This window comes from Glycine soja, chromosome 19, assembly GCF_004193775.1.
Source record: "Glycine soja cultivar W05 chromosome 19, ASM419377v2, whole genome shotgun sequence".
NCBI classification, from domain to species: Eukaryota; Viridiplantae; Streptophyta; class Magnoliopsida; order Fabales; family Fabaceae; genus Glycine; species Glycine soja.
Genome location: NC_041020.1, coordinates 16,271,393 through 16,343,481, shown reverse-complemented (window position 1 = coordinate 16,343,481; position 72,089 = coordinate 16,271,393). Strand labels below are relative to the sequence as shown.

The 72,089-nt window shown below is 42.4% G+C and overlaps 1 protein-coding gene across 1 annotated transcript; it reads right to left on the bottom strand.

The window, feature by feature from the left end:
• Nucleotides 1-47,633: 47,633 nt before the first annotated feature.
• Nucleotides 47,634-48,170, bottom strand: LOC114398630 (lysine-rich arabinogalactan protein 19-like). Its single transcript, XM_028360805.1, has 2 exons — nt 48,066-48,170; nt 47,634-47,972 (listed from the first exon to the last, which is right to left on the bottom strand). The coding sequence occupies exons 1-2, from the start codon at nt 48,168-48,170 to the stop codon at nt 47,634-47,636; spliced, it is 444 nt and encodes a 147-aa protein (XP_028216606.1).
• Between the last annotated feature and the right edge of the window lie 23,919 nt (nt 48,171-72,089).

Here is a 72,089-nt window from a genome sequence, read left to right as displayed (position 1 = left end):
CCTTTCATTGTGAAGAAAGCATTCTCGGGAGGAGCATTGGTGCTTGCCAGCATGGACGATGAAGGGTTTCCTTCGCCCGTGAATTCTGATATCGTCAAACGATATTATGCTTAAATACTTAGGGCAGCTTGAGGGTTCAATGCATGATTGTTCTCCAAAGACTCATTGGAATCTCCAAAGTCGTCCAATCCTTTGTAAACCACGATCGCAACATTAATAAACATTGGATTGATGATTTGCATTTCAAATTCTTGTGTTGTGTCTTTTATTTCTTTAGAGTACACACTCTCGATCTTGAATCCGGAGCCATTTGGCTCCATCAATGGGGTGCAATAAGTGTTTAAGTAAAATTGAACATAATAACACTTGTTTAATTGTTGCACTTCCTAAGCATAAGCATGCATGCATTTGATTTTTTCATCCTGCGAATTGGGGGATAAATGAAGGTTTCGTTTTGAGTAGTGACCAATGTCGCACCAAAATCAAGACAAAGGAAAGGCAATATCGGTATTTTGTGGTGTTGTTTCACATTATACTGTGTGATGTCATTTCCTTTATTCAAAGCTTAGGGGCAGGTACGAGCAGGTGCTAGGCCCGTGATCAATCAACCATCATCCCGCGTCCGGCTCAAGACGTTAAAGAAGCGCTACTAGGAGGCAGCCTAGTACCTTTAAAATTTTTTCTTTTCATTCATTTGTCTATTTTCTTAAGTTGTATATTGAATATGCCTACTTTATTTGCAATCCTAGGAATTAAGAAAATATACAAGCATAACAAGGGGATATTTAAATTCTTGCAAAAAAAAAGGGAGTTAGCTTGCCTGGGCAAGTAGGACTGGGTGCAGAGACATTAAAAGGGGGAGAGGTGAAGCTTCTTCACCCCATTTTCTCCCCCCCCCCCCAATTCTAAAAAATACCAAGGCTCACGAAATTCATGGTTTTGCAGCCCTAAGTCACCATTTTTTGCGTTTTTGTTTCCATTTTGGCACTCTTGTTCACTCCCTACAAGTAAGTACACTATTCTTTGGTTCTTTGGCTTTCCATTGATGCATTTTAGTGCTCTAAATTGTCTATGTTTGGCCAAATTCCTGATGCAATTCATGAATTCATGCAAAATCTATTTTAGATCCGGCAACTAGTGCTCTTCCTATCTGTTTTAGATCTGGAAAAATCTGAATCTGAGTATCCTATTAAATTGCATAAAGAATTTTTAGGGTACCATAATCCTAAGTTAACTGTTCCTAAGATATATCTTATGATTCTTTTTACTACAGTTAGATGTGAAAACTTTGGATTTGATTGGAATCTTGCACACATGCACACAATAAACATAATATCTGGCCTACTTGCAAATAAGTAAAGTAGAGATCCAATCATACCTCTATATTGCTTTTCATCAACGGGTTGAGTGGACTCATCTTTGTCAAGGTAGCAACTAGTGCTCATTGGAGTAGCCATGTGTTTTGACTTTTCCATTCCGAATCTCTTGATGAGTTCCTTGCAATATTTTGCTTGGTTGACAAAGATCCCATCATTTGTTTGTTTGATTTGTAGTCCAAGAAAGTAATTTAACTCACCCATCATGGACATCTCAAAATCATTTTGCATGTCAATAGAAAAATCCTTGCACATAGATTGATTAGTAGATCCAAAGATTATATCATCGACATAAATTTGTACCAATAAGATATCATTATCCTTCTTCTTTATGAATAAGGTGGTATCTACCTTCCCTCGAGGGAAATTTTTTACTAATAGGAATTTACTAAATCTTTCATACCAAGCCCTAGGTGCTTGTTTTAACCCATAAAGTGCTTTCTTTAATCTATAAACATGGTCTAATTTTTGTGAGTCTTCAAACCCAGGAGGTTGTTCTACATATACCTCCTCTTGGATTAGACCATTTAAGAAGGCACTCTTGACATCCATTTGATATAGTTTAAAGTTCATAATAGATGCATAAGCTAAAAGCATCCTAATGGCTTCTAATCTAGCAACGGGTGCAAAGGTTTGTTCATAGTCTATACCTTCTTCTTGGTTGTACCCTTTTGCAACTAGTCTAGCTTTATTTCTAATTACTATACCATTTTCATCTAGTTTGTTTCTAAATACCCATTTTGTTCCTATAATGGGGTAGTTATGTGGTTTCTCAACTAGTTGCCAAACATTATTTCTCTCAAATTGATTTAACTCTTCTTGCATAGCAACTATCCATTGATAATTTATTATGGCTTCTTTAAAGTTTTTAGGTTCTATCATGGAAAAAAATGCCATGTTATTGCATAAATCTGTGAGAGAGTGTCTAGTTGTTACCTCTTTTGAGATATCTCCGATGATATTGTCAAGAGGATGATTTCTTGAGGTTTTCCATTCTTTGGGAAGATCATCATTTTCTTGGGCTATGTCATCTTGAACATCCTTGTTTTCTTCATTTCTCTTCCTTTTTAGATTCCTTTCTTGATTGTGCATGTCTTCCAAAGAATCTGCAATATCATTAAGAAACTCCTTTCTCGGAGAGGCAATATTAGTTTCATCAAAAGAAACATGTATTGATTCCTCAATTGTCATGGTTCTTTTGTTGTATATCCTAAAGGCTTTGTTATGTAGGGAATAACCAATTAAGATGCCCTCATCCACCTTAGCATCAAATTTACATAGGCTTTCTTTACCATTGTTTAGGACAAAACATTTATATCCAAAAACATGTAAATGAGCAATGTTTGGTTTTCTATTGTTAAACAGTTCATATGGGGTTTTCTTAAGAATGGGTCTTATTAAGGCTCTATTCATAATATAACATGCGGTGTTGACAACTTCAGCCCAAAAATATTTTGGAAGCGGAGTGTCATTTAAGAGAGTTCTAGCTATTTCTTCTAAGGATCTATTTTTCCTTTCTACTACACCGTTTTGTTGGGGTGTCCTAGGTGCAGAAAAGTTGTGTTCTATGCCATGTTCATCGCTGTCGCAACATGCCCTTTCGCGGGTGAGCGAAGGCGAGGCTCACGGATGCGCTTTCCAAAGGAGGAAAGATGCGCGAAGTCGCCACCAACGTTTATTTGTGGGAAACGTCGGAAAAAACCAAAGGAAACCGGTCAAAATGAAAATTCTAAGTTCGGGAGTTGTATTTACGTTTGAGGAAGGTATTAGCACCTCTCACGTTTGTCTCAAAGGACAACAACCTATTTTTTAGAATTGTGGAAATTGTGTTATCTTAACTTTTAGTTTTTTATTTTTTGAGGTCGACAAAAGCGGGGCTTTTGCTCCTACGTACCCTCCATCGAAGAGGAAATCAGACCTACGTAGTTCTTTCTTAAGAGTGAATCAAGTGATTCTTTTTACTTGGAAAGGTGATCATTTTAAGGCATTGGACCTTAAAAATGATCCATTTATTTGATAAGGAAAACTGAAATGATAAACTTTCAAACCCCATTTAATGACCTTTTTTTGTGGACGAGCTTGACTAGGCGAGTTGATTTTAGCCTTAGTTTCACTTTAGTTATTAGTCAATTCGATTAAGAATGAGAAATCCCAAAGAGAAAACGTCCGATTGATTTTTCGCTTTATTTTACTAAAAGGTATTTTTTTTATTATTATATTATTATTTTACTTCTTTTTTGATTTCCAACATGGTTACGGCACAACCGAACGGTCGGAATTCATTTTAACAGAAATTAACGGATGATACAATTCAAATGATCGGTGGAAATTTATTTTAATTTTAGATTAGGCGAGAAACAACTTAAATAAATGACTGAAGCACATCAAAAGGGGGTATAGAAAGCGAATGAAAATGAGAATAAAAGTACATGAAACAAAATATGGACCACCACGGGTACATAGAATGAATTGAAACGCTCGGTTTGAGGTACTTACCAGTTGAAGACTGAAGAAAACGTAGAACGAACGATGAATGTCGAAGAACGGTTGAAAATCTTCGCATAATTACTCACGGAATAGTTACCGAAACGTTACGGAAGCGCCTCGGCTTGGATTTTCTTCACGGAAATAATTTTCCTCAGCAATTTCGAGAGAATAAGAAGTGCCAAGAAGGCTGAACCCTTTTCTTCTTCACTCCTCCCCCTATTTATAGGAAAATAGGGGAGGAGCTTGCCACCCAACTCACCCAGGCGAGCAAGGTTGCTTCCTCCAGAAGCAACCGCCTTCTGGAGGAAGAAACTGGAAGGCCCAAGTGGGCCTGATTGCTATTTGTACCCCCTTTTTACTAAATGCACCCCCTTTACCTTTTTTGGTAATTCTTTTTCCGTAACGTTACGAAACTTTACGAATTTCGTAACGATACTTATTTTCATTTCGCAAGGTTACGAATCCTTATAGATTATGTACTCACTCTTTTTTAGCTTTCGAAGAAGTTACGGAAACTCACGGATTGCGCAAAAACACCTCCTTTTGATTTCCGTCACATTACGGAATTTCATGGATCGCGTAAGCCTGCTTCCTTTTGATTTCCGGCACGTCTCGGGACTTCACATATTGTGCAACAAAGGGTGCCAAGTATCTCGAAGCGGCCAATCAAAGGTTGCATATCATCAAATAATAATCCCCAGACAAAATTATGGTATGACAGTTGCCCCTCTTTACTTACCTCTCATCGGAAATAAGAGGAAAGCAAAGATAAGACACTGATTTCGTCCGTCCTGCCCTTTCCGTGATTAGTCTATAACGACTCTCGTCTCTCCTTCTTCTTTCTCTGCACAACACAAAACAAAATACAAACAACAACAAGAACAACAAATATAATATACATATACACTTATACACATGTTTGGCGAAGGAACCGATCCAAAAAATAAAAAAAAACATATTTCCCAGTCACTAGAGGCTCCGCGATTGATAACGAAGGACACATGAACAGCGCTAGGCAATGAATTCATGGGTCTCTAAAAGATTGAGAATGGAGAATTGGCGAATAGTGCTAGGCAATGAATTCGCGGGTCTTCGAAAGATTGAGAATGGAGAATTGGCGAACAGCGCTAGGAAATGAATTCGCGGGGCTCCAGACTCGATGGTGGAGGACACATGAACAGCGCTAGGCAATGAATTCATGGGTCTCCGAATAAGAGTGGAGAATGGAGAATTGGCGAACAACGCTAGGCAATAAATTCGCGGGGCTCCAGACTCGTGGGTGGAGAATGCATGAACAGCGCTAGGGAATAAATTCATGGGGCTCCGAAAAAAGTGGAGAATGGAGAATTGGCGAACAACGCTAGGCAATAAATTCGCGGGGCTCCAGACTCGTGGGTGGAGGATGCATGAACAGCGCTAGGCAATAAATTCATGGGGCTCCGGATAAAAATGGAGAATGGAGAATTGGCGAACAGCGCTAGGCAATAAATTCGCGGGGCTCCAGACTCATTGGTGGATGATGCATGAACAGTGCTAGGCAATAAATTCATGGGGCTCCGAAAAAGGTGGAGAATGGAGAATTGGAGAACAGCGCTAGGCAATAAATTCGCGGGGCTCCAGACTCGTTGGTGGAGGATGCACGAACAGCGCTAGGCAATAAATTCATGGGGCTCCGGATAAAAGTGGAGAATGGAGAATTGGCGTACAGCGCTAGGCAATAAATTCGCGGGGCTCCAGACTCGTGGGTGGAGGATGCATGAACAGCGCTGGGCAATAAATTCATGGGGCTCCGAAAAAAGTGGAGAATGGAGAATTGGCTAACAGCGCTAGGCCATAAATTCGCGGGGCTCCAGACTCGTGGGTGGAGGATGCATGAACAGCGCTAAGCAATAAATTCATGGGGCTCTGAAAAAAGTGGAGAATGGAGAATTGGCGAACAGCGCTAGGCAATAAATTCGCGGGGCTCCAGACTCGTTGGTGGAGGATGCATGAACAGCTCTAGGCAATAAATTCATGGGGCTCCGAAAAAAGTGGTAGGACCGAATGGTCCACCGGGTTTTTTCCACCAAAAAAAGGCAAACATGCTTTTTGCAAAGAAAAATAAATCATTCGCGAGAGCACCATATCTTAGAGAAGGGCAGGATGTCAACATTTAGCTTTTAAATGAACATGCAAGGGAAACATCGGGCTAAGCTGAAAATAAATCACTCATAGTGTATAAAACTCACACAGGCAAGTGTTTCACCCTATTCCCAAACCATAACTGCATCATGACTTTATTTTGCACACGATTTCTTATCGAATTAGAGATCACACGTACGATCACGGATCAATAGGATTTTCTCGAGGGTAGTGTTTTTGGAGAGGAATCTGGGTGTTTCGGTCTCTTCCTCTTTGTTCATGTGGGGTGGGTTATCGCCAGTCGAGAACGACCTTGAATGGCAATTCGAAAGGAAGAGACACCAAAAATGGGCTTTCCTTTGCCGACAGTCACTTAGTTTGCCGAAAATTTTATCTGGTCCGAAGATTTTTCGTTCCCTTTCTTTCATTGATCGAGAATTATTCTGTTTTCCTCCGATTTTTTCCATTTTCACTTCCTTTCGATCTTCGATCGGGAATCCTTCTTTTTCTTTCTTTTTTATTGTTCTTTTTCTTTCTTTTCTTTTCATTTCTTCCTTTTCTTCCCACTTCCTCCTTTCCTTTCTTTGGGAAATCGGGTTTTAGCATTCTATTTGCTCTCCCTTGAGGAGATTCCGCTGTCCTTTGCTTCGGGGGAAAGAATGAGGATTCTTTTGATAGGCCAAGGTTCAAAAAAGTCTAAGGTTGTGTTCCAATGGGGTCTTTTATCGTGGGAACCCAATCTTGATATCGGGGGTATAACAAATTTGGGTGTCAAGGTGTCGGTCTCGGGCCGAACTCCCATATCACTCCATAAGGCACGCGTGACAATGATAATTTGAAAACAACGTGCAAAATTAGTCATGGCTACAGCCAGGTGGGCACTCAAGCATCCTGTTTTTGGCATTGTGATACTACAGTTGGGAATTTACACAAACAGACCCAACGTTTCCAAGTTATGTTCTTTCATCAGTTCAATGAATTCATCCATTCTTATCTCGGTTATTCCGGAAAATAAACTCTTAGCATCAGTCCCTTGTTTCCAGAAGATATGTTTGCTCTTTACGAATGATTTATACTTCTTAACTATAACATGTCGACCTTCGCGGTCTTTCTTTCTTTTTCCTTTTTGTTTCATTTTTATATATTCACAAAATTATACACCTATGGTCCTCTATGAAGAAATTTTTCTTTGTATATCTACACTCTTATACATGACAAACTTTTTCTGTATATGCATTGGAACTCTTTCTCTTTACGTCACATGGTCAAACCCTATTTACATTCAAAGCTCTTTTTTGTTTTTCTCCAACGCACACCTATGGTTCATACAAAGGTTTCTTTATATACACTCGTTCACACACACATGAATCCCTCTACACGTATTTCTTATAAAAACCCTTCTATGCACATTTTCCTTTTTCTTTATATACGCAGACATTTTATTCACTACACTTCTCTTTTTTTTTATCATGATTTTGGTTCATTTTATTTTTAGGACGATGTTCCTAAATGAAAAAAATTCTATGCGATTCCGGAATTTCTACAAACACTATTGACAATAACGAAACAAGTACTAACGTAACGACTCAAACGATATGTATGTACAAAACAAAAGTCAATCAACACGAAACAAACGTTAGTCCCTTAGTTAAACAAAAATAAGATGATATGTAACAGGAAAAAATGGAAACATAAACATAACATAAAAAGAAATACGGATCTAGGGATCTCCCAATCATGTGGCTCCGCTCCCTCCTAAGAAATCAAGCAAATCGGTCATCTCCTCGTCCTCGCGGGCCTCATCTGCCTCGTCGGGAGCCTCTGCTGGTGCCTCTCCTGCCCGGGCCTCAGGCCAATCTCCGGGCCATGCGACCTCTACCCTAAACTGATCCGAAGTAGGGCATGGAAAAGAAGTAAAACCCTGGCTCTGCAGGCTGAGGCTCAACTGGTAAAGGCAATCATGGGTCTGTACATGCGCCCAATGGTTGGCCGCCTGCTGGCGAACCAAATGTCGTAAATACTGCTCTGTATCAAATGATCCAGCTGGGCCAGCCTGATGAGGTGGCGGCGCGTCTGCGGCCTGCGGAGCATCCCCCTGGGCCTATCTCTGCGTGCAATACTTCTCAATAAAAGCTCGGGTGATGGGCGGCCGAATCACCTTGCTAGGTGCGACGGGGACTCTGAATGACTGGCAGAGTCCTGTGATCAAAGCGGGAAATCCCAGGGCCCTGTTGGACTTATCCGGGTCTAGAGGGTGCCTGGTAGGCGCCATACCTGCAAATAGATAGATGACATCAGCAATTAATTGAGCCACGTGAATGCTCATCTGTGTCAGGATGGCGTACACCAGCTGACACTTCGGCAGGGGGAGGTCAGAATTATGATTGCTAGGCTGGATGTTGTTGAGCAGCAAAGTCATCCAGATCTGAGTCAGGGTGGTCATGTTGGTGCGCATGATCCGCACCCGTCTTCCAGCAGCAGTCCGGGCAAAATCCTGCCCCGGTATACACAGCAATTGGGCGATGGCCTCCTCATCAAACCCATCGGCCCGGTTCCTCCTCTGGCCATACTCCCACTCCTGGCCCTTTTCCAGCACTAAAGGATATCCCAGGAACTGACTGAGAGCATCCACATCGAACGGGATCCACTGACCCCTCACCCAGGATTGCATATCTCGCACGCCCTCCTCTGTAGGCCAAGCATTGGCATAAAACTCGAGGACTATGTCTGGGTCGAATTTGGCCATGGGGGTAATTAGTGATGCCCACCGCCGGCGAACTATCTCCTCCTGGAAGTCGGTATACTCGTCGTCCCTGAGCTGGACGCGTCGCTCCCAGAGAAATGACCATCCCTTGATGGCCTCGAAGCGCTGCTGGTGCTCAGCACTCCTAAAATGTTGGCTGTCATATTCGGGAGCGGAACTGGTTCCTTCAGCCGCTTTATCCTTCCTGGATCTCTTTGAGGCAAGCTTCCTCGGGGCCATTTCCTACGAGAACAAACATTTAGAAGTTAGTTTTACAAGACAATGCTTATCTTAATGCAAAAAATGTCATGCTAATCCCTCTGATTTTAGAACGAACTCATGTAATCTATTTATGCACACGCGTATGTGTGGAATATCCTACTATTTATATCAACATAGAGGCCATCCAACACATTCTAATTGTCATACATATATATGCATTTGAAAAGAACATACATTCTCACACCCAAGGCATTACGTCAAAACTCACACTTAATTATATCCTAAACATTTGCTATCACAAACTACCTACACACATTTGAAATATATATCATACAAATTTTATTGTTTCTGCATATTGGAAAGCTAATTACATCCTGCACACACTTGCATTCAAAAGGGAATTCCATGCTATCATACATCCATTTAGGAAAATAATCATTCACACTTGGCAAGGAATTTCATGCCCCACATATATCCACACACCATTGAAAAGCATTTCCCACTTTACTTAGGTGCAAAGTATCAATCATGGGGCAGCCCAAATTCGAGTAAAAACTCTCACAAGCAAGTACTAATTTTCATGCTTTTCTAACTCTAAAACCAAATTTTGGATTCCTAGCCATGAGTATGTCTTCTTGCATTGAAGCTAAAAAGTTTGGGTTCCTAAGCTTGAAATTGCATTTGGGCACCTATTTTGAATCTCCTATGCTGTCTCTACATATATAAAACAGTCCCACCCTCCCAATTTTGCAAAATCATATTCATATATCATTGGGGCATTTCACCGAGCACTTTGGGGGCGCACGTTTGGACACAAATTGCAAGAGAATGGGGACAATGTGGCATGCCTCATTGCTTCAGAATACAACATAGGCCTAATGCCTCCTCACACAAACCCTCAACTCAACAAAACAAGCATGGATTCAGATGCGAATTGCTTCACGAATTTTGCAAAAAAGAGCAACTAAAGCACCAAAACACATCAATGGAGAGCCAAATAACCAAGGGAAATTGCACTTACTTGTGGGGAGTGAATTAAAGCGTGAAAAGGGAAGCAAAAACTCAACAATGGAAGCTTGAGGGATGTTGTTCTCGTAGCTCCCGTGAGCTTGGGGGTTTTTGAAGTGAGGGGGAAAAGTTTTGGGTGAAGAAAACGTTCCCCCTCCACCCCTTTATATTTTCGTACAGGGGTTGCTCGCCCAGGCGAGCTAAACTGTACCCTTTTTTTTTTTTTGGGAAACATTAACCATGCCTTCCCTCCTTACGGGCTAGTGTTTGCCTACTCGAACCTACTTAAGTTAGAATCAGGCGTCGATTACTTTATTTAAAACAAATAATAGTAATAAATACTGTGAATTCAAAGGATACTGGGCTGCCTTGCAGCGACGTTCTCTGCTTGTCTAGCACCGGGAAGGGACAACGATCGGTCGGTCGTCACCCTATCCCCCACTTGCATTCGTACCTATGTACCTGCAAGTAGGAAACAAACAATATGCGGCCAATCGTGACTGGTCATCGTCTTACCTTGGTTGATTTCCGCCGTCAACTTGTCTTGATTTCTGACCGTGGCCTAAGATGATCCTGCCCCAGTTACCACAAGATATGCATGTGTATGGGCATGTATGAATGTTCCTAATGCGATGATTTTCTTAGTGAAGGCTGGTTAGATTCAATTTTAAATAAGCGTTTTGGGCACCCCATGAACTGAGTGAAGAGGGCTCAGGTTATAACAAAACTAAGGCACAAGGTTTGAAACCAAAGGGTGGACTGAAACCTCGCCCATCTTTTCTTTTCAAAGAAACGAGACAAATACAGTGAATGGGAATCCCTAGAGGAAACCAAGAAGACGAGAAAAACTCAGAAATAAAAACATGCAATGACCCTCTTGATTGCCCCAGACTTCAAGCGTAATATCGTTTAACTACATCGGAGTTCACGGGTGAGGACAGCTCCTCGCCATCCATGTGGGTGAGTATGAGAGCACCCCCAGAAAAAGCTCTTTTCACCACGAAAGGTCCTTCATAATTCGGGGCCCACTTGCCTCGATTATCCTTAACACCGTGGGACATCTTCTTCAGCACGAGGTCCCCCTCGTTGAACTTGCGCGGGCGTACCTTCTTGTCGAATGCGTTCTTTATCCTTCGTTGATACAGACGCCTATGGCTCATGGCTGTCAAACGCTTACCTTCAATAAGGCTGAGTTGGTCGTAGCGTGCTTGAGCCCATTCTGACTCTTCTAGGCCTGATTCCGCTATTATCCTCTAAGAAGGAACCTCTACCTCAAATGGGAGTACTGCTTCCATCCCATAAACCAAGGAATACGGCGTTGCCCCAGTAGAAGTTCGTACCGAGGTTCTATATCCGTGCAGGGCGAAAGGCAACATCTCATGCCAATCTTTGTATGACACTGTCATCTTCTGAACAATCTTCTTAATATTTTTATTCGCAACCTCTACAGTCTCATTCATCTTTGGCCGATAAGGGGTGGAGTTATGATGTTGGATCTTGAAATCCTCACACATTTCCTGCATCATCTTGTTGTTCAGATTGGTGCCATTGTCAGTGATGATCTTCCTAGGGAGTCCGTGTCGACAAATTAGCTCCCTCTTGATGAATCTGACTACCACACTCCTCGTGACATTAGTATAAGAAGTCGTTTCGACCAATTTGGTGAAGTAATCTATCGCCACAAGAATGAAGCGGTGACCGTTCGAAGCCTTGGGTTCGATGGCCCCAATAACGTCTATCCCCCACATTGAAAAAGGCCAAGGGGCGGACATAACATTCAGAGGATGTGGCAGAACATTGACATTGTCCGCGTATGCCTGACATTTATGACACTTCCTTACATGGGTGCAGCAATCACTTTCCATAGTGAGCCAGTAATAACTGGCCCTAAGGATCTTTCTGGCCATAGCATGCCCATTGGCATGTGTCCCAAATGAACCCTCATGGATCTCCTCAATCATGAAGTTCGCCTCTTTGGCATTTATGCATCGTAGGAGGGTCATGTCGTAGTTCCGTTTGTACAGGATGGTACCACTTACAAAGAAACCAGTAGCCAATCTCCTCAACGTCCTTTTGTCATTGTCAGAAATCCTTGGTGGGTATTCTTTGTTCTCAACATATTGTTTGATGTCGAAATACCACGGTTTCCCATCCTGCTCTTCCTCTATTGCATAACAATATGCTGGCCTGCCCTGAGATTTGAATTCGATGTACAACAGATCCCTGTGTGGGGCAAGTTGAAACATGGATGCCAGGGTAGCTAATGCATCAGCCATTTGATTCTCTTCCCGAGGTATGTGGTGGAAAGAAATGTCGTCAAAGTACTTGGCTAACCTCAAGATGTGAGTTTGATAGGGTACCAACTTCGGATCCCTAGTTTCCCATTCTCCTTTCAACTGGCATATCACCAAAGTTGAGTCTCCATAGACCTTGAGTAGTTTTACATCAAAATCAATGGCCGCCTGAACCCCGAGGGCGCATGCTTCGTACTCGGCCATATTGTTGGTACAATCAAAACCTAGCCTAGCCGTGAAAGGAATACACTGATCATCCGGGGATACAAGGACTGCCCCTACTCCGTGGCCCAAAGCATTAGATGCCCCATCGAAGCAAACAGTCCATTTGTCTATGTCCTCGTGCGTCTGCTACTCTTCGAACAGGGCCATGATATCTTCATCTGGGAACTCAGGGTGCATCGGCCGATAATCCTGAAGGGGTTGTTGGGCCAAATAATCTGCCAAGGCGCTTCCCTTTACCGCCTTTTGGGTGACGTAAACGATATCGAATTCAGATAGTAGTACCTGCCACCTAGCGATTCGTCCCGTGAGGGCCGGTTTCTCAAAGATGTATTTCACGGGATCCATTTTGGAGATAAGCCACGTGGTATGGCTGAGCATGTACTGCCTAAGCCGATGTGATGCCCATACCAGAGCACAACACGTCCTTTCCAACATTGAGTAATTCATCTCACATGCGGTAAACTTCTTGCTTAGATAGTAAATGGCTTGCTCCTTTTTCCCAGAATCATCGTGCTGACCCAACACGCACCCCATAGACTCGTCCAACATGGTCATGTACAAGAAAAGAGGTCTTCCTGTTACAGGTGGCATGAGCACCGGGGGGTTTGTGAGACTCCGTTTGATCTTCTCGAAGGCCTCTTGGCAGTCGCCATTCCACAGGACTGTTTGATTCTTACGTAATAGCTTGAAAATGGGCTCACTGGTACGGGTGAGTTGCGAGATAAATCTCGCGATATAATTCAACCTGCCCAAGAACCCCCGAACCTGCTTCTCCGTGCGTGGTTCCGGCATTTCAAGGATGGCCTTCACTTTCTCGGGATCTATCTCTATCCCTTTCTGACTTACGATAAATCCTAATAACTTCCCCGACTTTACCCCGAAGGTGCATTTGGTTGGGTTTAGTTTTAGTTGGTATTTCCGCAACCTTCCAAACAGCTTACGCAGATTGACAAGGTGTTCGTCCTCGGTCTGAGACTTGGCAATCATGTCATCTACGTAGACCTCTATTTCCTTATGCATCATGTCATGGAACAACGCCACCATGGCACGCTGATAGGTTGCCCCAGCATTCTTCAACCCGAAGGCCATCACTTTATAGCAGAACGTTCCCCATAGGGTGACGAAAGTGGTCTTCTCTACATCTTTGGGTGCCATCTTTATTTGATTATACCCCGAGAAACCATCCATAAATGAGAAAAGGGCGAACTTGGCTGTATTATCTACCAATATATCAATGTGTGGCAGGGGAAAATTGTCTTTAGGACTGGCTCGGTTCAAGTCCCGGTAGTCTACACACATTCGAATCTTGCCGTCCTTTTTCAGGACTGGGACAATGTTGGCCACCCACTCTGGGTACCGAAGTACAGCTAAGAAACCTGCATCAAACTGCTTCCTTACTTCTTCTTTAATTTTTAAAGACATCTCGGGTCTCATTCTTCGTAGCTTTTGCTTAACCGGGGAAGACCCAGGATTTAAAGGCAACTTATGCTGCACAATGTCGGAATCCAGACCGGGCATGTCTTGATATGACCATGCAAAGACGTCTTGATAGTCTTCAAGAAGGGTTATCAAGCCTTGGCGGATAGGCGCAGTCATACCGATTCCTACCTTTACTTCTTTCTTTTCCTCCATGGTCCCCAAGTTTACCAATTCGGTTTTTTCTTGGTGAGGCTTCACTTCACGTTCTTCCTGAGCGATCAACCTCTCCAACTCTGGTGAAAGGATGTCCTTTTCCTCTTCCTCGTTTATCATTTGGCTTATATCTCGATCGAAATTGATTTTCAAACCCTCGTTGTTAGGATCCTCAAAGAATCGACCCTCATATCTATACCAAACAAGACAAAAGAAACAAAAACATGCAAAATGATATGAGAAAAGGTGGAATTGCAAGAACAGATGAAACAAGATCTCTTTGTTTTATTTAATAAGGTAGGTTTCACAAAACAAAAGAGAAAGGAAATCTATAGGCTCTAATTACATTGAATCAGCAGTATAGACTTCCGACTGGCTTATCACGCGCCAGTTCCCCACTTGAGAATCGGGATGGCATGGTTGCACAAAACTTGGCGGGTCTTGAGGGAACTCCTCTTCTATTGCGGCCACCTCCTCCTCGGACACCATTCCGGCACTGGTGAAACACTGGCTAATACGGCCGAGCCATACCTTATCCCCCCAAAGTCTTGACGGCACATTCCTCCTCCCCGGCATCCTGGGTTCATACCCCAATCCATACTTGTGTGGATTTCCCTTAATATTGACTACATCGGCATTCCCAAGGCCGTCCTTGCCTAGACCCATTCCGGGCTCAAATCCGTTCCTGAGCATAACTCGTGCCACCATTATGGCCACGTTGGAGAGAGAAGGCAGCAACGGACTTGGTTCCACAGAGGCGCAGCTCACCACCTCGAAGGATTGGAAAGCCGTTTCCAATGATTCTTCCACCACTTCTACGTATGGGGCGGAGGAGGGGCAGCTCACCAACATGTCCTCTTCACCCGATACTATCACCAAAAGTCCACCCAATGCGAACTTTAATTTCTGGTGAAGATTTGAAGGGACCACTCCCAGCGCATGAATCCAAGGTCTTCCCAAGGGGCAGCTATAGGCGGGATTTATATCCATTACTTGAAACACCACATTGCAAGTGTGGGGGCCTATCTGAATGGGAATGTCAATTTCCCCCATCACTTCCCGCCGAGTACCATCAAAGGCTCGCACCACCATCGAGCTCGGTTTTAAACGTGACGCACTAAAAGGAAGCTTTTCCAAAGTGGTCTTCGGCATCACATTCAAACTTGATCCGTTGTCGATAAGTACCTTTGCGACAACATGGTCCATACATCTCACCGACACATGTAAAGCCTTGTTGTGTCCTCTCCCCTCAACGGGAATCTCTTCTTCCGAGAACGCAATAAAATTATTGGTGGTTATATGATTAACGATTCCTTCAAAACCCTCCACTAAGATATCATGGGCTACATGGGCCTCGTTGAGGACCTTTATTAATAGCGCACGATGAGGCTCAGAGTTTATGAGTAGTTCAAGCAATGAGATCCTTGCTGGAGTTTTATTCATTTGCTCGACTACCTTAAACTCGCTTTGTTGGATGAGGCGAAGGAACTCATGAGCCTCTTCCAAAGTCACTGTCTTTCCTTGGAGACCCTCTTTCTTTTCAGTCCCTCTTACTACCGGAGGATCCACTTCTTTCGAGGGGGTAGCTATATCTGTGGGCTCTTGGACCATGGGCGCTTTTCCCTTGGAGGGCAACTCCGCCGAGCGAGGGTAAGTGAACACCCGACCACTGCGGGTCACGCCACTGAGGCCGGTGATGTTGGTCACCTTAGCTGACAGGGAGTCAACTTCGGTTGCAACTCTTTCGCCGGACGCGGGAGGGGTATACCTCCACGGAACGGCTTTATTGCTTTGATATGCAAATGGTGTCGGTTTGGGCGCTGTCTGGGGGTCTATGGGTGTGGATCCGGTCCCCTTCCTAGTAAAACATATTACTAGGGCCTTGGGGGTTAGAGGAACCTTCTTTTCTTCTGACTGCATACAAATTTGTGGTTCTTCCCTCTCTCCTTTGGACACTTCAAGCTGCCCCCAATCCATGAGCCGCTAAAGCAATTCTTCTACTGCGGGACAGGTTTCCATGTCGTGTGACTCCCCGAGGTGAAACAAACACTCGTCCCTTTCGTCTCCGCCACGGGAGACCATACATGCCGCTTGCAGCGATTGGTAGATGAAGCGTCTGGAAGTAGCCACCTTTCCTAATCTCCTTGCCCGCGATGGCCCATCCTCTTGGATGGCGTTTACGTTAGCCTTTCCATGACTAGCTAGCGGGTTAGTTTTAACATTTGGGCCTTCCTCTTGAAACGATAGCCAGCCAACACTGATTAGGTGCTGCACTTTATACTTGAACAGGCGGCAGGAGTCAATGTTGTGTCCGGGAGCTCCACTATGGTACTCACATTTGGCACCCGGGTCATACCACCTAGGGTAGGGTGGCTGGAAGACCTTCCCGGGTATGGCCACCACCAAATGATTCTCCAATAATGAAGGCCATAATTCGAAGTATGCCATGGGAATAGGAGAGAAGTTATCTTTCAGGAGTGGGCTCTATGCATTATTATAGCTCGTGCCGGGGGCTGTATTGTTGACTAGCCGGGGCGTGGCTGGAACTGTGTGTTGGGCCGGCGTTCTCTTTGCCGCGGGCGGTCCTTTTACTTGAGTCGGGAGGGAACTCCTGGCTCGGATTGAAAAATTCGGGGGATTGGGCTAGTATGAGCTTTGGATATTTTGGGGTGCTTTCATCCACGTCGGGGCGATGGTGATCGCGTGGGCATCTCCTTCTTTTTTCCTCGCGCCCACTACTGGGGCTCTTCTATTGTTGTTGGAGGCCACATTGGAAGCATATTCGAACTTGCCTTTTCGTAGTCCGGATTCAATCCTTTCTCCGGCGAAGACGAGATCCGCAAAGTTAGCTAGCATGTAGCCTATCAGCTTTTCATAGTAGAACGTGGGTAACGTATCTACCATAATCGTGATCATCTCCCTCTCCGTCATGGGCGGTACGACTTGGGCTGTGAGATCTCTCCATCTTTGGGCATATTCCTTAATGGACTCATGCTCTCGCTTAGTCATACTCCAAAGTTGGTTCCGATCGGGAGCCATATCCGTATGGTACTGGTACTGCCTAATGAAGAAAGTTGCCAAGTCCTTCCATGATCAGATCTGGGAAGCTTCCAGATTGGTATACCATGCTACAGCTGCTCCAGCCAAGCTATCTTGAAAGAAATGGACCAACAACATTTCGTCCGCAGAATACGCCCCTATCTTTCGGTAATACATCCGAAGATGCCCTTTCGGACATGTCGTCCCTTTGTACTTATCAAAGTCCGGTACTTTGAACTTGGGAGGAATGACAATATTGGGTACGAGACATAAGTCCACTAAATCCAAGAACGGGTAATTGCCGAGGCCCTCGACTGCTCTTAACCTCTCTTCAAGCGCCTCAATCTTTCCTTTATCTTCCGCGAAGGGAACAGATTCTTTTACGGGTGCGGGTGAAGCCGGGACATGGCGGACTATGTTTCGTTGGGGTAGTTCATGGGGGGACGGATCTTTGAGGTGGAGCAGGGGGCCGAGGTGGGTATCTCCTTCCTCATCGTCTTGCACGGGATAGTCGTCATAAGGTGGGAGTTGCCCCTCGAAGGTAGGGGCTTGGCTTAAATCTTCTGGGGCGGCACGGTGAGCGAAGTCCGGAGGCAAGCCATAGAGGTAAGCTTGCGGGCTATAACTCTGACCAAACACTGCCGTGTTTCTGTCTCGGCCCAGATTTAAGGCGGGCTGTAGCACCGGCTCCGCTTCCCTAACTGTACTGGAGGCGGTTGCCGTGGCTTTATCCTCTATAGTTTTCTGGAGTTTTAGCATGACCTTTGAGATGGAAGCCATTTGATCTTTTAAGGCCGATAGATCGGCCTTCATCTGTTCCTGCACGCCCTCTTCATTATCCATTTTTCTGGATCGAGTGTTATAGGGGTGCCTTTGTGCTTTCTTAGTTATGATGAAACTCCTAAAGGAATAAACAACGGTGAGTATGCCACCAAAACATGAATATGCAAATGAATGATCGAAGCACTTGGATCCACCCCAAGGTTTTTTAGATAACGTGATGAGTTTAGAACTTCTTATTTTATAAAAAGAACAAAGCTTTAAACTAGCCAAGATTATACAAAGGTGTTACAAGAGAACCTAACGGTTTCTAATTATATGGGCCATCAAATCTATCATGTGTTGATAGTAATTGATTAGCCCATGAATCTCCTTGGGGGCCGTACACACTTCGGCCATGGCTTTAGCTTTGGCTAATAGACGCGGGAGGTCTTGACTTCCATTCAAGGTCAAGGCGAACCTATCCATCCACATAGTCGCTTCTTGATGCAATGCATCAATCACCCTCCCTCTTGCTTCTTTTTCGGCGTACACTTGTGCAAAATCCTCCGCTAGCTTTTGTTCATGGGTCACAGACTGGTTCAATTCTTCCTTGTACTGCCCTATGATAGCTAGCATGCTTTGCTCCGTGGCTTCCAAGTGTTGAGCCAAACTCCTTTTGGACCTTGCGCAAGCAGCTAACTCTTCTTTTAAGATCATGCCATGCACCCGTGACCGGTCTCTTTCCTCTCTTAGGATCTTGAGCTCATTGTTTCTACCCCACAATGCTCCTCAGAATTTATTTCGGCCATGTTCCTCCTTGCAGGCCCTTTTCGTTTCTTGTTCAAGGGCTCTTGCAGTGGCCGCGTTTTCCTCTTGTAACTCGGTGCACTCTTTCCGGATGTGTGTAGCGGCTGATTTGAACTTCTCCTTGGCGAGTCTTGCCTTCCCTAGCTCTAATTTTAGAGCTTGGACTTCTTCATCTTCCTCCGGAACTTCGAAGTTCTCCTCATCGATAACTTTCAACTTGGAGAGCCAATCTAACCCTCGCGTGTGAATTCTTAGCCATCCATGATAACCTCCGATGACGCCATTACGGATGCCCCTAAGCTCCTTGTCTTTCCTCAACGGACTCCTCCACGCCTTGTGGATTCTTTGTATAACCTTGAGACCTTGCGCGCCTAAATCTTTCACAAGGAAAGGTGAGAGACTCCCTTCCGTTGGCGCTCCCCTCATGGGGTACCCTAGCTGTCTTATGGCGAGTGCGGGATTATAATTAATACAACCCCTAGTCCCTATCAATGGAACATTAGGGTAGTCCCCACACGAGAAAAGAACTCCCTCCTTGCCTTCCTTCCATCGAGGAAACCAACTGATTGCGCTGCCTCCTATCCTAGCCAAATGTTGGTCCCAATCGACTCTTCCTTTTTCGGCGCATGAGCAATAACTTTGAAGCGGACACGGGTGTCTTGTGTCTTGTTGGAATAGGTGTGAAACCAACCACACACAGAGAGCGGGTAAACAACAGACAATCCGTGCACTATTTTTCTCACACCTCCGGTCAAAGGTGTCAAATAAATCTGCCAAGATAGCCACCACTGGACTCTCCTTGCTATGGTGATATGCGAGGAAAGCATCAATGGCGGCTAAGTCCACCAAACCGTCCACGTTCAGAAAGAGGACAACCCCAAAAATCAACAAAGCTAATATATCCGCAAACGGGCCCCACTTCTCTTGGCTCGCCATATCCCTTGCTTTGCCTTCCAAGTATTTCCGTGGCAGGCCTACTACGCCGTTGCGAGTTTGCTTCATGCGATCCAACTCTTTTGTCGAATCCCCAACCACAGCTGCAATCTTGCTCAAGGAGGGAAGAAACCCGGAGAAAAGATACGGTCTTCTTCCTCCAAGAGGGCATCCTAGTATTTCCTCAAACTCTTCAATAGTCGGTACCATTTGGAAGTCCCCAAACGTGAAGCTCCTTAACAGCTGGTCATAGTATCGGGCGAGGGATACGATAGCTTCCGTAAATACCTCCGCTGCGGTCAAATCTAGAATCTTCCCGTAAACTTTGTGGAAAGCTTGCCTTTTGAGAGGTCCCATCAATCGACCCAATTCCTTGAGGCTGGTGACATCTAGACTTTTAACCTTGACTTGATAAAACCTTTTGCCGTTTTGATTTGTCCCCATCATTTACCTAAAAAAGGGGTGGATCAAGACTCCGACATGAATGATGCAATGCATATGCATGAAACGGAAAGAAAAAAAAACAAAGGGGTAACTCACACATACGAGACCGCAAAGATCCAATTTTAATGCTACGTTTTGGGCATGATGACGCCTCAACGTAGTATTAAAAAGTTACGTATTACTCTAAAGAAACCAAATATCACTAGCAAAACTATAAACTAGTGCTATTCACCAAAAATGCATGAAAACAAAATGGCGCGGAGCGTGTTTGCTCTTTGCCCCTATTTGGAACATATAGGACAACATCTAGGGGTCTCTAATAACTACCCTCAACAATTCATAACTCACATGGCTGTTTTCTAGAGGTATCATCACTCAAGATAATAATATTGTGGCGGTATGGAATACCAGCGACAACACATTATAAAGAGAGAAAGCTCTAGACGAGGTTTCACTATTATCAAGCAAGTCGGAGACCTAGCATGATGATAGATTCACATCCACTCCTTAAATTCCCATGAACCTGGGTGTAGGGCCCATTTTTTACTCAAACCCGTGGGTGCTTAGAATGCAGTGTAAAGAATGCGAAATAGACAACAATTATTTACATTTTACACAGTTCAACAAATGCACACACAAAGTTTCACAAATCCACAATTCCTTAAAATAGGCCTAACTCACAAAAAGATCCCTAGTGGATTCGTCAACTGTCGCAACGTGCCCTTTCGCTTTTGCTCCTACGTACCCTTCATCGAAGAGGAAATCAGACCTACGTAGTTCTTTCTTAAGAGTGAATCAAGTGATTCTTTTTACTTTGAAAGGTGATCATTTTAAGGCGTTGGACCTTAAAAATGATCCATTTATTTGATAAGGAAAACTGAAATGATAAACTTTCAAACCCCATTTAATGAACTTTTTTGTGGACGAGCTTGACTAGGCGAGTTGATTTTAGCCTTAGTTTCACTTTAGTTATTAGTCAATTCGATTAAGAATGAGAAATCCCAAAGAGAAAACGTCCGATTGATTTTTCGCTTTATTTTACTAAAAGGCATTTTTTGATTATTATATTATTATTTTACTTCTTTTTTGATTTCCAACGTGGTTACGGCACGACCAAACGGTCGGAATTCATTTTAACAGAAATTAACGGATGATACAATTCAAATGATCGGTGGAAATTTATATTATTTTTAGATTAGGCGAGAAATGACTTAAATAAATGACTGAAGCACGTCAAAAGGGGGTATAGAAAGCGAATGAAAACGAGAATAAAAGTACATGAAACAAAATATGGACCACCACGGGTACATAGAATGAATTAAAAAGCTCGGTTTGAGGTACTTACCAGTTGAAGACTGAAGAAAACGAAGAACGAACGATGAATGTCGAAGAACGGTTGAAAATCTTCGCGTAATTACTCACGGAAACGTTACGGAAATGTTACGGAAGCGCCTCGTCTTGTATTTTCTTCACGGAAACAATTTTCCTCAGCAATTTCGAGAGAATAAGAAGTGCCAAGAAGGCTGAACCCTTTTCTTCTTCACTCCTCCCCCTATTTGTAGCAAAATAGGGGAGGAGCTCGCCACCCAGCTCGCCCAGGCGAGCAAGGTTGCTTCCTCCAGAAGCAACCGCCTTCTGGAGGAAGAAACTGGAAGGCCCAAGTGGGCCTGATTGCTATTTGTACCCCCCTTTTTACTAAATGCACCCCCTTTACCTTTTTTTGGTAATTCTTTTTCAGTAACGTTACGTAACTTTACGAATTTCGTAACGATACTTATTTTCCTTCCGCAAGGTTATGAATCCTTACGGATTATGCACTCACTCTTTTTTAGCTTTCGAAGAAGTGACGGAAACTCACGGATTGCGCAAAAACACCTCCTTTTGATTTCCGTCACATTACGGAATTTCACGGATCGCGTAAGCCTGCTTCCTTTTGATTTTCGGCACGTCTCGGGACTTCACATATTGTGCAAAAAAGGGTGCCAAGTATCTCGAAGCGGTCAATCAAAGGTTGCATATCATCAAATAATAATCCCCGAACGAAATTAGGGTATGACAATCGCAAAACATTTCAAAATCCTTGTTTTCAAATTCACCTCCATGATCACTTCTAATGGAGATGATTTTGAGACTTTTCTTGTTCTGGATGATTTTAGCAAGTCTCCTAAATGCATGAAATGCATCATTTTTGTGAGTAAGAAATAAAGTCCAAGTATACCTAGAATAGTCATCAACAATTACTAATGCATAGTAACTACCACCAAAACTCATGACCCTAGAGGGTCCAAACAAATCCATGTGCAGTAATTGTAATGGTTGAGTGGTAGAGACAATATTTTTAGATTTAAAAGATGCTCTTGTTTGTTAACCTTTTTGGCATGCATCACATAATTTATCTTTTTCAAACTTTAATTTTTGTAAACCAACAACTAGATCTTTTGAGATTAATCTATTTAGATGATCCATGTTAATGTGAGCAATTCTCTTATGCCATAACCAAGGATCACTATCTTTACTTAGAAAGCATTTATAATTTTCAGATTTTTGTTTCAAATTAATCATGTAAACATTATTTTCTCTGAAACCTATATGCTCAATATATTTGTTATGCTCATGCTTGATAACATATTTTTCATAATCAAAAGATACTTTATATCCTCTATCACATAATTGACTAACAATTCATAGGCTATGTGTCATACCCTAATTTCGTCTGGGGACTATTGCTTGATGGCATGCAAACTTTGATTGACCGCTTCGAAGTACTTAGCACCCTTTATTGCACAATATGTGAAGTCCCGAGACGCGCCGGAAATCAAAAGAAAGCATGGTCACGCGATCCGTGAAATTTCATAATGTGGCGGAAACCAAAACGAAGTATTGTTACGCAATCCGTGAGTTTCCGTAACTTCTTCGAAAGCTAAAAAAGAGTAAATATATGATTCATAAGGTTCCATAGCCTTACGGAAAGAAAATAAGTATCGTTACGAAATTCGTAAAGTTTCGTAACGTTACGGAAAAAGAATCACAAAAAAAGCAAACGGAGTGCATTTAGTAAAAAAAGGGGTGTAAATAGCAATCAGGCCCACTTGGGCCTTCCAGTTTCTTCCTCCAGAAGGCGGTTGCTTCTGGAGGAAGCAACCTGGCTCGCCTGGGTGAGCTGGGTGGTAAGCTTCTCCCCTATTTTGTTATAAATAGGGGGAGGAATGAAGAAGGAAGGGGTTCAGCCTTCTTGGCACTTCGTATTCTCTTAAAAGTTTTGAGGAAAATTGTTTCCGTGAAGAAAATCCAAGCCGAGGCGCTTCCATAACGTTTCCGTAACGTTTTCGTGGGTAATTACGCGAAGATTTTCAACCGTTCTTCGACATTCATCGTTCGTTCTTCGTTTTCTTCGGTCTTCAACTGGTAAGTACCCCAAAACCGAGCTTTTCAATTCATTCTACGTACCCGTGGTGGTCCCCATTTGTTTCATGTACTTTTATTCTCGTCTTCATTTACTTTCCGTACCCCTTTTTGACGTGCTTCAGTCATCTATTTAAGTCATTTCTCGCCTAATCAAAAAATAAAATAAATTTCCACCGATCATTTGGTTTGTAATATCCGTTAATTTCTGTTAAAATGAATTCCAACCGTTCGGTCGTGCCGTAATCACGCTGGAAATAAAAAAAGAGGTAACATAATAATATAATAATCAAAAAATACCTTTTAGTAAAATGAAGCGAAAAAATCAATCAGACGTTTTCTCTTTGGGATTTCTCATTCTTAATTGAATTGACTAATAACTAAAGTGAAACTAAGGCTAAAATCAACTCGGAAAGTCAAGCTCGTCCGCAAAAAATCACCAAAAAAAGGATTTTAAGATTCAATACCTCAGCTTTTCTTACCAAGTAAAAAGGATCATTTTTAAGGTCCAACGCCTTAAAATGACCACCTTCCAAGTAAAAAGAATCGTTTGATTCACCCTTGAAAAAAAACTACGTAGGTCTAATTTCCTCTTCGATGGAGGGTACGTAGGAGCAAGAGCCCCGCTTTTGTCGACCTCAAAAATAAAAAGAAAATAAAAGTTAAGGTAACACAATTTCTACAATTCTAAAAATAAGGCTGTTGTCCTTTGAGACAAACGTAAGAGGTGCCAATACCTTCCTCAAACGTAAATACAACTCCCGAACTTAGAATTTTTGTTTTGACCGGTTTCCTTCGGTTTTTCCGACGTTTTCCACAAATAAACGTTGGTGGTGACTCCGCGCATCTTTCCTCCTTTGGAAAGCGCACCCGTGAGCCTTGCCTCGCACGCCCGCAAAAAGGCATGTTGCGACAGTTGGCGACTCCACTGGGGACTTTTTGTGAGTTAGGCCTATTTTAAGGAATTGTGGAAATTGTGAAACTTTGTGTGTGCATTTGTTGAACTGTGTAAAATGTAAATAACTGTTGTCTATTTCACATTTTTTACACTGCATTCTAAGCACCCACGGGTTTGAGTAAAAAATGGGCCTTATACCCGGGTTCATGGGAATCTAAGGAGTGGAGGTGAATCTATGATCATGCTAGGTCTCCGACTTGCTTGATAATAGTGAAACCTTTTCTAGAGCTTTCTCTCTTTATAATATGTTGTCGCTGGTATTCCATACCGCCACAATATTATTATCTTGAGTGATGATACCTCTAGAAAACAGCCATGTGAGTTATGAATCATTGGGAGTAGTTATTAGAGACCCCTAGATATGATCCTATAGGTCCCTAAAATAGGGGCACGAAGCGAACACACTGCGGGCCTTTTAAACACTGTCATGCATATAACCTAAAGGTCATGTACGCCTTTGTTGTATGATTATTTGAGGATATTGCCATGCTATGTAAATCCCCCTATTACGCTTTTGCGCATCTGCATCATGCCGTCACACATGCATTGTATGTAGGTCTCGTCTTTTGTCGTGGGAAGTTGGAAGATCTATGTCATCTTCTTAACTGCACACATGGGGCACTGCGCCCCCAAATGCGCAAGTAAGGAGAGATGATTTTCCGGGCTCTCATGTCCGTAAATGCATTCATATCATGCGTCGCATAAACATCTCTTCAGCAGCATAATGAACATATCGTTCCTGCATTTGTCCGTTATCACATTCCAGCCTCACATTTTGCATGAGTCATTGCATCATCGTGCATATGCATTCAACATACTTTTTGTTCTACATGTTCGCTCATACATGATCCTTGTGTTTTCCTCTACAAAACAAAAACAAAAAAGGAAGCATGAAAATTCATGATGCATTCTTAGTTGCATATATTCGGTACCATGAGCCAACCATGTTGGGATCATAAACCCATTTCACTTAAAAACAAAATGATTGAACATGGTACCTAATGCATGTTTAACTAAGAAAGGATGTTTCTTCAGGCATCTCAATCTCATAATTACATTTTCCATGCATAGCATGCGTATTCCCGAGTCTTTCATCCCTATGAGATATTGATGAAGTATTCGCGATCAAAATTGCCATTCCCTGGGTTATGGGGTTGAACCAAGCTCGTGCTTTTACGAAAAGGTTCATCGAGTCAAGTTGAAGTATGGAAGTAACCATCTTGCAAAAAATTGGGGCAAAAGATGGATCGTGTTACATCGCTGCTTCGTCTACTGCCATACACATTAAGGGCTGTCGATGTCCCTGTTACTTCCAGTTTCACCTTGACGAAGATGTCATGGACCATGTTGAAAATCTAAATTGATTCAACCCCATATCCTGTGTAAAAATTCATAATACTTCAACTGTGCATCATTCGCATACATCCATGCTTTTCATTGGTTGCATTTTTCATTGCATTCTTTCCTTAAAAAAAAAGAGAGAGAGAAAACTTAATCATTGTTATAAAAAAGAAAAGAACCCGCTTTACGGCGCCCTTACCGAACCTGTGCTAGAGCTAGAGTAATGGGTAAAGTAGAGGAGGTGCAAGAGAAGGTGAAGGCCGACATGGAGGCCATGAAAGAGAAAATGGCCACAATGATGGAGGCCATGATGAGCATGAAGAAGATAATGGAAGCCAATACGGTTACAATTGCCGCTACCAACACTGTTGCTAAGGTGAACCCGATGCCCCCATCTGGCCTCAACCAAATGAATCATCCAACCTTAGATATGGTAGGCAAAGATTTGGGAAGAACGGGCGGCCCCCATGATGTGTAAATTCAAAACGAGCATGCGTTCCCGCAATATGGCTTGCCTCCCAACTATACGCCACCCAATGTGGCGTACACTCCCAATAAGAATGTCAATAACTTCACTCCTATACCCATTGAGAGCCAACAACCCCAAACTGATCATGCACATGTCTCTTAAACCGTGGGGGAGACACATGAAATTCCCTACCACAATCTAGCCGACTTCGAGCCTTGCCTCGGATATGCCACTGAAGGGCTAGCAGTTGGTGGTATACCCCTACAAAACCCTTTGGAGGGCCCCCAGTATCATCCCCAGCTACACCTCTTGCATTCCACAACAAGTAAAAACCCTCATGCTATGGCAGAAATGGGAAAGTTGGATCATCTAGAGGAAAGGCTCAGGGCCATTGAAGGAGGTGAAGATTATGCCTTTGCTAACCTAGAAGAGTTGTTCCTAGTACCCAATATCATCACCCCTCCCAAGTTCAAGGTGTTGGACTTTGACAAGTACAAGGGGACTACTTGCCACAAGAATCATCTAAAGATGTATTATCAGAAGATGGGGGCATACGAAAAGATGAGGAATTGCTGATACATTCCTTCCAAGAAAGTCTTACTGGGGTAGCTGTTACCTGGTACACTAACTTGGAACCTTCCCGAGTCCATTCTTGGAAGGACCTAGTGGTTGCCTTCGTTAGGTAGTGTCAGTATGATGTCTTCGGATAGGATGCAACTACAGAACATGTGCGAAAAGGGGGCACAAATCTTTTAAAAGAATACGCCCAAAGGTGGAGAGACCTAGCAGTTCAAGTGGCACCTCAATGACGGAGAAAAAAATGATGACAATGATAGTAGACACATTACCAGTATGAAAAGATATGGTCTTCATCGACAAAAGGATCAAAGTAGGTCTAAAAAGAGGCAAATCTGATCATCATGCTTTGATAAATGCCAAAAGAAACTAGGGCAAATGAAGAGGGTGAGAATGAGGGAGAAGCCCATGATGTGACTGCCATTCCTATACAGCCAAGTTTCCCACCAACCCAACAATGTCATTACTCAGCCAATGACAAACCTTCTCCTTACTCACTGCCTAGTTATCCACAAAGGCAATCCCTAAATCAACCACAAAGTCTGTCTACCGCACTTCCAATGATGAACACCATCTTTAGCACAAACCAAAAACACCAACCATGAAATGAATTTTGCAGCGAGAAAGCCTGTAGAATTCACCCCAATTTCAGTGTCCTATGCTTACTTGCTCCCATATCTACTTGATAATTCAATGGTAGCCATAACCCTAATCAAGGTTCATCAACCTCCATTTCTCCGAGAATACGACTCGAACGCAATGTGTGCTTGTCACGAAGAAGCCCCGGGGCGTTCCTTTGAGCATTGTAGGGCTCTGAAGCGTAAGGTGCAAGGTCTAATTGATGCGGGTTGGCTGAAATTTGAGGAGAATCGCGTGTAAATCCTGACATTGATGCCACACATGGGGCAATTTTGAAAGCTGTTGTTAGATGTCTCTAATGACTCATCAGGATTTTCAAGTTTGTACCATTATTGTAAACCACAGTTACAATGTTAAATGAAATGGATAAAGTTGATATCTTTGTCCCTCATCCTCTCACAAACGCATCTTTGCTTATTCAACTTTCATCGGAATGTGGGTGCAAGCCATTGGTCTGTTTGCTCAAGCGACCTGCGCTCTTGAGTGTTGAATTCCAAGACCATTCAATCAGAGATTACTCGTCTTGCACGTTGGTGGGGGTGCTATGTTTTCAAGACGTTTATGTGTCCTCATTTTATCATTCCGGAAAGTTTGTCTTTTTAGAGAGAAGTGAGTTATCAAGAATAGGATGTTGGACAAATGGCCTCAGTTACCTTAAGAAAAAAGGGGGTTGAATTAAGATACGAAGACTATTCCCCAATTAAACTTTCACTCTCTCTTTTCGAATTAACAATGCACCCTTAACATGAATTACTCAAAAGACAATTCAAAATAAACTTCTTTAAAGAAAAAGATAAATAGCAATAAATAAAAGAAGTTTAAGGGAAGAGAGGAATACAAACTTGATTTATACTGGTTCGGCCACTTCCCGTGCCTACGTCCAGTCCTCAAGCAACCCACTTAAGATTTTCCACTCTCTTTGTAAAATTCCTTTTACAAAGTCTGAACCACACAGGGACAACCCTTCCCTTGTGTTCAGGAATCCTCTACAACAAGAAACCCATGGTCTCTTAATCCCTTTTCAGAAGAGAAGAAGAGATCTCTCTTAAAAAAGATAGATTGTACAATGAAGATCAATCAAAATTCCTTATTAAATATGCAAGTGGTTGACCAAGGAATCTTTTTGAGAGGATAAGACATTTCAGTTCAGAAAAACTCTCTTAATCTTTTGAGAGGATAAAACCTTTTTGGGCAATGAAAACTCTCTTTAAATTCGTGTTTCCATGTCACATATAAATAGACCTTTGATGGCCATTCATAAACCATTTGAATAGATGTGACTCTTGGAAATTATATTCTGAAAAATCCCCTCTGGTAATCAATTACAAGACTTGTGTAATCGATTACAGGTTTTAAAAATTTGAATTAAAACGTTCAATAAACTGCTGGTAATCAATTACCATCCATGTGTAATCAATTACACGTTATAAATTTTGAATTCAAATTTCTAGTGACTATTATAAACATTTTCAGCTGCTGGTAATCGATTACCAGAGAGAAAATCTCAATTTGAAATGATAGAATTCTTTGGTCAAACATTTTGTTTTTTCAATTTGGAAACTTCTTCCTAAAGATTCTAGAGATCAACTTGATCATATATCTTGATTTTCTTGGATTCTTGTCTTGAATAAAACTCAGAAGCACTTGATCCTTTAGCATCATCAAGACATCAAAACATCTTGCTTTTACATAGGAGTCATTTGACTTAATCCATCAACTGAAAAATCCTTCAACTATTTCTCGTCCTTGGAAAATTCTTTTTGCAAGAATCAACTGCTTCTTTCATTCTCCCTCACTACGAGGTTGTGAAAACAAGACAACAATTGGTACCTCTAAGCCCTACACTGGGGCAATGAAAGGCACCATGCATAAACCTCAAACGAACCTAGGGGTAGATTAGAAGTTCTCACCCAATAGGTTCCTTGCTACAAGGTCATGACGAAAGACAACGATTGTACCTCAAAGCCTTACACTGGGGCAACGAAAGGCACCATGCAAAAACCTCAAGCGAACCTAAGGGCAGATTAGAAGTTCTCACCCAATAGGTTCCCAGCTACAAGGTCATGACGAACGATAACAATTGGTATCTCAAAGCCTTACACTGGGGCAATGAGGGGCATCGTGCATGAGCCTCAAGTGAACATAGGGGCAGATCAAAAGTTCTCACCCATCGATGTTTTTAAACAAGAAAAAAAAGGGGGAGACAAACCCTGGAATTTCAATAGATTGATTAAACGTCAAATGGCTCCATTGCCGACACTCCAAAATGGTCAAGTGACTAAATCAAACAGAACATACACTCTGAGGGAATTCCCGGAGAGATTTGCAAAAGATAGGATAAGGTTGCATGAATTATCACCTTTTTCAAAAGGACAGTCAATATGTGTTTTCCAAAAAAATTAAATCAAAATCAAAATCACAAAATAAGGAAAGAATGTCATGAACATTGTACAACTTTCCATTGCATTGCATTGTTTCATGTGAGGTCAGCATTACCAAATTTCACGACAAAAGGTTGCATGCGTCTGCATCCCTAAAAATCATGTTAACTGCATAGATTTCCTACATCTCGTGTCCAATCTTTTTGGATGACCGGCCCTCTGGATGAGTCGATCTCTTGCTTTCTCATAAAGGTGGACCCTTAGGTACTAGTACCTATCACCTTTAGAGCACTATATGTCCTCGCCATCAGAGGAATGCACATCCTCACCTGCAGAGGGCTGCACGCCCTCGCCTTTTGAGGGCTACGCGTCCTCATTTTCAGTGTGCTCCATATCCTCACCTTAAGAAAATATAAGGTCATTTGCCCTTAGATGCTTAACCGAGACTTGCGCTCCCGGTTAAGGGGCCAATAGTTTCCTTTTATCAGTTCCTGGGCCACCCCCATATATTGGAGGGCGACCAACTATGCGAGCACATCCAGAGGGGGAGGCTATCACGCATCTACTATGCATACCGGGGCAAGATTTCACCCGTGCTGCTGCAAAAAGACGAGTACGGATCATGCGCACCAACATGACCACTCTTACATGGATATGGATGACGTTGCTATTTAGAAACATTCTGCTCAGCGACCACAATGCCAATCTCCCCCTACAGATGTATCAGTTGGGATCGCGCCCACAAGACGCCCAGTGGACCCGACGAAGTCCAACAGGGCCTTGGGGTTTCCAGCTCTGGTTACAGGCCTCTGTCAGTCCTACAGGGTGCCCGTCCCCCCAGTGAGGTCATGCCATCGTGACATAGGTAAGTATACATATGGTTCAACTGATTTCTGATACCGTCTATTGTTTGCAGGAATCGCACCCACAAAGACACCCAGTGGACCCGGAGAAGTCCAACAGGGCCCTGAGGTTTCCAACTCTGGTTACGGGCCTCTGTAGTCCTACAGGGTTCCCGTTCCCCCCGGCAAGGTCACGTCATCATGACATAGGTAAGTATGCACATCGCTCAATTGATTTCTGATTTCATCTATTGTTTGCAGGGATCACGCCCGCAAGACACCCAGTGGACCCGAAGAAGTCCAACAGGGTCTTGGAGTTGCCAAGCTCTAATTACGGGCCTCTGTCAGTTCCACGGAGTGCCTGTCGCCCCCAACAAGGTCATCAGGCCCCCTACTTATCGAGCTTTCATCAAGATGTACTGCGTCCCCAGGCCGGCGCAGGCAGAAACACCACAGCAGCTTAGGGATGGCCGGCAGCGGGCAACAGACGCACCGCCATCACCTCTAGAGTTCACCTCAGCTCATCCACAAAAAGGATAGAGCGTTGTTTACGACCCATGGCCGACCAATAGGCGACCAAGTCCAAAGCCAAAGGTAAGAAAAGTACTAGGTCCGTGACCGACAAGCCATCACGCGTCCAGCTCAAGACGTTCAAGAAGCGCTACTAGGAGGCAACCTAGTACCTTTTAAATCTATGGTTGTTATTTGATCAATTTTGTTTCTCAAGTCATAGCAGGACACACCTAGTTGCTCATGATCCTAGGAATTTAAATAAAACAAGCACAAGCTCGGAAGGTAGTCATACCTCACAAAAAAAAATACATATATATATATATATATATATATATATATATATATATATATATATATATATATATATATATATATATATATATGTATGTATGTTTAGGTAGAAAGATACCTTGGATATTCACGTATGTAGCAAAAAATACTTCACAAAATATATATATGTATGTTTAGGTAGAAAGATACCTTGGATATGCATGTATGTAGCAAAAGTACTTCACAAAATATATATATGTATGTTTAGGTAGCAAGATACCTTGGATATGCATGTATATAGCAAAAATATCTCACAAAACATATATATGTATGTTTAGGTAGCAAGATACCTTGGACACGCATGCATATAGCAAAATACCTCACAAAAATATACGTATGTTTAGGTAGCAAAATACCTCATTAAAAAAAAGAGAGCGAGCAAGAAAAGAATAAGAAGGGAAAAAAAAGAAAAAAAAGAAGGTTGCCTAGCTAAAAAAACAACATGCTTGTGAAAAGAGATAATTTCCAACTTTTCTTTGAAAGATTTTACTGATCTTAACTAGTTTTTAAAAAAATGTGTATACACCTGAAGGTTGAATGCTGTGAAAATTTTCCCAAACGCCCAAAATGGACTCGGATGAATGCATGATTTGATAAAAGAACATATTTTGGAAACACTGGGTTGACTTAAATAGGGAAAATGAATCCTGAACCCTAGTGTGACATGACCATAAAAACTTGATGCTTGAGTGTCCACATGGGTGCATGCATGACCAGTTTTGCATAAAATTTCCTAATCATCATTGTTGCATGTATATCATGGAAATAATGTGGGACATCCCCTTTATCCCCGAACCGCTGGCCAAACCCTGACATATATCATGACCAACCGTTCTACAAGCCTTGAGCCAAAATCCCAACTTATCATAAACCTTGACCCAGGGTGAGAATGTCAATCCTTGCCCTCGGAAGAAAACAAAAAAAAAGAAGAAAGAAAGAAAATTCCCAATCAAAGAGGGGAAGGAAACAAAAAAAAAGGAAAGAAAATTCCCGATCAAGGATCAGAAGAAAATAAAAGAAACATCCAGAAAGGTCTTTGGACCAGACAACATCTGAACAATACAGAATTATCACCAAGTAAACAAGAAAAAGGAAACCACGACCTAAAGTAGTCCTCTCCCTTAGATTGCCGACAAAATGCTGTGCGCTAGCGACTTTCTCGCCACGCACTAAACAAAAACAAAAGAGGAAAAGGCAAAAACACTCAAAGCCAAATTCCCCACCTAAAAACCATTCCCAAAATAAGTCCTATTGATCCATGATCATGCATGTAATCTTTGATTTGATAGGAAATGATTTGCAAAATCAAGTCATGACACATCTATGGTTCGGAATTAGGATAAAACACTTATCTGCGTGAGATTGATACACTTTGAGTGATTTTCTCCTATCTTTGTTGGACCCAATGTTTCCTCTAAATGGTCATTTAGAAACGAAATGCTAACCTCCAAAATCTCATTTATGGTTATGAGAAAATTTCATCAGCATACTCTCCTTCCCCAATAGACACATCATTTTTCAAAAAAAAAAGCATATGTTGCTCTGATCAGTTGTAAGTTTTGTCTCTTTACTAAAGCATGTTCGCATTTTAGTGAAGAAAACACCGAGACTATTTTTAGTCTCACAAATAGCAAGAACTACGTAGGTCTGAGTTCCTCATCACAAATTGAGGATACGTAGGAGCAAAAGCTCTGCTTTTGTCGACCACCCCACTTTTTGTTACCGTGACCCAAGAGTCTGGTGGCATGCGGAGCCACATGATTGGGAGATCCCTAGATCCATATTCTCTTTTATGTTTCCTCTTTTATCTATTACGTATCATTTTATTTTTGTTTAACTAAGGGACTAACGTTTGTTTCGTTTTGGTTGACTTTTGTTTTGTGCATACATGTCGTTTGAACTGTTATGTTAGTATTTACTTCGTTTTTGTCAATAGTGTCTGTTGAAATTCCGGAATCACGTAGAATTTTTTTCATTTTTTAGGAACGTCGTCCAAAATAAAAATAAAATGAACCAAAATCATGATAAAAAGAAAGAAGCTTTGTGAATAAAATGTCTACGTATATAAAGAAAAAGAAAAAAATGTTTTTAAAAGGAAAATGCGTATAAAAGGATTTGTGTGTGTAAATGATGCGTGGAAAGGAATTCTTGTGTGTGTGAGCAACGAGTGTATGTAAAGAAACTTTTGTATGAACCACAGGTGTATGTTTGGAAAAATGAAAAATCTTTGAACAAAAATAGGGTTTCTATATAGACTGTGTGACATAAAGAAAAAGAGTTCTAATGTGTATACAAAAAAAGGTTCGTCATGTATAGCAATGAATGTGTACAAAGAAAAGCCTTCTCACAAATAGCAATGGGTGTATATTCTAGTGAATATAAAAATGAAACAAAAAGGAAAAAGAAAGAAAGACCTCGAAGGTCGACATGTTATGGTTAGGAAGAATAAATCATTCATAGAGAGCAAACGTATCTTTTGGAAACAAGGGACTGACGCTAAGAGTTTATTTTCCTGAATAACCGAGATAAGAATGGATGAATTCGTTGAACTGATGAAAGAACATAATTGGGAAACGTTGGGTCTGTTTGTGTAAATTCCCAACCGTAGTATCACAATGCCATGAACGGGATGCTTGAGTGCCCACCTGGCTGTGGCCATGACTAATTTTGCACGTTGTTTCCAAATCATCATTATTGCACGTGCCTTGTGGAATAATATGGAAGTTCGGCCCGAGACCGACACCTTGACATGCGAATTTGTTTTGGCCCAGATATCAAGATCGGGCTCCCACGATAAAAGACCCTATTGAGACACAACCTTAGACTATTTTGAACCTTGGCCTACAAAAAAGAATCCTCATCCTTTCCCCCAAAGCAAAGGACAACGAAATCTCCTCAAGGGAGAGCAAATAGAATACTAAAACCCGATTTCCCAAAGAAGGGAATGAAAAAGGAAAAAAATGAAAAGGAAGAAAATAAAAAAAATGAAAAGAAAGGAAAAGAAGGATTCCCGATCAAAGATCGGAAGAAAGTAAAAAGGAAAAGATCAGAGGAAAATAGAGTAATTCTCGATCAATGAAAGAAGGAGAACAAAAAATCTTCAGACCAGATAAATTTTCGGCAAGGTAAGTGACTACCGGCAAAGGAAAACCCATTTTTTGGTGGTTCTTCCTTTCAGATTCCCACTCAAGGGCATTCTCGACTAGCGATATCCCACCCCACATAAACAAAGAGGAAAAGACCGAAACACCCAGCTTCCTCTCCAAAAACACTACCCTCGAGAAAATCCCATTGATCTGTGATCATACGTGTTGATCTTTGATTCGATAGGAAATCATGTGCAAAATAAAGTCATGGTGTAGTTAGGGTTTGGGATTAGGGTAAAACACTTGCTTGTGTGAGCTTTTTATACACTATGAGTGATTTATTCCCAGTTTCAGCTTAACCCGATGTTTCCCCTGAATGTTCATTTAAAAGCTAAATGTTGACATCCTGCCATTCAATTTCGATTACAAGGAAGATTACCATTGGCATGAGTATATTGTTTCTCTATGATATGGTGCTCTCGCGAATGATTTATTTTTCTTTGCAGAAAGCATGTTTGCCTTCTTAGGTGGAAACAAAAAAAAACCCGGTGGACCATTCGGTCCTGCCAACACTATTATTCGGAGCCCCATAAATTGATTTTCGTTCATGCATCCTCCACCCATGAGTCTGGAGCCATGCGTAGTGATTGCCTAGTGCAATTCTCCATTCTCCACTTTTATTTGGAGCCCCATGAATTGATTGTCGTTCATGCATCCTTCACTAATGAGTCTGGAGCCATGCGTAGTGGTTGCCTAGTGCAATTCTCCATTCTCCACTTTTATGCGGAGCCCCATGAATTGATTGTCGTTCATGCATCCTCCACCAATGGGTCTGGAGCCAGGCGTAGTGATTGCCTAGTGCAATTCTCCATTCTCCACTTTTATTCGGAGCCCCATGAATTGATTGTCGTTCATGCATCCTCCACCAATGAGTTTGGAGCCATGCGTAGTGATTGCCTAGTGCAATTCTCCATTCTCCACTTTTATTCGGAGCCCCATGAATTGATTGTCGTTCATGCATCCTCCACCAATGAGTCTGGAGCCATGCGTAGTGATTGCCTAGTGCAATTCTCCATTCTCCACTTTTATTCGGAGCCCCATGAATTGATTGTCGTTCATGCATCCTCCACCAATGGGTCTGGAGCCATGCGTAGTGATTGCCTAGCGCAATTCTCCATTCTCCCCTTTTATTCGGAGCCCCGTGAATTGATTGTCGTTCATGCATCCTCCACCAATGAGTCTGGAGCCACGCAAAGTGATTGCCTAGTGCAATTCTCCATTCTCCCCTTTTGTTCGGAGACCCATGAGTTGATTTCCTAGTGTTGTTCATGTGTCCTACACCGTCAAGTGCGGAGCCTCTGGTGACTGGGAAATGTGGTTTTTGTTATTTTCCCGATTGGTTCCATCGCCAAACATGTGTATATACGTATATTATGTTATTGTTGTTTTTGTTGTTGTTTGTATTTTGTTTTGTGTTGTGCAGAAAAAAGAAGAAGTAGAGATGAGAGTCGTCATAGACTAATCACAGAAAGGGCAAAGACGGACAAAATCAGTGTTTTTATCTTTACTTTCCTCTTATCTCCGATAAAAGGTAAGTAAAGAGGGGCAACTGTCATACCCTAATTTCGTCTGGGGATTATTGCTTGATGGCATGCAACCTTTGATTGACCGCTTCAAAGTACTTAGCACCCTTTGTTGCACAATATGTGAAGTCCCGAGACGCGCCGGAAATCAAAAGAAAGCATGGTTACGCGATCCGTGAAATTCCGTAATGTGGCGGAAGCAAAAAGGAAGTATTGTTATGCAATTCGTGAGTTTCCGTAACTTCTTCGAAAGATAAAAAAGAGTAAATATATGATTCGTAAGGTTCCGTAGCCTTACGGAAAGAAAATAAGTATCGTTACGAAAATTTTAAAGTTTCATAACGTTACGAAAAAAGAATCACAAAAAAAGCAAAAGGGGTGCATTTATTAAAAAAGGGGGTGTAAATAGCAATCAAGCCCACTTGGGCCTTCCAGTTTCTTCCTCTAAAAGGCGGTTGCTTCTGGAGGAAGCAACCTGGCTCGCCTGGGCGAGGCGAGCTGGGTGGCAAGCTCCTCCCCTATTTTGCTATAAATAGGGGGAGGAATGAAGAAGGAAGGGGTTCAGCCTTCTTGGCACTTCGTATTCTCTTAAAATTTCTGAGGAAAATTGTTTATGTGATGAAAATCCAAGCCGAGGCACTTCCGTAACGTTTCTGTGGGTAATTACGCGAAGATTTTCAACCGTTCTTCGACATTCATTGTTCGTTCTTCGTTTTCTTCGGTCTTCAACTGGTAAGTACCCCAAAACCGAGCTTTTCAATTCATTCTATGTACCCGTGGTGGTCCCCATTTGTTTTATGTACTTTTATTCTCATTTTCATTTACTTTTCGTACCCCCTTTTGACGTGCTTCAGTCATCTATTTTAGTCATTTCTCGCCTAATCAAAAAATAAAATAAATTTCCACCGATCATTTGGTTTGTAATATCCGTTGAATTTTGTTAAAATGAATTCCGACCGTTTGGTCGTGCCGTAACCACGTTGGAAATCAAAAAAGAGGTAACATAATAATATAATAATCAAAAAATATCTTTTAGTAAAATGAAGCGAAAAAATCAATCGGACGTTTTCTCTTTGGGATTTCTCATTCTTAATTGAATTGACTAGTAACTAAAGTGAAACTAAGGCTAAAATCAACTCGCAAAGTCAAGTTCGTCCGCGAAAAATCACCAAAAAAAGGATTTTAAGATTCAATACCTCAGTTTTTCTTACCAAGTAAAAAGGATCATTTTTAAGGTCCAACGCCTTAAAATGACCACCTTCCAAGTAAAAAAAAATCGTTTGATTCACCCTTGAAAAAGATTTACGTAGGTCTGATTTCCTCTTCGATGGAGGGTACGTAGGAGCAAGAGCCCCGCTTTTTTCGACCTAAAAAATAAAAAGAAAATAAAAGTTAAGGTAACACAATTTCCACAATTCTAAAAAATAGGTTGTTGTCCTTTGAGACAAACGTGAGAGGTGCTAATACCTTCCTCAAACGTAAATACAACTCCCGAACTTAGAATTTTCGTTTTGACCGGTTTCCTTCGGTTTTTCCGACGTTTTCCACAAATAAACGTTGGTGGCGACTCCACGCATCTTTCCTCATTTGGAAAGCACACCCGTGAGCCTTGCCTCGCACGCCCGCAAAAGGGCATGTTGCGACACTATGCTTTAAACCTTCTACAAGTAATACATTTTCAATGGGAGTAGAGGAACTCGTACCTATTTTGCCGACTCCAATGATTTTGCCTTTGTTGTTGTTGTGGTATGTAACATGTCCACTTTTCTTGGGGGAAATGGTTGTAAACTTGGATACATCTCCCGTCATATGCTTGGAACATCCACTATCGATGTACCACTTCTTCCTTACAAATTTTTCCTTGTTGTTCTCATGAGATTTTGTCATGAGATATAAGTTGGCTTGGTCTTCATTATGATCTTGAAATGATTTGAGATTTGATCTATGCCTAAAATTACTTTCGGAAAACAGAGAATTTAAAGAGGCCATTTATATTGAAGTTGTGAAACTTTTCTCAAGATACCTGCTCTGATACCACTTGTTAGATCAACTGGCCTTGGAATAATTAAGAAAGGGGGGTTGAATTAATTATTAATGTGTCTTGACAAATTAAAATTTATCCTTCTTAATATTACTAGATTCAATTAGGCTTTACTACTAAGTTATGAGAAAGTAAAGAACAGAAACAATAACTTAGACAAAAGTAAAGCGGAAATAAAAAGTGCACAGCGGAAAAGTAAAGAGTGTAGGGAATAAGAAAGCAAACACAAGATTTATACTGGTTCAGCCACAACCCATGCCTACATCTAGTCCTCAAGCAACCCACGGTTCTTGAGATTTCCAATAACCTTGTAAAATCCTTTACAAGCAAAGAGTCATAAAGGATGTACCCTCCCTTATTCTCTTTGAACAACCAAGTAGATGTACCCTCTACTTGAAACGAACCACAAAGGATGTACCCTCCCTTGTGTTCACTATTACAACCAAGAAGCTACCCGCTTCTTACACAGAATTCTCAAACTAGTCACTTTAAAAGTTGTGACTCTCTTGAAAACTAGTCACTTAAAAAGTTGTGACTCTTTTGAAAACTAATCACTTTAAAAGTTATGACTCTTGAAAAAAAATATTCAGAAACTAGTCACTTTAAAAATTGTGACTTTTGGCAATTTATTTTTCAAAATCAGTCACTAGTAATCAATTACCATTCTAGTGTAATCGATTACACATCAATAGATGTGACTCTTCATGTTTAAATTTGAAAAAATCTTTTTATACTTATCTTGATGCTTTTCTTGAAGTTCTTGCATATCTTGAGTCTTCTCTTGAATCTTCACTTGTATCTTGATTCTTGATTGAATGACTCTTTGATTCTTGAAACTTGTTTGACTCTTAATTCTTGACTTGAGTCTTTGGCATCATCAAAATAAACTTGGAAAGCTTTGCTTCCACATTGTGTATAAAACCTGTGTAAATTGTATCAAACTCTTCCAAATTATGGTTATTTTGTAGTGTTGTAATTACTTTTTGTTAAAGATTGGTAATAAACACTTAGTACTCCCATTTTGTGTATTTAATAATCATTTTCTCTCAATTTCAGGTTAATTAGGAAAGTTTATGAAGTGCTGATTTTCATCCGCTCGCTAAGCCAATCTGCTTGCTTAGCGAGCCATCCACTGAGCGCACCACTCCTTTGGCTGAGCATGAGGAAGAATCTGGAAGAAAGATGAGCTGTACATTTTCGCTGAGCGACGGATCATCCTACTAAACGCACCGCTTGAGTCCATCCGCTGAGCGAGAAGATGCGCGCTAAGTGAGCCAGAGTTACGCTAAGCGCGCAAGCATCGACAAGGCCACCTATTTAAGCCTAAAATCAGAAATAGAGAGAGTTTGGGCAATTCTCAAAGCTTTTGCATGTTTAGAGATTTCTAGAGAGAGAAAGGTCCAAGTTCTAGAGAGTTTTGAGAGCTTTTGTTGTGTGAAAACTGGGAGAGAACTAAGAGCATGAGATGAGTTTGTGAGTGATTGTGGGGTTCTAGAGGTAGAGGAGACATCCCCACTACTTGTATTTCTTCAATCCTTCATTTTTCTCTTCTCTTTGTTGTAACGGAAGCTTCCTAGATATGGAGAGCTAAATCCTCTGTTAGTTCTTCCTTGTAGGTACTTGATGTAAATACTTGTATATCTATTTAATGATGTTTTATATGTTCTTTGTGCTATCAGTATATCATTTTAGTGTGCTTTTTCCTTGATCACGTAGATGCATGCTTTGTTAGGATCATTCAACAGTGGAAACTGGTCTGATTCTTAGAACTTGATAGGACGGGGCTAGTTTATCGTATTATCACGAGGGATCGGGGTACGGTAACCTAGTCGTTGTATGTTTGTCTTAATGCGGTTTTGGTCGAGTTTAGTCCAACAAGAGGAATCTGAGGATGATGCTTGATCAGGATTAGGCTAGACTATCATGAGGAATCGGGGTTTAGCATTTCAGGAGACACCATAGAACACATGAGCGTTGTTAAGTAAAGAATATCCTTATAACGTCAGGCACCTAATAGGAAGACCAACATGTTGTCTACTTGTCTTTACACATCATTACTCACGTGATTCTCCTTTTAATAGTTGATTTTCCTTTTAATAGTTAGTTTACATACCTATTCATAGTCCACACATATCTTTTCAGACTAGACACCTATTCACTGAATATAGCTTTACCAAGTAACACAAGTTCCCTGAGAGTTTGATACTCGGTTCTTATCGTTTTATACTACTTGCATGATCCGGTGCACTTGCCGGGTTTGAACAAGTTTTTGGCGCCATTTCCAGGGAACTTCTTTCTATTTGGAAAGTTAGTTCAGTCCTAGGTGTCAATTCTTTATTCTTTGATAAACTGTGAATATTTACTTTCTATTTATATTTGTTTTCCTCTTGAACATGACAACAGCTGTCTCCCACGGGCAATTTAGTTCCTCTAGACTTGGAGAATGAAGCTATATAGAGAAGGAACAGAGCCGAGAGGAGAAGAAAATTACTGCAAGACAGGTCAGTAGCATCCATTCTTGAGGAAGAAAATCATTTTTCTGATTCTACATCATTCGACTCACCAACATCAAGAGAATCCGTGACCTATTTACCAGAAGCCGTTTCCATGGCTGATGAACACCAACAAAGAGTTACCCTTCAGGACTATTCAAGCAATTTAGTGTTGTGATTCTTTACCAGTATTGCATGTGCTGAAGTGCAAGCTTACAACATAAACTACCCTCATTCTTTGATTCATTTAATACAAGGGAATTTATTCCAAGGATTATCAAATGAGGACCCCTATGCACATTTGGCAACATTCATTGAAATTTGTAACACTGTAAAGATTGTAGGCGTGCCAGATGAAGCCATTAGACTCAGTCTATTTTCATTTTCCATGGCAGGAGAAGCCAAGAGGTGGCTACACTCATTTAAGGGTAATAGTCTGAAAACATGGGAAGAAGTTGCAGAAAAGTTTCTGAAGAAATATTTTCCAAAGCCAAAGAATGCGGAAGGGAAAGCTGCAATCTCTTCATTTCATCAGTTCCCTGACGAGTCCTTGAGTGAAGTGTTGGAGAGGTTTAGAGGTTTATTAAGAAAAACTCCCACCCATGGGTTCTCTGAGCCAATTCAATTGAATATGTTTATAGATGGGTTGAGACCACAAACGAAGCAACTGCTAGATGCTTCAACAGGGGGAAAAATAAAGCTAAAGACCCCTAAAGAGGCAACTGAGCTGATTGAAAAAATGTCAGCCAGCGATCATGCCATTCTGCGCGATAGAGTTCATCAACCCACAAAGAAAAGATTATTAGAAATATCATCACATGGCGCTTTATTGGCATAGAATAAGTTTCTTTCTAGGCAACTTGAGATTTTAACAGAAACACTTGGTAAGTTGCCAACTAAACTGTCTATTGATCAACCTACACACTCTTCTGTTTTACAGGTTACAGGTTGTACCATCAGTGGTGAGGCTCATGAAACAGGCCAATGTATTCCCATTGAAGAAAATACTCAAGAAGTTCACTATATGGGAAATCAACAGAGACAAGGATATACTCAAGGAGGATTCTCAAGCTTCCAGCAGGGTCCTTATAACCAACAAGGACAATTGAGATCACACCCTGGCAATCAATTCATCAAGGACCAGGGTGGACCTTCCAACAGGCCAATTCAACAAGGGCCTAACATCTTTCAGAGGACTACTAAGCTGGAGGAGACTTCGACTCAGTTTATGCAAGTAACAATGTCAAATCATAAAAGCATTGAGTCAGCACTGAAAAACCTTGAGGTCCAGGTGGGACAACTGGCCAAGCAGATAGCTGACAAGTCATCCAATAGTTTTGTGGCGAATACAGAAAAGAATCCCAAGGAGGAATGCAAAGTTGTGATGACAAGGAGTAAGAGGTTTGTGGAGGCGGAGAATGAGGATAGTGTTGTATCCAAGAAGAAAGTTGTTGAAAAGAAAGGTACTGATGGAAAGAAAGATGATGTGAGAGGTGAAAGCAATCAGGAAAAAGAAAAACAAATAATGGTCAAGAAAAAAGAATTAAATGACCAAGAAAAAGAAAAAGAAGTAGAAAAAGAATAAGAAAATGAAAAAAATGAAAAAAAAATAAGAATGACAAGAGGAGTAGAAGTGAACAAGTTAGAGAGAAGAAAAGAGAAAAAGTTGTGAATGAAGGTGCGGAAGTACCATATCCTGTGGTACCTTCCAAGTAGGAGAAGGACCGGCATTTGGCGAGATTCTTATATATTTTCAGGAAACTGGAAATAACCATGCCCTTCGGAGAAGCTTTACAGCAAATGTCACTCTACTCCAAGTTTTTAAAGGACATGTTAACAAGGAAACACAAGTATATTCACCAGGAAAACATTGTTGTGGAAGGAAATTGTAGGACTGTGATTCAAAAGATCCTTCCACCTAAGCATAAAGACCCTGGGAGTGTAACCATTCCTTGTTCAATTGGAGAAGTCACAATGGGAAAGGCTCTTATTGATCTGGGAGCCAGTATTAACTTAATGCCACTCTCCATGTGCATAAGGTTGGGAGAGTTGTAGATCATGCCCACTAGGATGACTTTACAACTTGATGACCGCTCCATTACTAGACCATATGGAGTAATTGAAGATGTGCTAGTCAGAGTAAAACATTTTATCTTCCTGAAAGACATTGTGGTAATGGATATCTGTGAAGAAAATGACATTCCTGTAATATTGGGAAGGCCATTCATGTTAACTGCAAGCTGCATAGTTGATATGGGGAGAAAGAAGCTGGAGCTGGGCTTTGAAGATCAAAAAATTGATTTTGATTTATTTGTTGAAGACAAGCCTGCTCCAAAACAAAATTTTTGCTTACAGGTAATGGAAGTGGGTAAGGAGGTTCCGGAAGTACGAACCAAAACGTGAACACCCATTGTGGTAAAAGCGTCAAGCTAATGACGTTAAAGAAGCGCTTCCTGGGAGGCAACCCAATTCTAATTTCTGCTTTTCTTTTCTTTTATGTATTGTATAATGTGGAACTTGCTTCATAATCATTACATTGGGGTATATCAGCTTATTTTGAAGGATAGATATAAAGGTTTCAATTTCTTGAGGAAAGGACTGAAAAATAACTTAGAATTTTTTTTTAGAAAATCAGTTCTTTCGCTAAGCGCATCTTTTGTCATGCGATAAGCGGAGAGTCTCTAGCGCTTAGCGCTCAACCCTTGCATCTCAGGCTGATTTGGCCCACTAAGATGGCCAAGGCTGAGCTAAGCCCATTTCACTTCGATCTGAATTTGGCTAAGCGATGGCCTGCTCGCTAAGCGCATCGTATTCAATGGCTAAGCGTGACAAGTCGCTGCTAAGCTCATTTCCTTGCGGCCAGAACTGGGTTTGATTGAGCTAAGCACCACTCATGCCAACTAAGCGTAATTCCTTGCGGCCATGTCAGCGCTAAGCGATTCATCTTTCGCTAAGCACATGCCCCTCTGTATTCAAGATGCATTATTTTAGCTAAGTTGTCCCAGAGCCAGGCTTAGCCAGAGTTGCAGGTTTTACGATCTGTAGAATTTGCTAAGCACCCGTTCTATGTGCTAAGCCCAGTTAAAAGAAAAAAAACATATAAAAAAATTTTAAAAAATAAAAAATAAAAATAATCAGATTTTGAATTTCAAACTTCTGCTAAGCGAACCGCTCTGACAAACCAAATGTCTCTCTGGCTCGCTTAACGTTGCGGTTCGCTAAGCGAGAGTGTTGAAAATTGCTTAAGTGAGTGTAACGTTAGTTACACTCACATTTGCCCAGAATTCACTGGACATTGCCTGCATCTTCTATCTGACACCCAAACTCATGCATTCTTGCTTTCTTTGCACATCTTCACACATCGTCAGCTATTAAAGATCCAAGTAAGTTCCTCATTCCTTTTCTTTCTCTTTTATTTTGTTGAACCTTAGGTTAGAAAACCATAGATTTAGATTTTGATTGCTAGGGTTTGAATGATTTTAGATTAGTGAGAGATTAGGATTTTGTGAATGATTATGTTGTGTAGATAGTTTTGGCTGATTTGCATGTTTGATATGCCTTTTAGAGGCTCAAAAATGGAAGAAAACAAACTGCTTTTTTTGCGGTTTTTTTTTTTGGAAAACGCGATGAACTCGCTAAGCGAGCATGTTGTGCTAAGCGAGTTCATCAAAAATTCATTGAATATATGCATTTTCAGATGAACTCGCTAAGCGCGCCTACCGTGCTAAGCGAGTTCATCTTGTGAGGATGAACACTCATCCTCCTTTTGAGATACCTGTGGCTAAGCGAGGCTGATTCGCTAAGCCCAGGTAACTTTGTCAAATTTTTTTTTGTTGATAGTCGTGCACTAAGCCGAGCCTATCAGGGCTTAGCACATTTCATTGCAGAAGACATTGGGCTAAGCGAGCCTTGCTTGCTAAGCTCCCATACTTAGTGAATTTTATGAAATTCATGGGCCGCTAAGTGCAACCCTTTTGAGCTTAGCGCATATCTGTTGCGGCTATCTTTGGGCTTAGCGGGCAGTTGCTCGGTAAGCCGATTATGCAGCAGCAAAATTTTCTGCAACATCTGCTAAGCGGTCCCACGTGTCGCTAAGTGTTCACAACCGACAAGTATACCAGATCGCACAAGTAGTATAAAGCGGTAAGAATCGAGTATCGAACTCTTGGGGAACTTGTGTTATCTGACAAGTTATTTCGACAAATAGGTGTCTGGTATGAAAATATGATTGCGGTTATGAACAAGTATTTAAACTCTTTAGGCAAAAAGAAAGAAAATCACGCAAGAGAAATACTATGTAAAAACAAGTAGAGAATGCGTTGGTCATCCTAATAGGTTCCTGATACTAAAAAAGATGTTCTATATCTAACATTGCTCATGTGTTCCTATGATGTCTCCTAGACTGCTAGACCTTGATTCCTCATGATAGCCTAGCCTAGTCCTGATCAAGCCTCGTCCGCAGATTCCTCTTGTAAGACTAAACTCAACCAAGACAGCATTAAGACACATATACACAACTAAGTTCTTGTACCCCGATCCCTTGTGATAGCACAACAACTTAGTCCCATACTATCAATGACTTTAGAATCAGACCAGTTCCCACCGTTGAATGACCCTAACAAAGCATGCATCTACATGATCAAGGTAAAAGCACACTGGAATGAAAAGCAGATAGCACAAAGAACACACAAAACATCATTACATAGATAGAAATATATTTACATCAGGTACCTACAGGAAGATCCAACAGAGGATTTAGCTTTCCATAGTCCGGAAACCTCCTTTACAACAAAGAGAAGAACAAGATGAAAGACTGCAAAAACACAAGTGGTTAGGATGTCTCATTCACCTCTAGGATTTCACAATCACTCACAAACTCATCTCAAGCTCTCAGAACGGCTTTCGCTTTGAACTCGCGTCTCTGCAGATCTTCACATAGCAAAATCTCTCAAAACTCTCTGGAACTTGGACCTTTCTCTCTCTAGAACTTCCTAAACATGCAAAAGCTTCAAGCCAAGGCCAAACTCTTGTGCATGCAGAGGCTTCTTCAAGAAAAATGCCAAACTCTCGTTGCAAATCTGATTTCAGGCTTAAATAGGTGGCCTTGTTCGTGCTTGTGTGCTTAGCACAGATATGGATCGTTTAGCGTGCATAAGTGGATTCTGGCTTAGCGCACTTGTTTCGCTTAGCGGATGAGCTGAAGCGGTGTGCTTGATGACTTGGAGCGGTACGCTTAGCAAACTTGACAACTCATCTTCTTCTGGATTCTTCCTCGCGCTTAGCCACTGAAGGTTGCACCTAGCCACTGGAGGTTGCGCTTAGCGAATTCTCGCTAAGCTAGCAGCTTGGCTTAGCGAAAGATTGAAAAACAACACTTTGCCAAAGTTGCCTATTTAACCAGAAATTGAGAGAAATTGATTATTAAATGCACAAAACAAAAGTATAAATTATCTATTACCTATATTTAACAAAAAGTACTTATAGTATTACAAAACAACCATAAATTGGGAAAGTTTGATACAATATACACAGGTTTTATACACAAAAGTTAGTCGCATTCATCGACTAACAACTCCCTCAAATTTATAGTTTTGCTTGTCCTTAAGCAATCAAGAACAACTCACTTGTCCTCAAGTGGTAAAACATGCAGTGTTTATGTACAAAGGTGTATGCAACAAAGGTTACTGATTGCACAATAAGAGAATTGAGTAAAATGCCCTTATCACTTGTCTTTCACAAGGTATGCAGTTATCCAAAGAGAAGAATGAAATGTAACCTGAACAAATAGATGGAGTTAGGCATAAGACAGATATCAAGGAAAGTTGCTTAAACCACAGTCTCACGGCTACTGTTTCACTCAAGCACAAGTGTTTAAGCTATTCATTAATAACAAGTAGCAAGAGGTCCAATCTTTGAATTTCATCTCATGCCATAAAGTCAGAAATGTATAAACAGAATCAGAAGGACTTCTTCAGGCTTGTACTGAGGCTTATATTCTAAGAGAGCACAAATCCTAGACTTATCCCAATGGTCTTTTTCGTGCGCTTAGCTTGCTCACCAGCTTTTCGCTTTCATTTGCTTTTGACCTTGTTACATCAGCACACTTTATTCTTTTCTTTTCTTCTTTTTTTTTTAACATACACTTTATTTGTTGTATGTGTTGATGCTTTCTCTTTTTCTTTGCATCCCAATTAGTTCCACTCCCCCAAATTTGGGGTAAATTTTCCTTGAACCATATGCTCTCCTAGAATCTAAGCAAGGTATCAGGAGATATTTATTTAAGTTCAGGGTTCAAATTTTTGACAATATCATTCAACTCAAAAAGGGTGCAAAGGATATAATTATCATTCAAGGTAAGCTTTTTGGTCAAAAGGCTTGTGTATGTACAATCGTGGCCTTCATCATGTTCTCATTTATACATTTCATTCTAAAATTCAGAGATTCATGCAAAGATTATTACTCACAGCTAATCGTTCACTCACAGTTTAAGGTCACACTCTCACCGGTTTTTGGTTCAAGCTTTTCTTTCACAATCAATCTGTCTACTGACTAACAATTCTAAGTGCAAGTTCATATTCTTGTTCTTTCTTTGTCTAACATACACATTTGCTCAACTCATGAAAAGAAACAAAAACTCCATCCAAATCATGCACTCAATTCAAAATAAAGACATACACCCATTTTAATAAGTCAATAAAAGTGCTTCATTGCCATGTCATCAAAACAAGTTAAACTGTTCAGAATGCTTCAGGAAGAGCAAACCAACTATTTATAAATAAAACTAGCAGTGCATATAAATATAAGGGAAATATTGTACGAAAACCATAATTATAATAATAACCCAAAAAGAAAAAAGTGACATTAAGAATCAACAATGTCAAAAGTGTTTAAACTGGGGAGTCAGTGAGAGCAACAGCTTCTCCAGATGATGAATCAGAAAGATCAACAATTCCTCCAATTGGGGAAACAGGGGGGTCAGCTATTTTTGCAACTGGTGAATCAGGAGGGGCAGCCGCTTCATCTGATGATGCGTCAAAAATGACAATCAGAGGAGGGGATGGCGAAACTACTTCAAGCTCAGGTGAAGAAGGTGGATTCACCACTGGAGATTGAGGGTCAGCTGGCTCTGAATTGACCTGCACAGGTGTGGGCTCAGGCGGAGCATCCTCGTTGGGTCTCACCAGTGGAAGTTGAGCTTCAGGCCAGGCTACTTGCTCAAGAAAATACTACATAGATATGATTGGCCTATTGTGAGCCAACTCTTGCAGGCTGTGCATGATAATGAACTATCGTCGGAATAAGCTTTGTAGCATAGGAACTAAAGTTGGTGAGCTTTGGACGTCCTGTCCTCCAGTTATTGACGGAGGAGCTGGAGTGGATGACGAAGGGATGTCCTCTTTTCTAGCTCTTTTTCTGGGTTCCATCTTTAACTAGAAAGAACTCAAAATTCCTTAGACCAAAATCGTTCAAGTTAAACAACAACAATAAAGGCTAAAATTAACAATAGGCGCTTAGCAGGATATAGCTCGCTCAGCGCGCCCTGAGAAACATAACATGTCGGCTTAGCTGAAGCTAAGCTCGCTTAGCCTATTTCGCAACGTGCCCTTCGCGGGCGAGCGAGGGCGAGGCTCACGGGTGCGCTTCCTAAAGGAGGAAAGATGCGCGAAGTCGCCACCAACGTTTATTTGTGGAAAACGTCTGGAAAACCGAAGGAAACCGGTCAAAATGAAAATTCTAAGTTCGGGAGTTGTATTTACGCTTGAGGAAGGTATTAGCACCTCTCACATTTGTCTCAAAGGACAAAAGCCTATTTTTTAGAATTGTGGAATTGTGTTATCTTAACTTTTATTTCTTTTTATTTTTTGAGGTCGACAAAAGCGGGGCTCTTGCTCCTACGTACCCTCCATCAAAGAGGAAATCAGACCTACGTAGTTCATCCTTATGCATAGATCAAGTGATTCTCTTTACTTGAAAGGTGATCATTTTAAGGCGTTGGACCTTAAAAATGTTCCTTTTTACTTGGTAAGAAACTGAAATGATAAACTTCCAAAAACCTATTTTTGTGGACGAGCTTGACTAGGCGAGTTTGATTTTAGCCTTAGTTTCACTTTAGTTATTAGTCAATTCAATTAAGAATGAGAAATCCCAAAGAGAAAACGTCCGATTGATTTTTTCGCTTTATTTTACTAAAAGACATTTTTTGATTATTATATTATTATTTTACCTCTTTTTTGATTTCCAACGTGGTTACGGCACGACCGAACGGTCGGAATTCATTTCAAACGAAAGTAACGGATGATACAATTCAAACGATCGGTGGAAATTTATTTGATTTTTAGATTAGGCGAGAAATGACTTAAATAAATGGCTTAAGCACGTCAAAGGGGGGTATAAAAAGTAAATGAAAACGAGAATGAAAATACATGAAACAAAATGTGGACCACCACGGGTACATAAAATGAATTGAAAAGCTTGGTTTGAGGTACTTACCCGTTGAAGACTGAAGAAAACGAAGAACGAACGATGAATCTTTGAAGAACGGTCGAGAATCTTCGCGTAATTACTCACGGAAACGTTACGGAAGCGCCTCGGCCTGGATTTTCTTCACGGAACTAATTTTCCTCAGCTATTGAGAGAGAGAGAGAAGTGCCTAAGGGGCTGAACCCTTTTCTTCTTCACTTCTCCCCCTATTTATAGCAAAATAGGGGAGAAGCTTGCCGCCCAACTCGCCCAGGCGAGCAAGGTTGCTTCCTCTAGAAGCAACAACCTTCTGGAGGGCCCAAGTGGGCCTGGTTGCTATTTCACCCCCTGTTTACTAAATGCACCCCCCTTTCCATTTTTTTGTAATTCTTTTTCCGTAACGTTACGAAACTTTACGAATTTCGTAACGATACTTATTTTTCTTCCGCAAGGTTACGAATCCTTACGGATTATGTATTTACTCTTTTTTAGCTTTCGAAGAAGTTACGGAAACTCACGGATTGCGCAAAAACACCTCTTTTCGATTTCCGCCACATTACGGAATTTCACGAATCACGCAAGCCTGCTTCCTTTCGATTTTTGAGACGTCTCGGGACTTCATTTATTGCATGTCATCAAGTAATAATCCCCGGGCGAAATTAGGGTATGACAGTTGCCCCTCTTTACTTACCTCTCATCGGAGATAAGAGGAAAGCAAAGATAGGACACTTATTTCGTCCGTCCTGCCCTTTCTACGATGACGACTCTTGTCTCCACTCCTTCTTTTTTTCTTCTGCACAAAACAAAATACAAACAACAACAAAGAACAACGAACATAATATACACATATACACATACACATATTTGACGAAGGAACCGATCCGGAAAACAACAGAATAACGTGTTTCCCTGTCACCAGAGACTTCGCGCTTGACAAGGGAGGACACATGAACAGCGCTAGGCAATAACATTCATGTGGCTCCGGAACAAAGGTGGAGTATGGAGGATTGCCTTGAGGGTCCGCACTTAGGCAATCATGAAACTCAGCTCCAAACTCGAAAGTGGAGGACACATGAACAGCCCCAAGCAATAACATTCATGTGGCTCCGGAAAAGGGTGAGAATGGAGGATTGCCTTGAGGGTCCTCTCTTAGGCAATTATGAAACTCAACTCCAAACTCGAAAGTGGAGAACACATGAACAACCCTAAGCAATAACATTCATGTGGCTCCGGAAAAGGGTGAGAATGGAGGATTGCCTTGAGGGTCCTCTCTTAGGCAATCATGGAACACAGCTCCCAACTCGAAAATGGAGGACACATGAATGACAATGCAATTCATTCATGTGGCTCCGGAAAAGGATGAGAATGGAGGATTGCCTTGAGGGTCCTCTCTTAGGCAATCATGAAACACAGCTCCAAACTCAAAAGCGGAGGACACATGAACAGCCCTAAGCAATAACATTCATGTGGCTCCGGAAAAGGGTGAGAAAGGAGGATTGCCTTGAGGGTCCTCTCTTAGGCAATCATGGATCACAGCTCCAAACTCGAAAATGGAGGACACATGAATGACAACGCAATTCATTCATGTGGCTCCGGAAAAGGATGAGAATGGAGGATTGCCTTGAGGGTCCTCTCTTAGGCAATCATGAAACACAGCTCCAAACTCAGAAGCGGAGGACACATGAACAACCCTAAGCAATAACATTCATGTGGCTCCGGAAAAGGGTGAGAAAGGAGGATTGCCTTGAGGGTTCTCACTTAGGCAATCATGAAACTCAGCTCCAAACTCAAAAATGGAGGACACATGAACAGCCCTAAGCAATAACATTCATGTGGCTCCGAAAAAGGGTGAGGCGGGACCGAACAGTCCACCGGGTTTTTCCACCTAAAAGGATAACATGCTTTTTGCAAAGAAAAATAAATCATTCGTGAGAGCACCACATCTTAGAGAAACAATATACTTGTGCCAAGGGTAATCTTCCTTGTAACCGAGAATGAAGGGTAGGATGTCAACTTCTAGCTTTCAAATGAACACGCAGGGGAAACATTGGGCTTAGCTGAAAATAAATCACTCATAGTGTATAAAACTCACAAGGCAAGTGTTTTATCCTATTCCCAAACCATAACTGCACCATGACTCTATTTTGCACACGATTTCCTATCGAATCAATGATCAAACGTACGATCACGGACCAATAGGATTTTCTCGAGGGTGGTGTTTTTGGAGAGGAAGCTGGGTGTTTCGGTCTTTTCCTCTTTGTTCATGTGGGGTGGAATATTGCCAGTCAAGAATGATTCTGAGTGGCAATCTGGCTTTGAAGAATTTCTGTCCTCTTTCTTTCATTAATCGAGAAGTTCTTCTTTTCCCTTTTCACTTCTTTTCGACCTTTGATCGGGAATCCTTCTTTCCTTTCTTCTTTTCTTTTCTTGATTTTTTTTTCTTTTTTCTTTCTTTCCATTTCTTCCTTCTCTTTCTCTTCACTTTTCCTTCCCCATCCCTTTCTTTGGGAAATCGGGTTTTAGCATTCCATTCGCTCTCCCTTGAGGAGATTTCATAGTCCTTTGCTTCGGGGGAAAGGAGGAGGATTCTCTTGATAGGCCAAGGTTCAAAAAAAAGTCCAAGGTTGTGTTTCAATGGGGTCTTTTATCGTGGGAACCCCAATCTTGATATCTGGGGCGAGACAAATTTGGGTGTCAAGGTGTCACTCTCGGCCTGAACTTCCGTATTATTCCATAAGGCACGCGTGACAATGATGATTTGAAAATAACGTGCAAAATTAGTCATGGCTACAGCCAGGGGGGCACTCAAGCATCCCGTTTATGGCATTGTGACACTACGGTTGGGAATTTACACAGACAAACCCAACGTTTCCAAATTATGTTCTTTCATCAGTTCAATGCATTCATCCATCCTTATCTCGGTTCATTCCGGAAAATAAACTCTTATCATCGGTCCCTTGTTTCTAGAATATGCGTTTGCTCTTTACGAATGATTCATACTTCTTAACTACAACATGTCGATCTTTGCGGTCTTTCTTTCTCTTTACTTTTTGTTTTATTTTTAAATATGTTCACTAAAACTATACACTTGTGGTTCTTTATGAGGAAAATCTTTCTTTATACATCTATGACAAACTTCTTCGGTACACGCATTAGAACTCTTCTTCTTACGTCACACGGTCTATATACAAACCCTATTTACATTCAAAGATTTTCATTTTTCCCAACACACCCTTATGGTTCACACAAAGGTTTCTTCATGTACACTCGTTGCTCACACACACAAGAATTCCTTTCCACGCATCATTTACACACAAGAATCCTTCTATACACATTTCCTTTTACATACATGTATAAATAAAAACCTTTTTCTTTTCTTTATGAACATGACTTTTATTCACAGCGCTTCTTTCTTTTTATTAGGATTTTTGGTTCATTTTATTTTATTATTTTTAGGACGACGTTCCTGAATGAAAAAAACTCTACGCAGTTCCAGCATTTCAACAAACATTATTGACAACAACGAAACAAATACCGACGTAACAACTCAAGTGATATGTATGCACAAAACAAAAGTCAAAACATGAAACAAACGTCAGTCCCTTAATCAAACACAAAATAAGATGATATGTAACAGAAAAAAAACAAATGGAAACAACAAGAAATATGGATCAAGAGATCTCCCAATCATGTGGCACCGCTCCCTCCTAAGAAATCAAGTAAATCGGTCATCTCTTCGTCCTCGCGGGCCTCATCTGCCTCGTCGGGAGCCTCTGCTGGTGCCCCTGCTGGTGACTCTCCTGCCTGGGCCTCAGGCGAATCTCCAGGCCATGCGACTTCTGCCCTGAACTGGTCCGGAGTAGAGCACGGAAAAGAAGTAAAGCCCTGGCTCTACAGGCTGAGACTCATCTGATAAAGACAATCATGGGTCTGTACATATGCCCGGTGGTTGGCCGCCTGCTGGCGAACCAAATGCCGCAAATACTGCTCCGTATCAAACAATCCGGCTGGACCAGCCTGATGAGGTGGCGGCGCGTCCGCGGCCTGTGGTGCGTCACCCTGGACCTGTCTCTGCGTGCAGTACTTCTCAATAAAAGCTCGGGTGATGGGCGGCCGAATCACCTTGCTAGGTGTGACGGGGACGCCGAACGACTGGCAGAGTCCTGTGATCAAGGCGGGAAATTCCAGGGCCCTGTTGGACTTATCTGGGTCCAGAGGGTGCCTGGTAGGCGTCATACCTGCAAATATATAGATGGCATCAGCGATTAGCTGAGCCACATGAATGCTCATCCGCATCAGGACGGCGTACACCAGCTGACACTTCGGCAGGGGGAGGTTAGAATTATGGTCACTGGGCAGGATGTTACTCAGCAGCAAAGTCATCCATATCTGAGTCAGGGTGGTCATGTTGGTGCGCATGATCCTCACCCGTCTCCCGGCAGCAGTCCGGGCAAAATCTTGCCCCGGTATACATAGCAACTGGGCGATGGCCTCCTCATCGAACCCATCGGACTGGTTCCTCCTCTGGCCATACTCGCACTCCTAGCCCTCTTCCAGCACTAAAGGATATCCCAGGAGCTGCCCGATAGCATCTGCATCAAACGGGATCCACTGACCCCTCACCCAGGACCTCATATCATGCACGCCCTCCTCTGTTGGCCAAGCATTGGCGTAAAATTCGAGGACTATGTCTAGATCGAACTTGGCCATGGGGGTGACCAGTGATGCCCATCGCCGACGACCTATTTCTTCCTGGAAATCGGTATACTCATCGTCCCTGAGCTGGACGCGTCGCTCCCGGAGAAATGACCATCCCTTGATGGCCTTGAAGCGCTGCTAGTGTTTAGCGCTCCTAAAGCGGTGGCTGTCATATTCGGGAGCACAACTGGTTCCTTCAGCCGCCTTATCCTTCCTGGATCTCTTTGAGGCAAGTTTCCTCAAGGCCATTTCCTGAGAGAACAAACATTTAGAAGTTAATTTTACAAGATAGCGCTTATCTTAACGCACAAAGGTCGTGCTAATCCCTCTGATGGAGAACAGACTCATGTAATCCATTTATGCACACGTGTATGTGTAGAAAATATCCTATTATTTATATCAACATAGAAAGATATTCAAAACATTCTAGTTACTACACATATATTTTTGGAAAGAATACTTACACGCATGCTCAAGGTATTGTGCCAAAAGTTACATATGTTCATATCCTAACTATTTTGCTACCACAAACTACCCACACACATTTGAAGTATTAACATACAAATTTTTGTTGTTCCATTCATATTTATTTATACATATATGCACATTGGAGAGCCAATCTCACGTCACGCACACACTTGCATTTGAAAAGGAACTTTCATGCCATCTATCTACACTTGAGGAGCAATTCCACATCATATATTCATTTGGGAAGCATTCTTGTGCCATTTTTGGCATGGGTACATTTTTTTTTGAAAGGCTTCTTATGCTACCTATCCACAAATATACATATTTTAAAAGGTATTTTTACGCTACCTATCCACAAATATACATTTTTGAAATGCATTATTTACTATTCATTCACTTTGCAAGGTATTTTGATGCCATATATTCACATATATACATATTTTTATGCCATATATATTTACGCACATATCTACACACCATTGAAAAGCATCTCCCACGTTACTTAGGTGCAAAGTGCCAATCATGGGGCAGCCCAAATTCTTACAAACAAATCCCTATTTTCATGCTTTTCTAATCCTAAAACCAAATTTTGGATTCCTAGCCATAAGCATGTTTCCTTGCATTGAAGCTACAAGTTTGGGTTCCTAAGCTTGGAATTGCATTTGGACACCTATTTTGAATCTCCTATGCTGTACCTACATACATAAAAACAGCCCCACCATCCCAATTTTTACAAAATCATATTCATACACCATTGGGGCATTTCACCGAGCACTTGGTGAGCGCATGTTTGAACATGAATTGCAAGAGAATGGGAGCAATGTGGCATGCCCCATTGTTTCAGAATACAACCTAGGCCTAAGGCCTTTTCATTCAAATCCTCAATTCAAGAAAACAACCACCAAAGCAAACCAAAACTGCCTCACAAATATAAGCATGTTCTCACAATTTAAGGCACCAAAAGATGAAGAAAACACATCAATGGGAAGCAAAAACATCAAGGATGGAATACTTACTTGTTGGAGTGAATTGAAACACCACAAATGAAAGCAAAAGGCAACCAAAAGTGGCTTGAGGGGGCAAGAACCGCAAGCCTTCGTGTTCTTTCTTTCTTGAATGAAGGGGGGAAAGTTTTTGGATACAAAAATGTTCCCCTCCTTCGTTTTTATATTTTGAGTGAAGGGGTTGCTCGCCCAGGCGAGCTAACCTACTACTTTTTTTTTTTTGGTGTGCGTTTCGCCTAACTTGAACTTACTTAAGTTAGAATTAGGCGTCGATTACCTATTTAAAACAAACAATAGTAAAAGAAACTGCAAACACAAAGGATACTGGGCTGCCTTGCAGCGACGTTCTCTGCTTGTTTAGCGCCGGGAAAGGGCAATGATCGGTCGGTCATGACTCTAGCCCCGCTTGCATCCGTCCCTATGTACCTGCAAGTAAGAGCCAAACGATATGCGACCGATCGTGAGCGGTCATCATCTTACCTTGGTTGATTTCTGCCATTGTCTTGCCTTGACTTCTGACCGTGGCCTGAGACGATTCTGCTCCTTGCTACCACAAGATATGCATGTGCATGTGCATGTATGAATGTTTCTAATGCGATGATTTTATTTTAGTGAAGGTTGGTTAGGTTCAATTTTAAATAAGCGTTTGGGGCACCCCATACACCGAGCGAAGAGGGCTCAAGTTATAACAAATCTAAAACACAAAGTTTGAAACACCAAAGGGGGGACTAAAACCTCGCCTATCTTTTCCCTTTTTTAAAAGAACAAGAACAAATACAGAGGAAGGGAATCCCTGGAGGAAACCAGGAAGAACAAAAACTCAAAATTACAAGAACATGCAACGGTCCCCTCGATTGCCCCAGATTTCAAGCGTAATATCGTTTAACTACATCGGAGTTCACAGGCGAGGGCAACTCTTCGCCATCCATGTGGGTGAGTATCAGAGCACCCCCAGAAAAGGCTCTTTTCACCACGAAAGGTCCTTCATAATTCGGGGCCCACTTGCCTCGGTTATCTTTAACAGCGTGGGACATCTTCTTTAGCACGAGGTCCCCCTCGTTGAACTTGCGCGGGCGTACCTTCTTGTCGAATGCGTTTTTTATCCTTCGTTGATATAAACGCCCATGGCTCATGGCGGCCAAACGCTTACCTTCAATAAGGTTAAGTTGGTCGTAGCGTGCTTGAGCCCACTCTGACTCTTCTAGGCCTGACTCCGCCATTATCCTCTGAGAAGGAACCTCTACCTCAAATGGAGCACTGCTTCCATCCCATAAACCAAGGAATACGGCGTTGCCCAAGTAGAAGTTCGCATCGAGGTTCTGTATCCATGCAGGGCGAAAGGCAACATCTCATGCCAATCTTTGTATGACACTGTCATCTTTTGAACAATCTTCTTAATATTCTTATTCGCAGCCTCTACAGCCCCATTCATCTTTGGCCGATAAGGGGTAGAGTTATGATGCTGGATCTTGAAGTCTTCGCACATCTCCTGCATCATCTTATTGTTCAGATTGGTGCCATTGTCAGTAGTGATCTTCCTGGGGAGTCGGTATCGACAAATCAACTCCTTCTTTATGAATCTAACTACCACATTCCTTGTGACGTTAGTATAAGAGGCTGCTTCAACCCATTTGGTGAAGTAATCTATCGCCACAAGAATGAAGCGGTGACCATTCGACGATTTGGGTTCTATGGCCCCAATGACATCTATTCCCCACATAGAAAAAGGCCAAGGGGCGGACATAACATTCAGAGGATGTGGCAGAACATTGACGTTGTCCGCGTATGCCTGACATTTATGACATTTCCTGACATGAGCGCAGCAATCGCTTTCCATGGTGAGCCAATAATAGCCGGCCTTGAGGATTTTTCTGGCCATAGCATGCCCATTGGCATGTGTCCTAAAGGAACCCTCGTGGATCTCCTCAATCATGAAGTTCGCCTCTTTGGCATCTACGCATCGTAGGAGGGTCATGTCGTGGTTTCGTTTGTAAAGGATAGTACCACTTACAAAGAAACCAGTAGCCAATCTCCTCAACGTCCTTTTGTCATTGTCAGAAATCCCTGGTGGGTATTCTTTGTTCTCGACATACTGCTTGATGTCGAAATACCACGGTTTCCCATCCCGCTCTTCCTCTATTGCATAACAATATGCCGGCCTGCCTTGAGATTTGAATTCGATGTATGCCAGATCCCCGTGTGGGGCAAGTTGAAACATGGATGCCAGGGTGGCTAGTGCATCAGCCATTTGATTCTCTTCCCGAGGTATGTGGTGGAAGGAAATGTCATCAAAGTACTTGGCTAACCTCAAGATATGAGTTTGATAGGGTATCAACTTCGAATCCCTAGTTTCCAATTCTCCTTTCAACTGGCGTATCACCAAAGCTGAGTCTCCATACACCTTGAGTAGTTTTACATCAAAATCAATGGCCGCCTGAACCCCGAGGGCGCATGCTTCGCACTCGGCCATATTGTTGGTACAATCAAAACCTAGCCTAGCCGTGAAAGGAATACACTGATCATTCGGGGATACAAGGACTGCCCCTACTCCGTGGCCCAAAGCATTTGATGTCCCATTGAAGCAAACAATCCATTTGTCTAGGTCTTCATGCGTCCGCTTCTCTTCAAACAGGGCCATGATATCTTCATCTGGGAACTCGGGGTGCATCGGTCGATAATCCTGGAGGGGTTGCTGGGCCAAATAATCTGCTAAGGCACTTCCCTTTACCGCCTTTTGGGTGACGTAAACGATATCGAATTCAGACAATAGTACCTGCCACCTAGCGATTCGTCCCGTGAGGGCTGGTTTTTCAAAGATGTATTTCACGGGATCCATTTTGGAAATAAGCCACGTGGTATGGCTGAGCATGTACTGCCTAAGCCGATGTGATGCCCATACCAGCGCACAACATGTCCTTTCCAGCATTGAATAATTCATCTCACATGCGGTAAACTTCTTGCTCAGATAGTAGATGGCTTGTTCCTTTTTCCCAGAATCATCATGCTGACCCAATACGCACCCCATAGATTCGTCCAACACGGTCATGTACAGGAAAAGAGGTCTTCCCGTTACAGGGGGATTTGTGAGACTCTGTTTGATTTTCTCGAAGGCCTCTTGGCAGTCATTATTCCACAGGACCGCCTGGTTCTTACGTAATAGCTTAAAAATGGGTTCACAGGTAGGGGTGAGTTGCGAGATAAATCTCGCGATATAATTCAACCTGCCCAAAAAACCCCGAACCTGCTTCTCCGTGCGTGGTTCCAACATTTCAAGGATAGCCTTCACTTTCTCGGGATCTATCTCTATCCCTTTCTGACTTACGATAAATCCTAGCAGCTTCCCCGACTTCACCCCAAAGGTGCACTTGGTTGGGTTCAGTTTTAATTGGTATTTCCGCAACCTTCCAAACACCTTACAGAGATTGACAAGGTGTTCGTCCTCAGTCCGAGACTTGGCAATCATGTCATCTACGTAGACCTCTATTTCCTTATGCATCATGTCATGGAACAACGCCACCATGGCACGTTGATAGGTTGCCCCAGCGTTTTTCAACCCGAAGGCCATCACTTTATAGCAGAATGTCCCCCATAGGGTGAGGAAAGTGGTCTTCTCTACATCTTCGGGTGCCATCTTTATTTAATTATACCCCGAGAAACCATCCATAAATGAGAAAAGGGCGAATTTGGCTATATTAACTACCAATATGTCAATGTGTGGCAGAGGAAAATTGTCTTTTGGACTAGCCCGGTTCAAGTTCCGGTAGTCTACACACATTCGAACCTTGCCATCCTTTTTCGGGACTGGGACAATGTTGGCCACCCACTCCGGGTACCGCGCCACAGCTAAGAAACCTGCATCAAACTGCTTCCTTACTTCTTCTTTAATTTTTAAGGGCATCTCGGGTTTCATTCTTCGTAACTTTTGCTTAATCGGGGAAGATCCAGGATTCAACGGCAACTTATGCTGCACAATGTCGGAATCCAGACCGGGCATGTCTTGATACGACCACGCAAAGACATCTTGATACTCTTCAAGAAGGATTATCAAGCCTTGGCGGATAGGCGTGGTCATACCGGTTCCTACCTTTACCTCTTTCTTTTCCTTCGGGGTCCCCAAGTTTACCTATTCGGTTTCTTCTTGGTGAGGCTTCATTTCACGTTCTTCCTGAGCGACCAACCTCTCCAACTCTGGTGACAGGACGTCCTCTTCCTCTTCCTCGTTTATCGTTTGGCTTATATCTCGATCGAAATCGATTGTCAAACCCTCGTTGTTAGGATCCTCAACGAATCGACCCTCATATCTATACCAAACAAGACAAAAGAAACAAAAACATGCAAAATGATATGAGAAAAGGTGGAACCGCAAGAACAGATGAAACAAGATCTCTTTGATTATTTAATAAGGTAGGTTTCACAAAACAAAAGAGAAAGGAAATCTATAGGCTCTAATTACATTGAATCAGCGGTATAGACTTCTGACTGACTTATCACACACCAGTTCCCCACTTGGGAATCGGGGTGGCATGGTTGCACAAAACTTGGTGGGTCTTGAGGGAACTCCTCTTCTATTGCAGCCACCTCCTCCTCGGGCACCATTCCAGTGCTGGTGAAACACTGGCTAATACGGCCGGGCCATACCCTATCCGCCCGAAATCTTGACAACACGTTCCTCCTCCCCGGTATCCCGGGTTCATACCCTAATCCATACATGTATGGATTTCCCTTGATATCGACCACGTCGGCATTCCCGAGGCAGTCCATGCCTAGACCCATTACGGGCTTAAATCCGTTCCTGAGCATAACACGCGCCACCATTATGGCCGCTTTGGAGAGAGAAGGTAGCGACGGACTCGGTTCCACAGAGGCGCAGCTCACCACCTCAAAGGATTGGAAAGCCGTTTCCAATGATTCTTCCGCCGCTTCTACGTACGGTGCGGAGGAGGGGCAGCTCACTAACATATCCTCTTCACCCGACACTATCACTAAAAGTCCACCCACTGTGAACTTCAATTTCTGGTGAAGCGTTGAAGGGACCACTCCCAGGGCATGAATCCACGGTCTTCCCAAGAGGCAGCTATAGGCAGGATTTATATCCATTACTTGAAACACCACATTGCAAGTGTGGGGGCCTATCTGAATGGGAATGTCGATTTCCCCCATTACTTCCCGTCGAGTACCATCAAAGGCCCGCACCACCATCGAGCTCGGTTTTAAACGTGACGCATTAAAAGGAAGCTTTTCCAAAGTGGTCTTCGACATTACATTTAAACTCGATCCGTTGTCGATAAGTACCTTTGCGACAACCTGGTCCATACATCTCACCGACACATATAGAGCCTTGTTGTGTCCTCTCCCCTCAACGGGAATCTCTTCTTCCGCAAACGTGATATAATTGTTGGTGGTTATATGGTTAACGATGCCTTCGAAACCCTCCACTGAGATATCATGTGCTACATGGGCATCGTTAAGGACCTTCATCAACAGCGCACGATGAGGCTCGGAGTTTATGAGTAGTTTAAGCAAGGAGATCCTTGTTGGAGTTTTATTCAGTTGCTCGACGACCTTAAACTCGCTTTGTTGGATGAGGCGGAGGAACTCATGGGCCTCTTCCAAAGTCACTGTTTTTCCTTGAAGTCCCTCTTTCTTTTTGGCTCCTCTTGCCACGGGAGGATCTACTTCTTTCGAGGGGGTGGCTATATCTGTGGGCTCTTGGACCATGGGCGCCTTCCCTTTAGAGGGCAATTCCGCCGGGTGAGGGGAAGCGAACACCCGACCATTGTGGGTTACGCCACTGAGGCCGGTGATGTTGGTTACCTTAGCTGATAGGGAGTCAACTTCAGTTGCAACTCTTTCGCTGGACGCGGGAGGGGTATGCTTCCACGGAACGGCCTTATCACTTTGATATGCAAAATGGCGTTGGCTTGGGCGCCGCCTGCGGGTATATGGGTGTGGAGCCGGTCCCTTTCCTAGTAAAACATATCACTAGGGCCTTGGGGGTTAGAGGAACCTTCTTCTCTTCCGACTGCATCCAAATTTGTGGTTCTTCCTTCCCTCCTATGAACACTTCAAGCTGCCCGCAATCCAGGAGCCGCTGAAGCAATTCTTCCACCACAGGACAGGTTTCCATGTCATGCGACTCCCCGAGGTGAAACAAACATTCATCCCTTTCATCTCCACCTCGGGAGACCATGCACGCCGCTTGCAGTGATTGATAGATGAAGCGTCTAGAAGTAGCCACGTCTCCTAACCTCTTTGTCCGTGATGGCCCGTCCTCTTCGACGGTGTTCACGCTAGCACCTCCATGACTAGCTAGCGGGTTGGTTTTAACATTTGGGCGTTCTTCCTGAAACGCTAGCCAGCCGGCACTAATCAGATGTTGCACTTTATACTTGAACGGGATGCAGGAGTCAATATTGTGTTCGAGAACTCCACTATGGTACACACACTTGGCACCCGGATCATACCACTTAGGGTAGGGTGGCTGGAGAACCTTCCCAGGTATGGCCACCACCAAGTGATTCTCCAATAATGAAGGCCATAACTCGGAATATGCCATGGGAGTAGGAGGGAAGTTGTCTTTCGGGTGCTGTGCATATTTATAGGTCACGCCGGGGGCTGTATTATTAATTGGCCGGGGTGCGGCTAGAGCTGTGTGTTGGGCTGGTGCTCTTTCTGCTGCGGGTGGTCCTTTTACTTGAGTCAGGAAGCAGTTCCCGGCTCGGATTAAAAAATTTGGGGATTGGGCTGGTATGAGCTTCGGACATTTTGGGGTGCTTTCATCCATGTTGGGGCGGTGGTGACCGAGTGGGCGTCTCCTTCCTTTTTCCTCGCGCCCACTGCTGGGGCTCTTCTGTTGTTGTTGGGGGCCATATTGGCAGCATATTTAAACTTGCCTTTTCATAGCCCGGATTCAATCCTTTCTCCGGCGAAGACGAGATCCGCAAAGTTAGCTGGCATGTAGCCTATCAGCTTTTCATAGTAGAACGTGGGTAACGTATCTACCATAATTGTGATCATCTCCCTTTCCGTCATGGGCGGTACGACTTGGGCTGCGAGATCTCTCCATCTCTGGGCATATTCCTTAATAGACTCATGCTCTCGTTTAGTCATACCCTAAAGTTGTTTCCGATCGGGAGCCATGTCCGTATTGTACTGGTACTGCCTAATGAAGGCAGTTGCCAAGTCCTTCCATGATCGGATCTGGGAAGCTTCCAGATTGGTATACCATGCTACAGCTGCCCCGACCAAGCTATCTTGAAAGAAATGGACAAACAACTTTTCGTCCGCAGAATACGCCCCCCATCTTCCGGCAATACATCCGGAGATGCCCCTTTGGACATGTCGTCCCTTTGTACTTATCAAAGTCTGGTACTTTGAACTTGGGAGGGATGACGATGTTGGGCACAAGACATAAATCTGCCAAATCCGAGAATGGGTAATTACCGAGGCCCTCGACTGCTCTTAACCTCTCTTTAAGCGCCTCAATCTTTCCCTTATCTTCCGCAAAGGGAACAGATTCTTTTACGGGTGTGGGTGAGGCCGGGATATGGTGGACTATGTTCGGCTGGGGTAGTTCATGCGAGGACGGATCTTCGAGGTGCAGCAGGGGGCCAAGATGGGTATCTCCTTCCCCATCGTCTTGCCCGGGATAGTCTTCATAAGGTGGGAGTTGCCCCTCGAAAGTAGGGGCTTGGCTTAAATCTTCCGGGGTGGCACGGGGGGTGATGTCCGGAGGCAGGCCATAAGGATAAGCTTGCGGACTATACCTTCGACCGAACACAGCCGTGTTTCTATCTAGGCCTGGATTCAAGGCGGGCTGCAGCACCGGCTCCGCTTCCCTAACTGTACTGGAGGCGGTTGCGATGGCTTTATCCTCTATGGTTTTCTGGAGTTTTAACATGACCTCCGAGATGGAAGCCATTTGATCTTTTAAGGCCGATAGATCGGCCTTCATCTATTCCTGCACGCCCTCTTCATTATCCATTTTTCTGGATCGAGTGTTATAGGGGTGCCTTGGTGTTTTCTTAGTTATGATGAAATTCCTAAAGAAATAAACAACGGTGAGTATGCCACCAAAACATGAGTATGCAAATGGATGATCGGAGCACTTGGATCCACCCCAAGATTTTTAGATAATGTAATGAGTCCAGAACTTCTCATTTTATAAAAAGAACAAAGCTTTCATCTAGCCAAGATTATACAAAGGTGTTACAAAAGAACCTAACGTTTCCTAATTATATGGGCCATCAAATCTATCATGTGCTGACAGTAATTGATTAGCCCATGAATTTCCTCGGGGGCAGTACACACTTCGGCCATGGCCTTCGCTTTGGCTAACAGACGCGGGAGGTCTTGACTTCCATTCAAGGTCAAGGCGAATCTATCCATCCACATAGTCGCTTCTTGGTGCAGCGCATTAATCACCCTCCCTCTTGCTTCTTTCTCGGCATACACTTGTGCAAAATCCTCGACTAACTTTTGTTCATGGGCCATGGACTGGTTCAATTCTTCCTTGTATTGCCCTATGATAGCTAGCATTCTTTGCTCCGTGGCTTCCAAGTGTTGATCCAAACTCCTTTTGGACCTCGCGCAAGCAACTAACTCTTCTTTTAAGATCATGCCATGCACCCGTGACCGATCTCTCTCCTCTCTTCGGAGCTTGAGCTCATTGTTGCTACCCCACAATGCTCCTCGGAATTTCTCTCGGCCATATTCCTCCTTGCGGGCCCTCTTGGTTTCTTGTTCAAGGGCTCTTGCAGTGGCCACGTTTTCCTCTTGTAACTTGGTGCACTCCTTCCGGATGTGTGTAGCAGCTGATTTGAACATCTCCTTGGCGAGTCTTATCTTCCCTAGCTCCAATTTTAGAACTCGGACTTCTTCATCTTCCTCTAGAGCTTCGAAGTTCTCCTCATCGACAACTTTCAATTTGGAGAGCCAACCTAAGCCCCGCGTGTGAATTCTTAGCCATCCATGATAACCTCCGATCACGCCGTTTCGGATGCCTCTAAGCTCCTTGTCTTTCCTCAACGGACTCCTCCACGCCTTGTGGATTCTTTGTATAACCTTGAGACCTTGCGCGCCTAGATCCCTCACAAGGAAAGGCGAGAGACTTTCTTCGGTCGGCGCTCCCCTCATGGGATATCCTAGCTGTGTTATGGCGAGTGTGGGATTATAATTAATACAACCCCTAGTCCCAATCAATAGAACATTAGGGTAGTCCCCACACGAGAAAAGAACTCCTTCCTTGCCTTCCTTCCAACGAGGAAACCAATTGATCGTCCTGCCCCCTATCCCAGCCAAATGTTGGTCCCAATCGACTCTTCCTTTTTCGGCGCATGAGCGATAGCTTTGAAGCAGACACGGGTGTCTCGTGTCTTGTCGGAATAGGTATGAAATCAACCACACACAGAGAGCGGGTAAACAACAGACAATCCGTGCACTGTTTTTCTCACACCTCCGGTCAAAGGTGTCGAACAAATCTGCCAAGATAGCTACCACTGGACTTTCCTTGCTATGGTGATATGCGAGGAAAGCATCAATGGCAGCTAAGTCTATCAAACCGTCCATGTTCGGAAAGAGGACAACCCCAAAATCAGCAAAGCTAAAATATCCGCAAACGGGCCCCACTTCTCTTGGCTCGCCATATCCCTTGCCTTGCCTTCCAAGTATTTACGTGGCAGGCCCACTATTCCATTCTGAATTTGCTTCATGCGATCCAACTCTTTTGCTGAAACCCCAATCACAGCTGCAATTTTGCTCAAGGAAGGAGGAAAGCCGGAGAAAAGATACGGTTTTCTCCCCCCGAGAGGGCATCCTAATATCTCTTCAAACTCTTCAATAGTTGGTACTATTTGGAAGTCCCCAAACGTGAAACACCTCAACGGCTGGTCATAGTATTGGGCGAGGGATACGACAGCTTCCGTAAATACCTCCGCTACGGTCAAATCTAGAATCTTCCCGTACACTTTGCGGAAGGCTTGCCTTTGGAGAGGTCCCATCAATCGTCCTAATTCCTTGAGGCTAGTGACATCTAGACCTTTAACCTTGACTTGATAAAACCTTTTGCCGTTTTGATTTGTCCCCATCATTTTACCTAAAAAAGGGGGTGGATCAAGACTCCGACATGAATGATGCAATGCGTATGCATGAAACGGAAAGAAAACAACACAAAGGGGTAATTCACACATACGAGACCGCAGAGATCCAATTTTAATGCTACGTTTCGGGCAAGACGGCGCCTCAACGTAGCATTAAATAGGTTACGTATTACTCCAAAGAAACCAAACATCACTAGCAAAACTATAAACTAGTTCTATTTACCAAAAATGCATGAGAACGAATGGCACGGAGCGTGTTTGCTCTTTGCCCCTATTTGGGAACCTAGGACAATATCTAGGGGTCTCTAATAACTGCTCCCCAACAATTCATAACTCACACGGCTGTTTTCTAGAGGTATCATCACTCAAGATAATAATGTTGTGGCGGTATGGAATACCAGCGACAACACATTATAAAGAGAGAAAGCTCTAGACGAGGTTTCACTATTATCAAGCAAGTCGGAGACCTAGCATGATGATAGATTCACCTCCACTCCTTAAATTCCCATGAACCCGGGTGTAGGGCCCCTTTTTTACTCAAACCCGTGGGTGCTTAGAGTGCAGTGTAAAGAATGCGAAATAGACAACAATTATTTACATTTTACACAGTTCAATAAAAGCACACCCAAAGTTTCACAATTCCACAATCCCTAAAATAGGCCTAACTCACAAAAAGGTCCCCAGTGGAGTCGCCAACTGTCGCAACTTGCCCTTTGCGGGTGAGCGAGGGCGAGGCTCATGGGTGCGCTTCCCAAAGGAGGAAAACGTCGGGAAAACCGAAGGAAACCGGTCAAAATGAAAATTCTAAGTTCGGGAGTTGTATTTACGCTTGAGGAAGGTATTAGCACCTCTCACGTTTGTCTCAAAGGACAACAACCTATTTTTTAGAATTGTGGAATTGTGTTATCTTAACTTTTATTTCTTTTTATTTTTTGAGGTCGACAAAAGCGGGGCTCTTACTCCTACGTACCCTCCATCAAAGAGGAAATCAGACCTACGTAGTTCTTCCTTATGCATAGATCAAGTGATTCTCTTTACTTGAAAGGTGATCATTTTAAGGCGTTGGACCTTAAAAATGATCCCTTTTACTTGGTAAGAAACTGAAATGATAAACTTCCAAAAACCTATTTTTGTGGACGAGCTTGACTAGGCGAGTTTGATTTTAGCCTTAGTTTCACTTTAGTTATTAGTCAATTCAATTAAGAATGAGAAATCCCAAAGAGAAAACGTCCGATTGATTTTTTCGCTTTATTTTACTAAAAGACATTTTTTGATTATTATATTATTATTTTACCTCTTTTTTGATTTCCAACGTGGTTACGGCACGACCGAACGGTAGGAATTCATTTCAAACGAAAGTAACGGATGATACAATTCAAACGGTCGGTGGAAATTTATTTTATTTTTAGATTAGGCGAGAAATGACTTAAATAAATGGCTTAAGCACGTCAAAAGAGGGTATAAAAAGTAAATGAAAACGAGAATAAAAATACATGAAACAAAATATGGACCACCACGGGTACATAGAATGAATTGAAAAGCTTGGTTTGAGGTACTTACCCGTTGAAGACTGAAGAAAACGAAGAACGAACGATGAATCTTTGAAGAACGGTCGAGAATCGTCGCGTAATTACTCACGGAAACGTTACGGAAGCGCCTCGGCTTGGATTTTCTTCACGGAACTAATTTTCCTCAGCTATTTCGAGAGAGAGAGAAGTGCCTAAGGGGCTGAACCCTTTTCTTCTTCACTTCTCCCCCTATTTATAGCAAAATAGGGGAGAAGCATGCCGCCCAGCTCGCCCAGGCGAGCAAGGTTGCTTCCTCCAGAAGCAACAGCCTTCTGGAGGGCTCAAGTGGGCCTGGTTGCTATTTGCACCCCCCTATTTACTAAATGCACCCCCTTTCAATTTTTTTGTAATTCTTTTTCCGTAACGTTACGAAACTTTACGAATTTCGTAACGATACTTATTTTTCTTCCGCAAGGTTACGAATCCTTACGGATTATGTATTTACTCTTTTTTAGCTTTCGAAGAAGTTACGGAAACTCACGGATTACGCAAAAACACCTCTTTTCGATTTCCGCCACATTACGGAATTTCACGAATCACGCAAGCCTGCTTCCTTTCGATTTTTGAGACGTCTCGGGACTTCATTTATTGCATGTCATCAAGTAATAATCCCCAGACAAAATTAGGGTATGACAGCCTAAAAGTTGATTTTATGCTTTTGAACGGTCCATGTTAACCGATAAAAGCAAAGAGGACCGTTTAAGGCGTTGGACCTTAAAATGGTTTTAAGTGACTTATGCGGACAAAGCTTGATTTGTGAGTTGATTTCAGCTTTAGTTTCACTTTGGTTATTAGTTCATTCATTCAAGGAAACATCCAAAGAAAAACGTCTGATTGATTTTTTTGATTATTTTATTCAAATATATTTTGATTATTTTATTATTATATTTTCTAGATATTTTGATTATTTTATTATCATTTTGCTTTTTTTGGTTTAACCAAGGTTACAGTGTGAATGATCAGTTAGATTTTGCTTTAACAATGATTAAACGACATTACAACACAAATGATCGGTTGAAATTCAATTTATCATTTATTAGGCAAGATAACGGCTTAAATAAATGGTTAAAGCTCGATAAAAATGAAAGAAAAGAAAATTGAAAGTGAACGAGATGAAGATGAAAGAAAACAAAACAAGAAATGAATTGAAAGTCTCGGATTCGAACACTTACTGGATGAAGAACGAAGAACGGTGAAGAACGGAGGAAAATCTTCACAGATTTGCTCACGGAAACGTCTTGGAAGCGTTACGGAAGCACTTCGCCTCGATTCTTCTTCACGAAAACGTGTTTTTTACCCAAAATAGCCGAAATGCATAGCCTAGGGGTCATGAACATTTTTGAAACAGCCCCCCTCCCCTACTTATAGGGATAAAGGGAGGTGCTTGCCGCCCAGAGGCTTCTTGAGGAAGATTCCTAAGCGTGCCCCAATTACTAAGTTCACCCCCCTTTTCGTACTTTACGGAAAAGTTACGGAAGTGTTTCGGATTTGATTTTCATCTTTTTTCCTGTTCCCTTTCACCAATATTAAGTGAAATATGCTTACCCAAGGTTTTCGGAAATTTTACGGAAGCATGATGGAAGCCACGGAAGCCCTAGAAACCATTTTTCAACAAAACATGGAGGAGCTTGCCACCCAGTTGCTTCCTCCTTAAGCAACCCAACTTCCAAAATGTTTCGGAAGGGACTAGATTCAAATTTCTATTTACACCCTATCTTGATAAGTTCACCCCCTCGTTTTTATGTTTTTGGCTGTTTTCTTTCCGAAATCTCACGAAACTTTACGGATTCCACCATGATGAGTGTTAAGCCTTCCGAAGCGATCAACAATGGTCCTCGGATGAAATTATAGTGTAAAAATTTATTTACACACACCCCACTTTGCTAAATACACTCCCGTTTTCGTGTTTTTGACCGATTTCTTCCCGAAACATTTTGGAACTTTACAGATTCCACAACGATGGGTATTAAACATTTTGAGGTGGTCAAACGAAGGTCGCATGCCGACAAACAATGGTCCTCGGATGAAATTAGGGTCTGACAGTTGCCCCTTGTCATACTCTAATTTCGTCCGGGGACCTTTGCTTGATCACATGCGACCATTCTTTGGTCCTTGTGAGGTGCTTGGCACCCATCATTAGGCAATTTATGAAATTCCAGGACATGCCGAAAAACCAAAAAAATATTGATGCACAATCCGTAAGTTTCCGTGACACACCGGAAATCAAAAGGGAGCATCGTTGCATAATTAAGTGAGGTTCCGTAACATTCCGTAAGTCAAAAAGGGGATGATTATGTAATCCGCAAGGTTCCGTAACATTACGGAAAGAAAACAAGTATCGTTACGAAATTCGTAAGTTTCCGTAACTTTACGAAAAAAGAATCACCAAAAAACAGCAGAGGGGGGTGTACTTAGTAAAAATGGGGGTGCAAATAGCACCCAGGCCCATTTGGGCCCTCCAGAAGATTCCTCCAGAAGGCGGTTGCTTCTGGAGGAAGCAACCCTGCTCGCCTGGGCGAGCTGAGCTCGCCTGGGCGAGCTGGGCGGCAAGCATCTCCCCTATTTTGCTATAAATAGGGGAGGAAATGAAGAAGGAAGGGATCCCAGCTCCTTAGGCACTTCTCTCTCTTTCGAATTTGCTTGGAAAAATTGTTTCCGTGAAGAAATTCTAAGCCGAGGCGCTTCCGAAACGTTTCCGTAACGTTTTCCGTGAGGAATCTCGCAAAAGTTTCGATCGTTCTTCGACGTTCTTCATTCGTTCTTCATCGTTCTTCGATCTTCAACGGGTAAGTACCTCGAACCAAGCTTTTCGATTCATTCTATGTACCCGTAGTGGTCCACATTGTGTTTCGTGCATTTTGATTCTCGTTTTGTTTACTTTTTATACCCCCTGTTGACGTGCTTAAGCCATTTTACTTAAGTCGTTTCTCGCTTAACTTAAAAATAAAATAAATTTCCACCGAACGTTTGAATTGTATTATCCACTAACTTCGGTTAAAATAAATTCCGACCGTTCGGTCATGCCGTAACCACGTTGGAAATCAAAAAAAGGGTAAAAATAATATAAATAATCAAAAAGATATCTTTTAGTAAAATAAAGCGGAAAATCAATCGGACGTTTTCTCTTTGGGATTTCTCATTCTTAACCGAATTGATTAATAACTAAAGTGAAACTAAGGCTAAAATCAACTCGCCTAGTCAAGCTCGTCCACAAAAATAGGCTTTTGAAGTTCGTCATTTCAACTCCTCACTAAGTAAAAATGGATCATTTTTAAGGTCCAACGCCTTAAAATGATCACCACTTAAGCAAAAAAGAATCACTTGATAAGCAAGAACTACGTAGGTCTGAGTTCCTCCTTGAGGATACGTAGGAGCAAAAGTCCCGCTTTTGTCGACCACCCCAAGAGATCGTTAATGGTCCAATGCCTTAACGTTTCTCTCCTTTCAAAAACAAGAGATCGTTAATGGTCCAATGCCTTGACGTTTCTCTCCTTTCAAAACCAAAAGACCGTTTAATGGTTCAAACACCTTAAATGACCTTTTGTTCAAATAAAAACATATTTTGCAAAAAAGACAAAAACAACTTAACCAAACACTTTGTTCCGAAAGAACTACGTAGGTCTGATTTCCTCATCACAAATTGAGGAATACGTAGGAGCAAAGGGAAACACCCTTGTCGACCACAAAAAGAAAAAATATAAAAAGGGTATAAAGGATATAAGAACATAAAAAGGAACATAAAAATCAAAGTCATGTTTGCACATTTGATTAAAGGCTGCCGTCCCTTGGGACGGGCGTGTGGGGTGCTAATACCTTCCCCGTGCGTAAATACAACTCCCGAACCTTTCACTAAAAAGTTCGTAGATCACGTCTTTTCCGGTTTTTTCCGACGTTTTCCTCAAATAAACGTTGGTGGCGACTCCGCGCGTATTCCTTTCGTGGAACACGCATCCCGCGAGTCTCGCGTCGCCCTCCCGTCGAAGGGTAGGTTGCGACAGTTGGCGACTCCACTGGGGACTGTTTTTAGAGAGTTAGGCCACTTAATCTTGTGCAATGTTTTACCGTGACTTATCCCTTTGTTGGTTTTCCTTCATTATGTTCTTATGTATATAAACTCTTTGTTGCTTTTAGTGCGTTTTAAAATGTATGCATGGGGTAAATATTTATTCATTTAATGCACACAAACACCAACACTATTTGCACACACTGTGAGTGAAAAAGGGCCCTATACCCGGGTTCATGGGAGCATAAGGAGTGGAGGTGAATCTGTGATCATGCTAGGTCTCCGACTTGCTTGATTATAGTGAACCCTCATCTAGAGCTTTTCTCTTTGAAAACCTATTGTTGCTAGTAGTCCCTACTGCTACAATATGTTCTTCAAAGGGGATGATACCTCTAGAAACCATCAAGAGAGATATGACTACCTTGGGGTTATCACTAGATGCCTAGTTAGTTTTCTCCCTTATAGGTCCCTTAAATAGGGGCACGAGCAGACACGCTGCGTGCCATTTTTCACACTGCCATGCATGAGTATCATATACCCTTTTGCTTATGTTCAGTAAATATTGTCATACTGTGTACGTTCCCGCATTGTGTCTTTTGCATAGGCATTGCATATGGGTTCTGTCTTGATCCAACGGAGGGTCCGTGTCGCCTTCTTAAAAACGTGCGTTGGGGCATTTTCCTACCCCTAGACGTCGTATCTGAGAAGGGGACAAATTCCCCGGACCCCCGCATTCCCAGATTGCATCTGTGTCATATGCATTCCATCATGCATTCATCCATTCCACCCATGAGATATCGGAGTTTTGATTTGCACCAGCTTTTATCTCACTTTAGTAAGCATGGGAACAAATCAAACCGGCAAGAGGTTCTACCAAGTCAAGGTCAAAAGCCCAGATACCACCAGCATCAAGGAATTAGGGCGGTTGATGGAACCCCTCCAAATGCAAGCCTTCCGCAAGACTTACGGAAAGATCTTAGAGTTGACCATAGCAGAGGTGTCCATAGAAGCCATTGCATCACTTACCCAATACTACGACCAGCCC

What these genes read in the sequence shown, in the direction of transcription:
- LOC114398630 (XM_028360805.1), bottom strand. Translation starts at nt 48,170, where the DNA reads ATGGAACCCAGAAAAAGAGCTAGAAAAGAGGACATCCCTTCGTCATCC. An exon ending in TCCAAAGCTCACCAACTTTA is followed by an intron (nt 47,973 to 48,065) that starts GTTCCTATGCTA and finishes ATATCTATGTAG; the next exon opens with TATTTTCTTGAGCAAGTAGC.